Below are 72,089 nucleotides of genomic sequence, written 5' to 3' on the forward strand. Positions count from 1 at the left end.
CATCTAAGATCCTAGGAAGAGCCCTACAACCACCTCCTCCGGTTGAGATTCAAGGCCATGACGAATATGAGGTCGAGAAAGTCCTAGATTCTTGAGTTTCACGTGGCAGGTTACAGTACTTGGTGCATTGGAAAGGCTATGATGTTAGTGAACGAACCTGGGAACCAACACACAATCTACAACATGCATCTCTCAAAGTCCAAGAGTTCCATCAACAAAATCCATGGAAGCCCAACTCAAGGAACACCACAGCTCCTCGTGGAACTCGTCGCTAAAGGAGGGGGTAATGTCGTGGATGCTTGAGAGTCAGTCGCTACCTATGTCATCGCCTACATTATCGCTAGAAGGCTCTAGAAGAATCTAGAAGTTTCTAGAAACATGGAGAAGAATCTATAAGTTTCTGGAAAGCTCTAGAAAGTTGAAGAAGGATCTAGAAGGTTGTAGAAGGATCCAGAGGCTCTAGACGAATCTAGAAGGATCAAGAAGTTTCTAGAAGCTTGGAGAAAATCCGAAAGAATCTAGAAGTTTTTGGAAAGCTCTAGAAAGTTGAAGAAGGATCCAGAAGGTTCTAGAAGAACTAGAAGGATCTAGAAGGTTCTAGAAGCTTGGAGAAGATTATGGAAGAATCTAGAAGTTTCTGGAAAGCTCTAGAAAGTTGAAGAAGGATCCAGAAGGTTCTAGAAGAACTTGAAGGATTAAGAAGGTTCTAGAAGATTCTAACCTTCTCAAGAAGAACCTAGAAAGTCCTAACCTCCTCAAGTAACCTCCTCAAGCACTAGTATAAATAGGGGTCTTGGGCCACAAGCCCCTCAGTCTTGCCAACACCAGTTGTGAGGATCCTATGAGGAAATCTCTCTTCTAGTTCTTATGTTCAAGTCTTGTCCTTGCAATCAAGCCTTGTCTTGTACTCAAGTCATGTAATCCAAGTCTTGTATCTAGCTCTTAATAAAGTATTAAGTCTTGTAATCAATATTAAACTTATCATCAAATCCAAGTTCTTGTACATTGTGAGCGCCTCCTCTTGCTCTCTTCTAGCTCTATACACGCTCATAACATCAAGCACCTTAGTTAGCAAGCATGACAAGCACCTCAAGCACCTTACTCATCAAGCATGACAAGCACCTCAAGCACCTTAGTCACCAATCATGAAAAGCACCTCAAGCTTGGGCCAGGTTCCCACCTTAAGCACAACCCTAGCTTGCCCAAGGTCTAAGAACAATCTAAAAAAGACGCTAAGTTACACAACAAGTCTTTAACACTTGAATATCTATGGAAAGGAGAGAGAGAGAGAGAGAAGATAAAACAAAAATAACTTTATTCTCACCCAAGTTGCCATATATATCTTCTACAATTGTTCCTATCGGATTAAAAAAAATAAAATTATTATTATTATTCCAAAAATAACTTTATTCTCACCCAAGTTGCCATATATATCTTCTAGGAATGTTCCTATTGAATTAAAAAATTAATTATTATTATTATTATTATTATTATTCTCTCTCTCTCTCTCTCTCTCTCTCTCTCTCTCTCACACACACACACACCTTGAAAAAAGAAGAATTTAAAATGTTGTAGGAGCGATCAAATGAGATCTCAAAGATCTATTCGATGGTCTCAAGTTTAAGACCTTAGAGAGAGAGAGAGAGAGAGAGAGAGAGAGAGAGAGAGAGAGAGAGAGAGAGAGACCAATCATAGCCATCTATACTTTTCTTTACAGAGATAAAGAAGTTTGTTCATCCTTTTCATGCATTGACTTGAGGTCATCACTTCAACCGCACTGCCAATTTTTCAACTACTAGAGAGAGAGAGAGAGAGAGAGAGAGAGAGAGAGAGAGAGAGAGAGAGAGAGAGAGACCAATCATAGCCATCTATACTTTTCTTTACAGAGATTGAAAAAAGAAGGTTGCTCATCCTTTTCATGCATTTACTTGAGGTCGTCACTTAAACCGCACTGCCAATTTTTCAACTACTATACCACGATGACAAGTCATATGTGTATGCACACATGAGCTCCATGCAAACTGCTATCCATCTAATATGCTTGTGTGTGTGTGTGTGTGTGTGTGTGAGAGAGAGAGAGAGAGAGAGAGAGAGAGAGAGAGAGTTTCGGGGGGTGGGGCACGAAGGGAGCATAAAAGTTTTGGCCGTCATAGTTATTGTACTATAACAAGAACTAGAGGCTTCAAAACCTTTGTGACAAATCTTCGATATAAGAATATATATATGTATACATATATACACACACACACACACACACATATGTATATGTATGCATGTATACATATACATATATATATATATGTGTGTGTGTGTGTGTGTATATATATATATATATATATATATATATATATATAATAAATATAATAAATATATAAATATATAAATATATAAATATATATACACACACACATATATACATGTGTGTGTGTGTGTGTGTTTGTGTATACTCAAGTAAGGTATGATACTCATATTCTCAAATTTTCAAGGAACCTAATGTGTACACAAAAAGAGGTTGTCCTACATTGCCTCAATGTCCAATCACACCTTTAATTAACAGAGCAACAATTAAGCCAAATGGTTGGTATAGTATAGATTGTGCGCAAGGAAATAGGCTCAAGCTGGTTGAATACAATCTGCTCTCTCAAAGAGGAATATGGTTTTGTAATTAGAAAATAAAAATAGATAGACATCAATGGCATGCATGATTTTAGTCACAACCTCAATTTTACACCACGTCCTTCAGTTTAGCATAATGGTCAAAACTCCTATCAAAATAAACAATTGAGCAACTTTACTTTGCTTTCATTTCTATCACATTTTAAGATGCAAATGATGTGAAAGTGTATATGAACAAATAGTGTGCACCTTATCATACTAAGATGCTTATGTATTATTCTGATTAGGTGATGACATAAACCATTACCATGCTTGTGAACATAGATAGAGATCCAAGAGAAGCATCTAGAGAGCATCATAGATGTAATCACATTCTTAATATGAAAAGAAAGTAATCTCATCTCTTTGAAACTTGAAGCGGTACATTGGAAACTATGAGCTCTTATATTTTCACAATTCTACTCTTAGACATGAAAAGTTTCATAATTACACACTGTAGCAATTATAGGCCTTCATCTTTAAAAACTTGCTGGCTTACCCAGTTTGTACTTCTCAACTTGGTAGCACTTTTGTCAACTCTACGTAGACCAAGGGAAAGATGGTCTTCTTCCCATATAAGAAGTTATAATGTACACTTCTACCATGTCATGCTCATAAGAAAGATGCAATGATAGAAGTAAGTAAGAGAGTGGAGTAGAGAAATATTGAATTCAATTGTGTTCCTATGGTTGAGACCAATCCTAGAACGCACTTCATTTTCAAAAAAAGCTTTAGTGTTAAACTGATTCCAAACGGCTTTTATCTCTTCATATCATGCTAACTTACTTAATCTATATGATTAACATTGGCAGCATTGCTAAACCAAGATATACTAGAAGGAGGAGACTCTCTCTCTCTCTCTCTCTCTCTCTCTCTCTCTCTCTACCACAATAGAAGTAGAGCACTCCTAAGTTTTTTGAACAAGGGCTAGCATCTTATGAAAAACAATATCTATGAGAAGCTCCCAAGCTTGGTATCAAAGAATGCTTTGTATAATCTTACATATATTTATGTTTGTTAGAATCTTCAAGAGGTTGTGTAATGCATTACTTTTAGAAATGCAATAGAATATACATGTAGGAATAGAGTATTGATAGTGTTTCACTTGGAAGAGAAGATATCCCTACAAGAATAGAAGCGATGTTTCTTTGGCCGCAGCAACGCGCGGGTCACATACTAGTAGTGCACTAAGGCCTTTAGCAGGCCAAAAATAAAAGGAAGATATAATGTTTATAAAACGTTCCTTTTCAACCAAAAAGGATATATGTCCATCATCAACACAAGACCCATTTAGTATATAAAATAAAGATATACTGTTTATAAAACTTTCCTTTTCAACCAAAGAAGATACATGTCCATCATCAGCACACTATGTGTCAACAACAACTCAAAATTTGCACATTCTCTCAACCTTCTCCTATGGCCTTCTACAGGCCAAAAATCCTTAGAAGTCGCGAAAAAGTGCATTTGAAGAATTCCAAAGCCATAATTGCTTGTCAACACATAGCTTGAGGTTAGAGACAATGTCCACGGGAAATCGGCCTTTAGTTTATTTTTAAAGGGAAAAAAGAATCCCGGCTAGTTTTGAGGGTCGCCTTAAAGTAAATCGGTTAAATTTGGAGGATTTTTGTGCAAAAATTATTGGCTAGTTTTGAGGGTCGCCTTGAAAGAAATTGGTTAAATTTGGAGGATTTTAGTGTAAGATTTTTCTCTAGAAACCCATAGATTTTCAATGCTCTCCTTTTTCCATTGGTTCCTAAAAAAGCTCTATCCTGAAATTATAGATTACCCCCCTCCGTGTGGGGGCACCTAAGAGACGGGGCTCTTAGCACTCGTGACGTTAATAGTTATCACTCGTGCCTTCAAACTTTAGCTGCCCTGATATGAGAGGGACCCCGGAGCCGGCACAGCTTTTGATCATGGGCAGCAAGGAAGCCATTGGAATTTGGCAACTTCGTCAGCTTCAGCTTTAGCTTCATTTTCAGCCTCGACAGCAGCTCGGGCATGAGAATTGAAGCCTGAAACTGGTTCTCTCTCTCTTTCTCTCTCTCTCTCTCTCTCTCTCTCACACACACACACACACACACACACACACTTTTTTACTGTTTCCATGCGCGTGCAAATATATATGCTTTGTCTATTGTGGGCATATTTGTGTGCATATCTGCCTGTCTAGTGGGGGAGCATATATTGCTCTGCCTTGTTCCACACTGTTGGATGGGGATGATGTAGTACATAGTCAATCTATGCATGATATAGAGGATGTTTGAATGCTTAAGTTCAAAGGTCTTATGGCACTTCCGCATAGTGAAGTAACTGAACATGCAGGAAGTTTTACGCTTGTGAGAGCCTCTACTGTCTTCATTGTTCTACCATGGCGAAAGGTTGGTATATTTTCTTCCAATTGCAGTTTTATTCTGTGACTGCTATTGTAGTATCTTCGGCATGCATAAAAGTTGATGGCTCTCTTTAGGCTTTCCAAGTGGTGTGGAACGAAGCGAACTTCTGAGTAATTGTGAATCGGAGTTGTTTTTCTCCAAGGTGAGAGGAACAGCACTTTCTTTGGCCCTTTGGTTGGTTTCAAGGCATTACAGTACGTTAGAATCAATGGACTTCCAATTCGGTTTCCAGCTTCGTGCGAAGGTTCTAGCACACAATAATGTCCATCCTAATGAGAAGCTGATTAGCCTTTCTATTGGGGATGCATCGGAACCCATTCCACAAATCATTACGTCAGTCATGGAGCAGGTGTGTGCATAGGCTTTTGCTGTTATATTTTCCTTGCATGCTATAACATCAAATTCTTCAATATAGTTTGCACATGGCTTGTCCACGCGGGAAGGTTTTTCTGGTTATACTACTCATCATGGGCCAGAGGTGTGTTTCTGTTGTCTTCATGCGTCTTTATGTTGCCAATAAGGAAATTATTATTCAAGTGCAGTTGTAATTCACATGGCTACCTTTTTGCAGTCCTTAAGAACTCAGATTGTGGAAGTTCTATACAAAGGACTTGGAGTAAAGCCGTCAGATGTTTTTGTCTCAGATGGAGCAAAAGGGTGCCTTGCACGCCTCATGGTTAGTTGAATAATGAGTCCACTGCAGCTCTTGTTGTAGAATAGTTTCCTTTCGTGTTAATGGGTGGTTACTTGCAGGTCATCTTTGCATTGAGTGTTAAGCTTGCTGATCAGCTATCCCCCTTAGAATAATAACGATCTTCTAGTTTCAAAACAGTGGCTACCAAGAACAGCTTATTGTAAACAAGCAAGTAACGTGGCAGGCAGCGTCTTTCAATTTTTTCTACCTTCCTTCTCTCTAGCATTCATTTAGCCAGGTATTTTTACGATTTCTTGGAAGTATGAGCTACAGCCAAGTGCTGGATCTGAACAGGACGCTGGTGGTATCAAAGTGGTCGTACCTTATTCTCATGCTAAGATGCATTTTGGATGATGAGCAAACCGATAAATGAGTATATGACATACCGGCGCCTGGTTCCGTTGTTTCATTCTACTCTTTTATAGGATTCAAGGCTCTCGTTTGCTCCTCATGGAGCTTATGAGGGATGTGATGATGGCTCAGTTCTGACTTGGTCTTCGGCTGGAAATAGCTATGCTTGATGTTGGACTACTTTGGTGTCATAGAAGGATGACATGGCATGCTGCTTTTGATTGCTCTGTGGGCTTTTGACCCCGACTTGCTGTCTTCCTCTTGTGGTGGTGCCTACTATCGGCTACCTGGTGGTTGAACCGCAGTCTACTTGGTTTTCTTCATGGCATTTGTGGTTCCTTGCTTTGCTAGTGGTTGCTCTGCCAGCTTTCGACACCGACCTTACTGGCTTCCTCTTGCAGTGGTGTGCTGTTTAGCAGGTACTTGGTCTTTTCACTTCCTCTTCGTCCTCCTGGATGGGCACCTTTTGCAGAAGCAGTCTTGGTCGTCCTTGTCAGCCTTTTCTCTCCCATCCGTCACCAACCGGGTTTTCCTCTTTGTAGCAGTTTGGAGGTGCCTATCTTTCAGAGGCTTTGGTGCTTCTTCTCTCCTACTTGGCCTTGGCCCTTGTAATTGCCTGCAGGTGTCTCATGTTACAGTTTTTACTTCCCCTTGGGATAGGCACCATCTTGGGCGCTCCAAGGGGTTTAAGTACTACAATGTTAGCTATGCTTTTCTTCTTGTTCCTTCTTAGATTCGACCTCCTTTGTAGAAAAAGAGAGGTGATACCACTGTCACAAACGGGGATAGCACACGACAATTAGAATGTTGAATTTAAATAGAACTTGAGAGGGAGAAGATTGACACATAGTTGGGGACGAGAAGATGGGCTGGTTCCCCCCCTTAGAGAGAATCTTTATCATGGGGAGAATCTTTTTGCAGGCACAAGAACCGGAGTGAACCTCTATGTTCTAGATCTCAGACTCGATGCTCATTTCCTTCCCATGTAGGAACTTGAGGAACTAGCTCTCAACTCAGATACCTTTTGGTTTGTTCTCAAAGCATGGAAGCTTTGCAAACCGTCCCCGATTCCGTTTCCGGAATCCCCGAGCGTAAGCCGAAGCCTCCTTGCTCCATTCTTAAAGATGGAGTACTTGCAAAACACAAGCACAAAAGCAAACACTCATAGATCTCATACATAACTCATCACCTGTTGCTCCCGGCACAAAAAGCAACCTTCGGACACATGTTGGGCTGTCGCAGCAGAGTCCTCCATTCTTCTAGTGCATGCAATTCTTTTGCAGATTGGGCGCCTAGTCTTGCTTTTATAGGTGTTGGGGACTCGCATGAATAGCACGAGGAGAGGGCTCCTTGCTTTTTCTGGGGCGCAACAGGCTGAAATAGAGGGGCCTTGGGGTGCACGTCAAGCAAAGGGAAAGAGGGGTCGAGTTCTACCAAAATAGGCAGGGCTGGGGCTCCTCCTTTGTAATGCTCTTTTTATAGAGGGCTGCCCACTTAAAAAGTGGCCAATTGGACAAATTAAAAAATTGTGTGAACCTGTTTAAAACTAAGTTAAAACTTATGAGCTGAAAACCAATGCTTACATAGCACTCCCTACGCGTCCGTGGATGCAACCTCAGCATAGATGCAATGCAGACATAGATTCCCTCGTGGAAAAGCATCTACTTTCTTGGAAAGCACAAAAAAACATCCTGCTTTTATTCAAAGCTTCTCAGAATCCATCTTTATTCATGTGCTTGCATCTTTACGCGTAATTCTTCCAATTCAAATTTCCTCCTCAGACCAACGGAGTATTCCCTATTTGATACTCATGTCACCTATCCTATGATGCATCGGGAATACCCATTACCCAGTATCTCCCACCAAACTTACGGAACGTCCCCCAAGAGTTCGTCTAACGGTAAGGCTTTGGCCTCTCAATCTATGGGTTGTGGGTTCAAATCCCCGGTTGGGTTACACTCTAGAGGGACACCTTGTGCTCACCTGGTGTTCATGTTGCTAGGGCTCTTGCCCTTGGACACTCAGAGTGCATCCTCCTCCTAGGGTGGGTCACCCGAGGAGGAGGTTCCTAGCTGGTTGCTACGAGTTCTCTTCGTCGTTCCCAGCACATGATGCATCAATTACGTGGCCATGGTGATGCCTACGCGCGGCTCTTGGTTGACTATGAAACATGACTAATATTTGGAAGGGATAATTACCTCCCCCTTTGGCCCTCTGGCGTGTCGGGAAAAAAAAAACTTATGGAACAAGTCCTCTATGATGCCTAATGTCACCCATGATATGACACATTAGAGATGTACATTCCTGATGGTGAACCGATCTACAGTTCCTAACTTAACAATTCTCAAGTGCACACATTCAAATATTAAATAGAAATTTGTCATGTGCACATCTAATCCTATGTGCATGTGGACAAGCTACCTCAGGTCTAGGGTTCAAGTCAGCTTAGGAAGTGTTCTGGCACCTTTGTGAGCTTGTGCGCATGCCGTGCATGTCCAGGCACGAGTAGTTGCATATCCTCTGGTTGCACACAGCATGATCATCAGCATGACAGTCAGTACCCATCACGAGTATTTTAAAGTGCACAGAAATCCATTTTCCCTTTTTTTATCCATTTTTCACTTATTATTAATAAGTGACTTTGTTGGGAAACTGGGTAGGGCAATTTTGCTAAGCATCTATAAAAGAAACCTAGCGCTAGCACTTTCTGGCAGAAGAGGCAACTTAAGTCAATCAACTTACAGTGCACCTTCTCAGCAAGACATGCAGGGTAATAATAAGTGACTTTGTTGGGAAACTGGGTAGGGCAATTTCGTTAAGCATCTATAAAAGAAACCTAGCGCTAGCATTTTCTGGCAAAAGAGGCAACATAAGTCAACCAACTTACAATGCACCTTCTCAGCAAGACAGGCAGGTGACCTAACGTTTCCAGCCAACAGCAAATCAAGACCAGCGTTTTGGCAACAGTCGAGGCTAGCGTTTTCAGATTTATCAGATCAGCCTTGGCGTTTTGCAGATCCCAGATTCAGCCTAGCGTTTTTGCAGATAGCATCAGCGTTTTGCAGATTCCCGGCGACAGATCAAGCCCCAGGATCAACGTTTTCAGTTTTCTACACTTAGACACAGCAGATCCCGTCCCTAGCCTCGCAGGTCTCACCTACCCGCAGTAGATTCTTGCCGCACGGTCAGATCAACCAACGTTTTCAGTTTCAGCCCGCTGTCCGCAGGTTTCAGCATCTGCGTTTTCAGCGCATCGTCGTCGCGTCGTCGCCATTGTCGTCCTCGCCGACACAATGTCAGAATTCAGCAAAAAGTCAGCATTTGCAGATTTCAGCCCGTCCTTGTCGTCGACATCGTCGGCAAGTCCATTGCATCTAGACCATTGTACGAGATTTGTGCAATCAATAGCATAGACCTCTCTCGCCAGAGAGAGGGAGGTCCTTGGAGAAGGGTTTGAGAACGGTCTGGTGTCGTATTCTTCTCTCTCTCTCTCTCTCTCTCTCTCTCTCTATCTCAACACCTTCATTCACAATGTCATTCACTTTGTTTGTGATCATTTGCACTCTCTCACTAAGGGAACGGAAGGCTCTCCCTTCCGTATGTAAAAGGAACCCTTGAGCACAGTTCGGAGCACTCATCTGGAGCGAAGTTCAACATTCATTTCCGCTGCACCTTACATTGGTATCATAGCTTTGGCAGTGTTTTGTATTACTCAAGGAAAGAACCACAATAATTTTTTTTTGCTTGTTGCAGTCGCACGTAACCCAAGTTCACTTGGGCGAGTCAATTCCTAATTGTGTTTTTGAAGAGTGATAGGTAACCCTAGAAAGAAGGGCTTGTCAAGCCTCACCTTGTTCCTCTTTTCACTCATTGAGAGCGGACCGTGCACTTAGCGGCCGGCCAACCGACGTGAGGTGGGAAAAAGCAACCTTGGTGTGAGTGCAAGGCCGCCAAGGGGTACGCCCGCAGGGAAGAGTCGAGCTCGGATAAGAGAAAAGCCTTTCCTAACACAGATTGCAAGCTAAAGAAAGAACTCAAGAACCTCAAGAACATCAAGACCTCAAGGACTCAAGAACCAAAAAAACCACAAGAACCCAAGTTCCTCGTGAACTTAAGTACCCAAGATCTCAGTGTATGGTCATCACCCGAAGCGGAATGGATACTTTGCGTGAAGGTGATGAGCATGGAGGTGGCGAAGAAGAATTTTCCCCAACAAGGGGTTTTTCCGAGCCTTCCCCTTCCCCATCTACGCCACTGTTTGCACCAAATCCTATGGAGGCTTGGGTCAAAACAATGATGGACATGATGTTACAATAAGAGGCGCAACGCGCCACCTTGGATCGCGAGTGTGATCAAGCGCGCTTGGCGGCTGAGGAACGAAAGGCAGACTTGGATCGCGAGCGCGAAGAACGACGGTTAGCCTTGGAGCGTGAGCGCGAGCAACCGCGCTTGGCGACCGAAGAAAAAAGGGTAGCCTTGGAGCGTGAGCGTGAGCAAGCGCACAAAGGCCAACGTATAGCGGCCGAAGACAGACGAGTGGCCTTGGAGTTAGAGTGTGAGGTGTAGAGAGACCAACGCATGCAAGAGTTGGTCCTATAGGTGCTCACCTCAAAGCCTGAGCAGGTCAAAGATATTGGTAGTTCATCAGGTAGCACAAGCAGAGATTCGGACTCCAACAACCCCGTCATAGAGAAGTTGACATTCAGTAAGTATGACGGTAAGATGGATGCTAGTGTTATTCATTCTTAGTTGCATCAATTTAATGCTTATTTTGCGACAACTAAGAAGACAGGGAATAGCAAGGTTTTGACGGCAGCCATGTACCTTACCGGTGATGCCATTAATTGGTACCACGCATGGCAAGAGGCACAGTTGATCGCACACCTAGAGGAAGCCGAAGAAGGCGTGCCCCTTTCCTTCAATTGGGTCAACTTCCAAGACAAGCTCAAGGCGCGGTTTATGCCTCCTCAGTACCTAGCGCGGTTGAAAGAAGATTGGCACAATCTCAAGCAAATGGTATGCTAGTCATGTCTTTTTCTAACCGTGTTTGCATCTTGGCACCCAATTATGCAAATCGGATGATGAGCGCAAAGAGGCATTCCTTTTCGGGTTGAACGAATACATCAAGTTTGATGTAGAAGTCTTTGACCCTGTGGATCTCAACAAGGGAGTAGCAATTGCTCTCTCCTAAAAGATGAAGCACAACAAAGGAAAGCCTAAGGGGAACAAGTCTTCTTAGAGTACCTCTCAGACTCCTCAGAACCCACAGAACGGTTAGAATGGTAAGAACGGTTCTAGCCAATCTTCCTCTAATCCTTCATAAAAAGAACTCTCAAAATGAATTTAAGGGTAAAGCTAACACACTTGCTAAACCTAAGCTCACCCCATATGAAAAAGCCACACAAGGAATTATAGGAGGATACATAACGTCAGAAGAACAAGCCATTTAATCTAAGGAAGGAAGATGTTATCAATGTCACACTAAGGGTCACATAAGACGAGATTGCCTAAAGAACCCACAAAGGAACCCACATAATTTACATCTTCTATTAATGCAATCAAATAGCACACTAATGTGTCCCAAGTTTCTCACGATCATGACGATGCATCTCTCATGCATTGTTATGGTTATGTGAATGGTCAACGCATTGTGGTCTTCTTTGATTCTGGCAGTATGCATGATGTGATTAGCGACTCTCTTGAAGAGCGCACGTTTAGAAGCTTGACCCATTGATCCCATTGAGGCCTCTGGTTTTGCTCCTGGCATGCACTCTTCGTTTACGCATGAATGTTCTGATGTGACTGTGTCCATTCAAAATGTCCGTTTTCGTCGAAAGTTTTTGATTTCTCCTCTTTCAGGATACGACGTGTTTTTTGGCATTAAGTGGTTTAAAGGTCATAATCCACAATTTTGTTAGAAAGAAAACACTCTCAATCTCGCTGTTGAAGGAGCACCTTTCGTGGTTCTTCAATGTGACACTAAGATTCCATCTATATCAATAATCTCACTCTCATGTTTTGGACGAGGATAAAACACGTAGTCTCATTCTAGAGAAGCATGATTTGTTGCATGACAAAGAACAAGAAAAGGCACATGAAATGGAATTCGAGAAAGATCAAGAAAAGGAGACTCTCTCAGTCATTCCTTTTCCACAGTATGACACACATGTTTTGCATAATAGAGATGTGATTGTTCACAAGGATGATGGTTTAGATGATGCTTTTTCTAGTGAAGCTAACCTCATTGCAGATACGATCAATCATGAAGAACCGATCTTGGCTCTCGATTCGAGGTCCAAAGAACCCACTCAGGAAGTATTGTTTGTTCGCATGATTAGTCAGCACGCATTGTTCGAGTGTTTCATTGGTGACAGTTTCTTGTATTTTTGTCACCGTCTTTAATGCCATATTGTACGATGCACATGATTCACTCACGGATGAGCTCGGATGTATGCGGATCACTCACGAAATGAAAAAAAGTTTGCATTCAAGGAATTCACATTCCATGTCTCTTCCTTGGCATGACACAGTCTCAGAAAGAGCACAAGAAAGAATTCACATTCCATGTCTCTTCCATCACGCATTGGCATTTTCATTGTAATTTGCTACAGTTGATAGGTTTAGACCGAAAAGTCAAGATTCGATCTCACTTTTTGCATGTGAAAATTGGTGTACGGTTTGGTACTCCGTTACTTATCTCAATTGCATGCACAATCATTTAGAAAGCATAGTGTTTTTCCAATCACTCTTACATGGAATGGGTATGTTTATGATTTTGTGCTGGAAGTGGTTTCGGGAATTTTCCTCCTCGGAGATTCTTAAAGAAGGTAGACGCACGACCAAAGCCGAAGTTGGAGCAATGAAGCAGCCACAGATTCCTTTGTGTCGCTTTCGGCGCGGCCCAAGGAAGCAAGCATTGTAGACCTTTATGAAGTTCAAGCATCGCACGACCCGCGCATCAGAGTGGGCCGGCGAAGAGTCCTTGCTAGGATTCCAGAAGTTGTTGGCGCACTCCCTCGATGCCATACAGTTCGATACCAGTACCTCACGTTGAAAAGGAGGGGATGTCACGTGCACATCTAACCCTATGTGTATGTGAACAAGCTACTTCAGGTCTAGGGTTCAGGTCAGCTTAAGAACACTAGCTTAGGAAGTGTTCTGGCACCTTTGTGAGCCTGTGCGTAGGCCGTGCATGTCCAGGCACTTAGAGTAGTTGCATATCCTCTGGTTGCACACAACATGATCATCAACATGATAGTCAGTACCCATCATGAGTATTTTACAGTGCACAAAATCTATTTTCTCTATTTTAATTAATTTTTCACTTATTATTAATAAGTGACATTGTTGGGAAACTGAGTAGGGCAAATTTTGCTAAGCATCTATAAAAGAAACCTAGCGCTAGCACTTTCTGGTAGAAGAGGCAACGAAAATCCACCAACTTACAATGCATCTTCTCAGTAAGACCGGCAAATGACCTAGCGTTTCCAACCAACAGCGGATCAAATTGCAGATTCCCAGCGACAGATGAAGCCCTAGCATGAACGCTTTCAGTTTTCAGCACTTAGACACAACAGAATCCGCCCGGTCAGATCAGCCAGCGTTTTCAATTTCTGCCCACTGTCCGCAGATTTCAGCATCTGCATTTTCAGCGCATCATCGTCGCGTCATCGCCATCGCCGTCCTCGCCGACACAATGTTAGAATTCAGTAGAAAGTCAGCATTTGCAGATATCAGTCCTAGCGTTTTAAGATTTCAGCGCGTCCTCGTCGTCGTCATCATTGTCGTCGACATCGTCGGCAAGTCCATTGCATCTAGACCATTGTATCAGATTTGTGCAATCAATAGCATAGACCTCTCTCGCTATAGAGAGGGGAGTCTTTGGAGGAGGGTTTGAGAACCGTCTGGTGTCGTATTCTTCTCTCTCTCTCTCTCTCTCTCTCTCAGCACATTCATTCACAGTGTCATTCACTTTGTTTGTGATCATTTGCACTCTCTCACTAAGGGAACGGAAGGCTCTATCTTCCATAAGTAAAAGGAACCCTGAGCACAGTTCGGAGCACTCATTTGAAGCAAAGTTCAACATTCATTTCCATTGCACCTTACAAAATTACTCGAAAAATAAGAAAATAGTCAATAGGCAACATTGTGAGGCATCGGGAATGCGCGTTAACAAGTCTCTCCCACCGAACTTACGATTAAGTAAGATCAAAGATTTCTTGATGATCGGCATAAGACTCCTCGGTTACTCCAACCTTTGCCCATGCCTGATCAAATTGTGGAAAGTGCTGGCATTAGTTGAAGAATCCGAAGCCAAACTTGCTGTGCCATGGGGCAGTCCCACAAACAGTTACATTGAGTCTCCACTGTGTGGCCAGAGGTTGCACATGGTGCCAGGTTGCGGCTGTATACCGACTAACTCCCAATAGCAGTAGCTCTATGCACCTAGCCATTGATACATGGTAACTCTCCTCGATTGTCTGCTATCCCACAGGAGCTCCCAGAACCTTGCCAAGTACTCTGTTGTAAGCAGAGTTACCGAGGAACGCCCCCTAGCCCCTGTTCCGACGTTCCGAGGGGCAGTTTCCTTCCCGAATGTTCCAAAACGTCCCGGAACGTCTGACGTTTCGGGTGGCCAGTGCAAACCGGAACGGCCGTTCCGGAACGCCCCTGGAACGTTCCGGAACGCCCCTAGAATGGCCAACGGCTACAAACAAATTTGGCAAAAATTGAAAAATTGAAGTAAATGTTTGTTCTTCTTTTTGAAGTGTGCAAGGCCTCAAGGACTCATAAAATGCACCCCCCTCCCCCTTTCTCTCCACAAGCTAATCCTCAAGGCTCAAGCTCTCTCCCTCTCACACTCTCAAGATCTCTCCCTCTCAAGACTCACTCTCTCAAGGCTCAAGGCTTCAAGCCTTCAAGCTCTCTTCCTCTCCCTCCCACTCTCTCAAATCTCTTGTCACAAGGCGGGCACCACGTGCCAATAGAAAAGAACAGACCGAACAGACTTTTAGCACTTCAATAACAACTGAACTGAAAGAGAGAGACGACACGCGACACGGAGTGGCGGAATTCCACCCCAGAGAGTATTGGCCCCAAACCTTGGCGCCCCTTTCGGTATTTCTTTATATTGCATCATCAAAGTACAAGCCGATACTCCAGACTCTGCACCTTCTCCAGGAAGCATGCCAGAGAATGAGCCCTAGCCTCATATTTAAAGGCCCTTGGCTTATAGTAAAAAGCCTTTAAAACTCAAAAGCTTCTGGTTCAAAAGCAAAGCCAAAAAGGTGCTAGCGCAATTTACGGAAATCCGTACAGCCTGCCACGTCATCAATCAACGCAAAACGCGGAAATCCGTACAGCCTGCCACGTCATCATGTCAGCGCAATTTTCAGAATTTGTTTGCTGCCTTAGGGTTAGGGTTAGGGTTTCTGGCAAAAATTAGGGTTTGCAGGTTTTAGGGTTAGGGTTTCCAGCATTAGGGTTTCGGCAGTTAGGGTTTCTGGCAGACATTAGGGTTTAGGCCCCTCGGCCACATGTGTACGTTGACTCCATTCTTTAGGCTTTGACACGTCAGCAGTTTGTTACATCTCTCCCTCTCCGTCTCTCTCCACAGGGTTCTAGCACGACACCTAGAGTGTCGATCATGATAGGCTTCATGCTACTGTTATATTGTATCATGGTGACATTTATCCCCACTTTGTACCTTTATGGCATGATACCATTGATCAGCCTACCAGCCACCCATAGGAGTCGGTAGCACTCCTATGAGTTTCCTTGTTTTGTAGTTTTCTTTGTTTGTACCCAGACTTGGTACTAGACTCATCATTGTAATCAGTTGGTCTCATAGGTCATTTTGGCCTTTTGTAGACGTTAATATATCATTTCATTTCATTTCATTTCTCTCTCTCTCTCTCTCTCTCTCTCTCTCTCTCATCATCTAGTCATAGCAAGGTTGAATGGTCTTCAAAACGAGTTTTTTGTGAGTATTAGAGTCAAAGCACTCTAATACTCCTTGTATTTAAACACAGGGAGCTAAAAAATGCACTATTTGGGTGTTTTTTATACCTCCCGTTCCGCGCCGTTCCCGTTCCGGACCCCTAGCCGTTCCCCCGTTCCGCGGGGATCTCGTCGCCGTTCCCGTTCCGCGTTCCAGGTAACTATGGTTGTAAGATCCTCCTCCATCCAGTGAAGTGCTGCAGCAGGGCGAGCCTCTCTCTATGCTGTTAGTATGTGGTGCCCCAAGCGAGCTCTGTACTGGAAGAAAGGGGTCCCTGGGTGATTGACTAAAGAGAAAGGATCTCGCCAAAACCTCACTCCCTGATCCCACTGCACTCGTACCAAGAGGCGGCTTTCCCAAGCCCAAAGCTGCGAGTGTCTTGACTCCAGATTTGCCAGGTCGGGATGTCACGTGCACATCTAACCCTATGTGCATGTGGACAAGCTACTTCATGACAAGGGTTCAGTTAACCTAGCTTAGGAAGTGTTCTGGCACTTTTGTGAGTCTGTTCGCAGACCGTACATACCCAGGCACTTAGAGTAGATGCATATCCTTTGTTTTCACAGAACATGATCATCAACATTACCATCAGAATCCATCGGGAGCATTTTCCAGTGCATTAAACTATTTTCCCTATTTTAGCCATTTTTCACATATTATTTTTAAGTGATTTTTGTTGGGAACTGGGTAGGGCAAATGAGCCAAGGCAATATAAAAGAAAACCTATCGCTAGGCTTATCTGATCTGGCAGAAGAGGAAGAAGTGCACAGGCAAGCAACTTGCGGCAGGCATCTCTCTTACTCTCTCTCAAGCAAGAACCACCCCCAAAGAACCTCATCGTTTTCAGCCCTTAAGCCTTGGCGTTTTCTGCCCTAAACTTCAGCGTTTGAAGGGACGGTAGATCAGCGTTTGAACACGTTTTGCACCTGCAGAAAATCCAGCGTTTTCAAACCAGCAAGGGCAGCGTTTTTTGAACCAACAAAGGCAGCAGTTTGCAGCAGCAGAACTCGGCGTTTAGTAGCAGCAGAACTCAGCGATTCCAGAAGCAATTCAGCAGATCAGTCAGAAGATAGCATTTTCAGCAGTCGTCGTCGCCGCTCTCGTCGTCTACAGACTTAGATCCACATTGCATCATAGCCTCACGACTTGCATCAGTGTCTTGTACCAGATTTGTGCAATCAATAGCATAGACCTCTCTCGCCATCGAGAGAGGGGCCCTTGGAGGAGGGTTTGACAACTTGTTTGGTGTTGTATTCTTCTCTCTCTATCTCTCAGTCTCAACACCTTCATTCACAGTGTTTATCCACTTTGTTTGTGATCACTTGCACTCTCTCATTAAAGGACGGAAGGCTCTCCCTTCCGTAAGTAAAAGGAACCTTGAGCATAGTTCGGAGCACTCATCTTGAGCAAAGTTCAACATTCACTTCCGTTGCACCTTACATTGGTATCAGAGCTTTGGTAGTGTTCTGTATCACTCAAGGAAAGAACCACAAGACCCACATAATTTTTTTGCTTGTTGCAGTCGCACGTAACCCAAGTCCTCTTGGGCGTTTCGATTCCTAATCGTGTTTTTGAAGAGTGACAGAAAACCCAAAAAAAAGGTCTTGTCCAGCCTCCCCTTGCTCTCTTCTTACTCATTGCGAGCAGACCGTGCACTTAGCGGCCGACCAATCAACGTGAGGTGGGAAAAAGCAACCTTGGTGTGAGCGCAAGGCCGCCAAGGGGTGCTTCCGTAGGGAAGAGTATTGCTTGGGTGAAGAGAAGATCCTTCTCTAACACAGATGACAAGCTAAAGATCAACCTCAAGAACCTCAAGACCCTCAAGAACCTCAAGGACTCAAGACCCCAAGACCCACAAGAACCCAAGCTCCTCGTAAACTTAAGAACCCACGACTTCAGTGTATGATCATCACCCGAAGCGGAATGGATACTTTGCATGGAGGTGATGGGCATGAAAGTAGCGAAGAAGAATCTCACCACCAAGGAGGTTTTTCGGACCCTCCTCCTTCCCCATCTACGCCACGGATTGTACCAAATCCTATGGAGGCTTTGGTCAAGTCGATGATGGATACGATGGCACAACAACAAGAAGCGAATCGCGTTGCCATGGAGCGTGAACACCAAACCAGACAGGAACCTTGGACCGCGAAGCGCGCTTGGCGGCCGAGGAACGAAAAGAAAGAAAAGCACAAAGAAAGGAGGCGACCAAAGGAAGACGAGCGGCCTTGGAGGCCGAGCGTGAGGCACAGAGAGAACTATGCATGCAAGAGTTGGTCCGACAGGTTCTTGCCTCGAAACCCGAGCCGATCAAAGATGTTGGTGGTTCATCAAGTGGCGCAAGCCGAGATTCGGACTCCAACAACCCAGTCACGGAGAAGTTGACTTTCAGTAAGTATGATGGTAAGATGGATGCTACTATTATTCATTCTTGCAGGAACCATTGTGAAGCTTGGGGACATTGACGAGTCCGTTTTAGCACTTGTGGACCATGGGTCAGAAATCAATCTTATGGCAAAGAGCTTGCATCAAAAAGGGAAATGGCCTATTGATGTGGACCACGGTTGGCAAATTCGAGCTGCCAACATGCTTCCAGGCGATTTAATAGTGCATGTGCAAATGTTAAGGTAACTATTGGGATGTTTGTGATGCACAAAACATTTTTATACAGGAGCATTCATCCTATCCACTCATATTGGGACAGGAGCATTCATCCTATCCACTCATATTGGGACAGCCCCTACATTACGGCTATGCTCATGGAAACAAAGGTGTTAGATGATGGCTTAGCTTATGCAAGGATCCGAAGCAGGGATAGTAAAAGAGATGTTCAATTTTTGATTGTGTGTGTAGATCATGCCAGTAACAAAGATAGCCTACGTGATCATCCATTGCCGAAGATACGCAAAGAGTTTAAAGAACACAGGTTTTCATAGGATTTTCTCGGGGTGCCACTATAGAGTGGGACTATGGTGGTACGGAGGAGAGGAAGCTCTTGCAAAAAGAAACTTTCTCTTCGGGGTTTTTGGGATTAACATCTGAGGGTTCGGTGTCATACAGGAAGTTTAATGAGCTACCTAATTGGGAAAAACAATATTTTCAAGTATTCAAAATGAATTGCAAGGATGTGATGTGCTTGAACCGGATAATGTTATTTCAGGAATCTTTGAAGAGGTCTCCTATGTGGATACTATGTCAGAGCTAGAGGAGATCAAGAAATATAGGTTACAAAGTGGAACGGACATCATTAAAGTGTATTCAATCGACATGTATGAAGAATTAGATATATATGAGGCACTTACACATATAAAGGAGGATTTGGGCGAAGCAGTTGAAGTCCAAGTAGAGACAAAATATAAATCTGTTGCAAAGAAGGTGAGGCCAGTGGCGACACCTTTGCTAAAAGGAAGTGATGGAGTAACAGAGAGCTTCTCGACAGCCTATGCTGAGAGATCCAAAGAACATTGGGCATAAATTCACTCAAGAAACATTTAAGCAGCTGAAGATTGGGGAGGATGTCACAAAAATACGGAAGCGTAAACTGACGTTTAATTGCACTTCAAATACTCAAGAGAATTAGAGGGAGAGAGAAAACTTGACACTCCATTGGGGACCAGAAGATGGGCTGGTCTCCCCCCATAAAGAGAATATCTTTATTACTAAGGGAGAATCTTTACAAGCACAGGAACGGGGCATACGCCCGTCCTCTATTCTTTCTTCTGTTCTGTTCTGACTACTGACTGAGAAAGTATTTCCACTTTCTTTCTGCTTAGGGGATTTCCCCTCTTCTGCGAGACTGGTTGGAAGCTCTCGAAAAGAGAGTCTATCTTCCAAAACAGCTCATCGAAAGCTCTCACAGAGGAGAGTCCATCTTCCGTTATGTGTTGCCTTCATGCTCATTCATTCATGCATCGAACACAAAAGAGAAACAAGCAAAATGCACACGCACATGCTTGCTGTAATTTTCTGCACATAACCTGAAATTCTTACCTGTGCACAACCCTACGCCGAAACACAGGTCTTCTTCGCGATGGAATCGCGCCGAACTTGATGTAGACTTAGGATAAGGAGAGAGAAGAGAATTTCTATGGCTGATCTGCTGAAAACAGCCCTAATCGAGGTGATTAGGGGCTGAAAACAGAGAATTACAGCAGCCGCACTCTGCTAAGAGAGCGTCTACGGCAGCTTCTCGCGATGAAACTTCACCAGAAGGTGTCTATGACTGTGAGATCCCTTGTTCTTGACAATGGGAGCACAAGGCTACCACATATGTCGCAAGGGGCTGCTCTCAAGCTTCAATGGAGGGCTCCACCGCGTAGAGCACGCTCACATTAGGGGGGGTAGGTGCACTGCCATCCCTGAAAATGGGGGAGGGGGGGTTGCTAAATAGCCATCAGGGAGAGGGGGCGCTAGGAAGAGAGAGAGGGTGAGAGTGAGAGTGAGAGTGAGAGAGTTAGTTTGCATTGGTAAGTGTGCCAAGTGGCACACTTACTTTAAAAACTTAAAAACCATTCAACTTTTGACTTTAAAAACTTCTAGTTCATTTATTAAAAATGTGTAACTAACTAACAAATGCTACCAATGATTCTTTTATGAGAACACCAAAGGTCTGCCGGCGCAATGCCGCACTGGCACTGCACCGCCTTTACCTGTTCACACTTGTCCAGCCGCCTGCCCGGGCACGGACCATTAAATTTAATTTAACGAAACTTACCCTAAGGCTTTATTAGCTTTATTAGCCTTAAGGTCACTGTTCTAAGGACCCCATCTCATTCATGTGCTTGTACTGACGCGCGTATTTTTCCTGAGCATAAAATCTGAGGCTACTGCTTACCCCTTTCTGAAGACTCGATTTCTCAATCACTAGGGCTTCAGGGTAATTTTTGCTAAGGTCCCTCTGAGGTGTTGTGGCCCGCATTTAGGCTCACCTGAGGCCTTAGAACTGCTAGGTCTATTCTGGTGTACACACAACTAATTAGATGATTCTGTTCTCGTAAATAAATTAATTATTTACAAAGTCTGACTTAGTTACATCCCTCTTGGTTCTAAACAGTTGACCTCAACTGTAGAGCGTCAACATAACTGTGCAAGATGTCAGGGTAGTCCTTAAGATCGGACTGAGTCATCCACTTTGCATCTAAAGGAGTGTAATTCTTGAACTTGACTAAATAATTTCGATGTAGACTTGAGTTGTCTCTCCCAGTGGTGTATTATCTGTTCAGGTTGAAGGATTTCCTCAGTCTCTTCGACTTCTGGAGGATCTTCTTGTACAGGCGTCACTGGAGGAGGTCCAACATATGATCGGAGGAGACTGACATGAAAAGCATTGTGGATGCGCCAGTTAGAAGGCAAATCCAATCTGAAAGTCACATCATTGACTTTATCTGTAATTTTGAAAGGGCCGTAAAATCTATGGGAAAGTTTGACAACTTTCCCTTTGCCGACCCGCTTTTTCAATCTAGCTTTCTCAAACCGAAGTAGGACATATTGTCCTTTTTCAAGATTGAGATTCCTTCTGTGCTTGTCTGCTTTTCTCTTCTGTTGCTCTTGAGTACGAAGAATCGCTTGCTTTACTTGTTGATGGGCAATATCAATATTGTGCACAAATTCATCTGCGGCGAAGATGTTTTCTTTGGTCACCATAATAGGAAGTAAGAGTGGCTTCCCATAAATAATTTCGAAAGGGGCTTTACCAGTTAAGGAATGTATGGTATTATTATACGCAAACTCAACTATTGGTAAGTACTGTTCCCATTCGGATTGTCGTTCCGAAACATAGCACTTGAGGAGATCTAAAACAGTGGCATTAGCGATTTCGCTTTGACCATCTGTTTGAGGATGATAAGTTGATGAAAAATCAAGCTTAGTTCCCAAGTTTTCGAACAATGCCTGCCAAAATAGACTAGTCATGCGGGGATCTCTGTCGCTCACAATAGTCTTTGGCAATCCATGGTGTTTAAAAATCTGAGCTAGAAATATTCTAGCCATGTGATCAGCTTTGATCGTCTTCTTTACTGGAAGAAAATGGGCTTGCTTACTGAATCTGTCTACTAGAGTCCAGATTGCATCATTTCCATTCTTGGATCGAGGAAGATTCGTAATAAAATCCATGGCAATACTTTCCCATGGCGTGTTAGGCACAGGGAACGGCTGAAGCTTGCCATAAACTTTATGTCTGTCATATTTTACCTTTTGGCAGACTAAACACTCACGTACATGTTTTTCAATGTCCGCACGGAGTGTTGGCCAAAAGAAATACCTTTCAAGGGCACTAGTGGTGGAAGCAATTCCCCGATGCCCGGCATAAGGAGAATTATGTGCTTCATCCATCACCTTTTGTCGTAAGGGCTGAGCTATGCATATTGCTTGTTGACGATAGAGTGTATTATCCCTGATAGAATAAGGTGGCTTTGGGTGACCACCTTGAAGATCTGCCCAAACTGTGGCGAAGTCTGGATCTTGAGGATACATCTCGCTGAGAGATTCTAGTTCCTCATGATAAATTGTTGTTAGTGCATTGATCTTTGGACGCCTGGAGAGAGCATCTGCAACTGCATTCTTTGTTCCAGAAGTGTGTAAAATCTGAAAATGAAACATTGAAAGAAAGTTGGCCCATCTCATCTGCTTTTCTGATAACTTTCTCTGTGTGAGAAAGTAGCGAAGACTTTGATGATCTGTCTTGATAATAAAATCAGCTCCTAATAGATAGTGTTTCCAAATGGAAAGAGCATGAATTACTGCCATTAGCTCTTTTTCGTATATGGAGGCATGCAACTCTGCATCTTTAAGGCGCCGACTTTCATAGGCTATCGCGTGACCCTCTTGGTTCAAAACTGCTCCTACACAATCTCCAGATGCATCGCAGTATACCTCGAAAGGTTTGCGAAGATCAGGGACGATGAGAACAGGTCCGTGACTGAGTAGATACTTAAGCTTTTCGAAAGCTTGTTTTTGTCCAGACCCCCAATGGAATGGAATCCGCTTCTTTGTCAGGTCATGGAGGGGATCTGCTATCGCGGGAAAAGCTCGAATGAATCGCTGATAATAAGAACAGAGGCCAAGGAAACTTCGTACATCATGTACTGTAGTTGGCGTAGGCCATTCTACAATTGCTTGAATCTTATCAGGGTCCATTCTCACATGGTTGTGAGATACTATATGGCCCAAATAGTGGATTTCTTTTAGAAAGAACTCACTCTTCTTAGCATTCACAAATAATTTGTGTTTGCGTAATTCTTCAAACACTATGGCGAGATGCTTATAGTGTTCGTCTTCCGTCTCTGAGAAGATCAAGACGTCATCAAAGAAAACGCCTGTAAAGCTTCTGTATGAGTGGAAGATTCTATCCATCATTCTGTTGAATGTAGTTGGTGCATTAGTGAGCCCAAAAGGCATCACTAGAAATTCATACAACCCGAAGGTTGTTCTAAATGAAGTCTTATGCACATCCTGAGGAGCTATGCGGATTTGATGATAACCGCTCTTCAAGTCTATACGACTAAAGACACTGGCTCCTTGTAACTTATCAAGAATGTCGTCAATCCGAGGGATTGGAAATCGATTCTTGATTGTGATCTTGTTTAGAGATCTATAGTCTATGCACATGCGGAATGTGCCATCCTTTTTCTGTACTAGCAAGACAGGTGAACAATATGGAGAAGTACTAGGCCTTATTAAGCCCTTCTCCAAAAGTTCGTTAACCTGCTTGAGAATTTCCTCTTGCTGCATTAGACTAACTCGATAATGGGGCTGATTTGGAGGAGAACTTCCTGGGATCAAATCAATTGTATGATCCTCAGGTCGCGAAGGTGGGAGTTCATTTGGAAGTTCATCTGCAAAACAATCTTTATATCTTTCTATTAACTTAAGTCTTTTTTGCTCTAAAGAGGAAGAAAGTTGTGAAACAGACACATCTCTCTCTCTTGCAAAAATCAAGTACGTTGAAACACACTTTTTCATTTCTTTCTTGATGGCAATGTGATTGGCGATAGGAATACGCCAATCACCTGCATCTGCAAGTACAAGATACTCCTTTCCTTTATGAGCAAAAGATAAGGTTTTTTGAACATAGTCAGGAATGGGATGCATCTTGTAGTGCCAAGGCATTCCCAAGATAACATCGCATCCTTCAAGTGAAGCTAGTAAGAAAGACTCTTGATCCTTGTAGTCGTCGACCTTTAGATTCAACTTCCCTATGATTGGAGTAGAGTTTGAGTTCTGCCCTTTGAAAGCAGATTGCGCTTGAATAGAGACTCCAAAACGATTGGGCTGCAAGTTCAGGTCGTCAGCTAGCTTGGTAGAGATGAAGTTGTCTGTACTACCAGGGTCAAACAAAATAAGAGCCCGCTGGTTGTTGATACTACCCCATGCTTTGAGAAGAGCTCTTTCTTTTCCATCCTTGGTTGTATTTCCCTGTACATCTGGGACTGTATTGGAAGAGGGTGGTTGTGGAGGTTTGGTTGGACAATCACCCTTCATATGACCAACTTGTCCGCACTTGAAGCATCTTCCTTCACTAATGTAGGTTGCAACTCAGCAGGAGAGAGATATCTCCCTTTCTTGGGCTGATTTGGCTTTGCTTTTGCTTCGGAGGCGGTTCTTTTCTTCTTTTGAGAAGAAGTAGAAGAGGTAGGCTGCTCATGGAGAGCCTTCTGCTTGGCATGGTAAGTGCTTTGCTCCATCTTCCTGGGAGTACCCTTGTCATGTATTCCATCAGCTATGCTGGCTGATTCCTTAAGTATCTGCAAGTTACCTCGAGGGTAAAGCTTCATAGCCTTTTGCAAGGCTTCATGTAAACCTGCTTCAAACTTGCACTTCTTCTCCGAATCGTCAATCTTCTTGAAAGGAGTGACTTTCAAGAGAACGTCCCAAAACCTATCCACATAGCGTGGAACAGTTTCGTTCTCTGATTGTGAAAGTCGATCCCATTCTTTCTTTACCTCTTCCTCATAGTCTGGAGGAAGGAACTGTGCGTAGAACTCCTTCTTGAAGGCAGTCCAATCTTGGGGTTTGCGATCTTCCAGGATAAGGGTTAACCACCAATTGCTGGCGGTGCCTTTCAGGTACAAACTGACATGGTGAAGCTTGGATCTTTCCTTGAAATTCCCTTCTGCAAATGCAACTTCAAATTGGCGGATGAAAGCCAAAGCTTTGTTATTATCACGCCGTCCATTGTAGGTGTCGAATTTCACATCTTTATCTCCCGACTTGAATGTTTTCTGCCTATGGTGTTTCTTCTTATGGTGCTCCTTCTTTCTATGCTTAGACTCCTTATGGACAGGAGTCCTTTCCCTTGAATGCACTTCTTGCTGCGACGGATCGTCGAGAAACATGTCTTCCGGAGCAACTATGTCATCCAGATCCTTCATGAAAGAGAACTGAGGGGAATCAGGGGGATCCTGCTCTTGAACTTTTGGATTAAACCGCACATGACGTTCTGGAGGTTTCTTCTGCCTCTCGTGCATGCGAGAGGTTCCAATCAAAGGATCTTTCCTTGGTTGTGGCACCTTTGGGTTCTGCGGGATTTCTCCCGATCCCATGGGCATTTTCTCCTTCCCTTTTTCAAGAGTATGGAGAATCTTTTGGACTTCTGGATGGGAGAGAGCTTTATGCAACTCTTCCACCTGCTGTTGAAGGAGAGAGAACTCTATCGCGCGTCCTCCCATTTCTGCAGTTTGCCAAGAGTCGTCAATCCCTTCAGGAAGAGAGAGAGGACCTTGCTCTGATACCACTGTCACAAAAATACGGAAGCGTAAATTGACGTTTAATTGCACTTCAAATACTCAAGAGAATTAGAGGGAGAGAGAAAACTTGACACTCCATTGGGGACCAGAAGATGGGTTGGTCCCCCCCCATAAAAAGAATATCTTTATTACTAAGGGAGAATCTTTACAAGCACAGGAACGGGGCATACGCCCGTCCTCTATTCTTTCTTCTGTTCTGTTTTGACTACTGACTGAGAAAGTGTTTCCACTTTCTTTCTGCTTAGGGAATTTCACCTCTTCTGCGAGACTGGTTGGAAGCTCTCGAAAAGAGAGTCTATCTTCCAAAACAGCTCATCGGAAGCTCTCACAGAGGAGAGTCCATCTTCCGTTATGTGTTGCCTTCATGCTCATTCATTCATGCATCGAACACAAAAGAGAAACAAGCAAAATGCACACGCACATGCTTGCTGTAATTTTCTGCACATAACCTGAAATTCTTACTTGTGCACACCCCTACGCCGAAACAGAGGTCTTCTTCGCGATGGAATCGCGCCAAACTTGATGTAGACTTAGGATAAGGAGAGAGAAGAGAATTTCTATGGCTGATCTGCTGAAAACAGCCCTAATCGAGGTGATTAGGGGCTGAAAACAGAGAATTACAGCAGCCGCACTCTGCTAAGAGAGCGTCTACGGCAGCTTCTCGCGATGAAACTTCACCAGAAGGTGTCTATGACTGTGAGATCCCTTGTTCTTGACAATGGGAGCACAAGGCTACCACATATGTCGCAAGGGGCTGCTCTCAAGCTTCAATGGAGGGCTCCACCGAGTAGAGCACGCTCACATTAGGGGGGGTAGGTGCACTGCCATCCCTGAAAATGGGGGAGGGGGGGCTCCTAAATAGCCATCAGGGAGAGGGGGCGCTAGGAAGAGAGAGAGAGTGAGAGTGAGAGAGTTAGTTTGCATTGGTAAGTGTGCCAAGTGGCACACTTACTTTAAAAACTTAAAAACCATTCAACTTTTGACTTTAAAAACTTCTAGTTCATTAATTAAAAATGTGCAACTAACTAACAAATGCTACCAATGATTCTTTTATGAGAACACCAAAGGTCTGCCGGCGCAATGCCGCACTGGCACTGCACCGCCTTTACCTGTTCACACTTGTCCAGCCGCCTGCCCGGGCACGGACCGTTAAATTTAATTTAACGAAACTTACCCTAAGGCTTTATTAGCTTTATTAGCCTTAGGGTCACTGTTCTAAGGACTCCATCTCATTCATGTGCTTGTACTGACGCGCGTATTTTTCGTGAGCATAAAATCTGAGGCTACTGCTTACCCCTTTCTGAAGACCCGATTTCCCACTCACTAGGGCTTCAGGGTAATTTCTGCTAAGGTCCCTCTGAGGTGTTGTGGCCCGCATTTAGGCTCACCTGAGGCCTTAGAACTGCTAGGTCTATTCTGGTGTACACACAACTAATTAGATGATTCTGTTCTCGTAAATAAATTAATTATTTACAAAGTCTGACTTAGTTACAGAGGATGATTTCCTTACTAAAGAGGAGATCAAATGCTTTCGAGAGATGCTGGGAAATCATGGTAAAGCCTTTGCTTTTGAGCCTGATGAGATTGGTTGTGCAGATCCAAATGTTGTTTCTCCTATGGATATATTTACTGTTCCTCACATGCCATGGAGCTTACGTCCTATCCCAGTACCTAAGGCTCACTTGCCAAAGCTTATTGATTTGCTTAATGAGAAGATACGGATGGGTATTTTGGAACCATCATGCGCACCATACTCCAATCGTGGTTCACTGTTTCGAAGAAGAATGGTATCCTAAGGTTTATTCAGGACATGCAATCAGTCAATAAGGTAACAATCCGAGGTACATGTGAATTGTGGATGAGTTTGTTGAAGCCTTTGTAGGTAGATCTATCTACTCCATGGGTGATCTTTACACGGGATATGATCAGTTTCAGTTTTCTTTGGAGAGCAGGGATCTTACTACAATGCATATACCTCTCGGTTTGGTAAGGATGTGCACTCTACCACAGGGTGCTACTAATTCTGTAGCTCATATGATGAATGGTATGAAGAAGGTGCTGAGAGATTTTATTCCTCATGTTACTATGCCTTTCCTTGATGATCTGTTGATCAAGGGATGCGAATAAGGGTTCAAAGATGAGGTAAAAGATCAGAGGGGGTGTCAACACTTTGTTGCTCAACATGTTGCTAACTGTGATGTCATTTTATCCAGGCTTGAAGAAGCTAACTTGACACTTTCAGGTCAAAAATCAATTTTTGGTGCTAAAGAGGTTTTAATTGTGGGACATATGTGTGGTCCAGATGGGAGACGACCGAGTCCAACTAAAGTTGAATCTATACGAAAGATGAAAGAAACATGCACATCGGTTACAAAGGTTCGAAGGTGCATGTGTTTTTTATCGTATTTGACTGCCACACTATGCTCATGTTGCAGAGGTACTTTATCAATTGCTAAGGAAGGGTAGAAGGTTTGTATGGGAAGAAGCTCATATGATGCCGTCAAAAGATTGAAGAAGATGCTTCTCGAGGCTCCTACCTTGAGAAAGGTTGACCATAAGTGTGGAAGGCCAGTGATCTTAACTGTGAACACTAGCCCAAAAGGTATTGGGTGGGCTATAGGTCAAGATGATGAAGATGGTCACAGGTATGCAGTCCAATTTGGAGCAAAAGTGCTTAATGCTCGTCAAAGAGGTTACTCACAGGTTAAGAGAGAACTTTGGGGTGTTGCTACTACCCTAAGGTTTGACAAAGAATATTTCATAGGTGCTTTAGTTGTGGTAGAAACAGATTGTTTGCCATTGATAGGAATGATAGCAAATTGCTCTACTCCGGACATTGCAATGTTGCGATAAATAGCTTTATTAAGTCTCTTAATCCTGAGTTTTGTCATATTGTAGGCAGAGGTAACCCAGTTACAGATATGTTGTCAAGAGCCAAGTATGAAGATGAAGAGGAGATGCTTACCACCAGTAAAGAGACGTAGAGGTTGAAGGGAAGAGAGGCCGCTTCAGGAAGAGATAACCCAGTGAAGAGATGTAGACGTCGAAGGGAAGCTTAAAGTTCTACACCTCTTCTCATTTACATGCAATCTGTGGTACTGTCCGTGTTTTTGAAGTCTTTTCTGAAGAGATGTACGATGGAGAATGGATTTTGATAAGCCGCTACCTCAACACTCTTACCAAGCAAGAGGAATGGAGTGATCAAGAGTACAAGAGGATCAGGAAAAGGCTTATGGCTACTTTTTAAGAGATGGTCATTTGTGGAAGCAGCCAAAGGCATTCAAGAGGGGTACCACAACGGGTTGTTTGTGATAAAGCAACTCAACAACAAGTGATTAAAGAGTTTCATGAAAGCTTATGTGTTGGACACAGAGGGGTATGGGCAACTTTCGTCAAAATCAAGGACCTCTATTGGTGAAAAGGAATGTATAAAGATGTTTCTCAGTTTGTGGAGACTTGTTTAGTGTGCCATCAATATTCTAATGTACGGCATCGAGATGGATTACATACTACTTATCCACTAGCTATGTATTACAAGTGGATAGTGGATTTGATTACAATGCCAGTGGGGGTTTTGCAGATGAGGTATATTGTTCTTGCTAGAGAAGATCTCACTAATCAGGTTGAAGGAAAGAGAGGCCACTTGGTTGGTAGTAGGCCTCATGTTTCTTGGGGTCCCATGGCAGAGGGTCCAACACGCACTCTAGGTAACTGGCTTCAGTTCTCAGGTTTGCCAGAGGAGTTATAGAGCATCCAGCTTGCAGGGCATGAGAGGGGTGTAGAGCATGTGTTAGGACATCACAAAGGCAGTACCAGCTGAGTGGTTCACACCTCTAGAGACAGCAACTCCCAGATGGATGGGGACCTCCACGCGACTGGAGCTCCTCATCGCAATTCGAGCTTGCTCAGAGACTATACCCTCCGTGTTCTTCGAGATACAGGGCGAGAGTCGACTACACAGTCTCAGTAGAGGCTCCACAGGTTGCAGTGTTGTTTTCAAAGGATCCAAGTAGTGGGCATCTGCGGGAGGACTTGTGTCATCGATCCTGACCCAACAGCTCTTGAGATTGGCCATTGGAGGCTTTGGGCTTGGGAGAGCTGCACGAGTGCAGTGGGATCCTGGAGAGTGGTTTTGGAGGGACCGTTTCTCCTCAGCCGACCATCCAGGAGTCCCTTTCTTTCAGTACACTGCTCAACTGGGACGTCACATACTGATAGCACGGAGAGAAGCTTGTCCTGCTGCAACACCTCATTGGTAGGAGGAGGGTCTCACAACTGAGTTCTTGTCAGCCTTTTGGGCGAGATTGTGGGACGCCAGACAGCCGCGTCCAATCACTTTGTTCCAATGGCTAGTTGCACATAGAGCTATAGCAATGGGAAGCTGGCTAGTACATAGTGGCCTTTCGACAGCATGCGCAACTTGTGACCATCCTTTGGAGAGTCAACGTCATTGTCTGTGGGACTGCCCTATGGCACAGTAGGTTTGGCTTTGGGTCCTTTGGTTGATGCCAGCTCTTTCCATAGCACGATAGTACACTTGGGGGGAAGTTGCTTGGGTCCACTCTCACGGGCCCTGCACTAGAGTTTGAGCTATCCTCTACCAGCAGGATGATAGTGATACAGGGGGGTCGACCTACAGTCCAGCGTGCTACAGAGCTTACCCCCACAGGAGTGGTGCAGTGAGAGAGAGGTGTGTTGGGAGCTTGTTTGTGGCTTGACACTCTGGTTCATTTGGCTGGCCCCCGCTGCTGTCGCATCTTCGAGGCTCGCCTTGTGCCACTAGCGGAGAGTGTTCGAGATTTTTGGTTGGAGTTGATCCATTCTCTCAGGGGACACTTCGAGAGATTTCAGGGCAGCTCCGATCACATGTGGGAGCACAGAGAGGAGTTCCTTCGACTCTGGCGCCCTGGGCCTTTCTTCACCATGGTTCGGGGTGAGCTCAGATGGCACTACCGTCCTCCTGTGAGGATTTTCCCTCCTCCCATCTCTTGATTTAGCCCTCATTGTACGTATGCTGTTTTTTCATTGGGAGAGTCTCCCCTTATGGTTGATGTAGCCCTCTCTAGTAGAAGTGGTGTAGCCCTATGGGCAATTTCATTAACTAATAGAAGGATCTTTTTCTCGGAAAAAAAAAATTCAGGTTCAAGGGAGAGCTTTGCGTACAAAGGCTACAAGTGCTGTATGCAAATTTTTGCTTGAAGATGTATTTCTTGGTATGAATGTACTGGTAAATAGAGGAGAACTGGACGCAGATGAAGCTCATGAGTTCTTTGTTCGCTTGGGCATCAAACCTTTTGCTTTATGGGTTGATCGCACTACGCATAGCTCTGTTACAAGTTATATGCCATTTGAATTGATGCATGGACAGAAGCCCATTATGCCTACAGAGGAGGCGGTTATGTCTTGGACTATAATGCCATGGGAAGTAGGTATGTCTACAAAAGATTTACTTGCTTTGCGTATTCACCAACTTGAGAGGCGTCAAGAAGATATTGAGCAAGCCAAAAAAAAACCCAAGGAGGCAAGTTTGAAGAATAAAGCAACATTTGATGAGAAGCATAGGCTATGGCCTTATGCTATCAAAGATGGAGATTGGGTACTCGTTTATGACAGTAGCTTGGAAAACCAATACTCTGCTATGCGGAAGATTGGTAGGTTGAATCTTGTGTTGTGCGGACTGCACAAGAGGAGAGCTACTTCACTCCTTTGTCATAGATTGCCTAGATTGAATAAATTCACTAATTTCTCCTTGAGATTTTAGGGGTAGTGATAGGCTGACAGTATTTGCGGAATGATTTTATGAAAATATGTGCATTGAATTGGAAATTTTCTTGATTGAATTGAAGACATGTGCTGTTTCACGTGTATATTCCTAGAGACATGTAGAGAAAGATGAAATGTCTGTAGCATTTTGTCTGGTGAATGGTTCGAACTTAGTGCATCTAAAATCTGTTAGAGGTTAGCGAGATCTGGATATTATGGCTAAGTGAATAAGAACCGAATTAGATTCTCGTGCATCGTGATTTCTATCAAGATGAGAGGATTGGATATTGTTGTGAGTGCATCAAGAGATGAGGTAAATGCATTGTGATCTAGGTGCATCAAGAATTCTGGACGAGATGAGATGGCATGGAGTGCATGCCAAGGGAGAGAGAGATTGCCTAGTGCCGAATTTAGCAACAGATGGGGACGCTTGATTTTTCTACTGGCTTTTTTTAATAGTGGCTGCCCACTTACTAGATGGGCGGTTAGACACTTTTTGAAAAGGTGTGAACCCGCCAAAACTCAATAAAAACTTATAAGCTGAAAATTAAGCTTACACAATCACAACTCAGGCGTCCTTGGATGCAGTCTCATGCATAGATGCAATGCTAACATAGACTCCTTTGCGGGAAAGCATCTGCTTTCCCAAAAAGCACTCAAAAAGTAACTTGCTTTTGAGAAAGCAACTGCATTTCCTCAAAGCTTATTCATAACTAAGCTTCATTCAAGTGGCTGTCTCATCTCTTATGCACAACTCTAAATCAATTCGGAACCTCATTATTATGGCATATTTCCTTTTCGATGCTCTTGTGACCCACCGTGTTACGCATCAAGAATACCCATCATTTAGTCCGAACTTACGAAACAGCTCCTTCACAATGCTCTATGTCACCCATCCCATGATCCACATCAGAGATGTGCATTTCGGATTGTCGAATACTCTTTCTCAATGCTCTTTGTCACCCGTTTGATGTGACACATCAAAAGTATTCGTTCTTGGTGGCCTACAGATATTCACGTTCACAGTGTTCTCGTCATTCCTTTGAATGACGCATTAAAAATATTTATACTCGGATGTCTCAAGCGAGAGAACCTCACTTATTTTTGACTTTTTTTTCCGAGAAAGAGATCCTTCTATTAGTCAATGAAACTGCCTATAGGGCTACAACCACCTCTACTAGAGAGGGCTACAACAAACAGAAGGGGAGACTCTCCCAATGAAAAAACAGCATATGTACAATGAGGCTAAATAAGGCGATGTGAGGAGGGAAAATCCACACAGGTGGATGGTAGTGCCATCTGAGCACACCTTGGACCATGGTGAAGAAAGGCCCAGGGTGCTAGAGTCGAAGGAATGCCTCTCTACGCTCCCGCATGTGGTCAAAGCTGCCCTGGAGTCTCTCGAACTGTCCCCTGAGAGTATGGATCAGCTCTAGCCAAAAATCTCGAACAGTCTTTGTTGGTGGCACAAGGCGAGCCTCAAAGATGCTGAAGCAGTGGGCCTGCCAGATGAACCAGAGTGTCAAGCCACAGACGACCAACACTCCTCTCTCTCACTGCACCACTTCTGTGGAGTAAACTCTGTAGCAAGCTGTGGAGTGTAGGTCGACTCTCCTGTATCGCTATCATCCTGTTGGTGGAGGATAGCTCAAACTGTAATGCCGGGCTACAACCTCCAATGGCCTGTCTCAAGAGCTGCTAGGTTAGGATCTATGACACAAGTCCTCCCACATATGCCCACAACTCGGATCCTCTGAAAACAACACTCTACAACCTGTGGGGCCTCTATTGAGACTCTGTGTAAACGGCCCTCACCCTGTAACTCGAAAAACATGGAAGGTACAGTCTCTGAGCAAACCCGAACTGTGATGAGGACCTCCAATCGCATGAAGGCCCCCATCCATCTGGGCGTTGCTGACTCGAGAGGTGTAAGCCACTCAACTGGTACTACCTCTGTGATGTCCTCGCACATGCTCTCATCATTCATGCCCTGTAGCTGGATGCTCTGAAGCTCCTCTGAGAAACCTGAGAACTATAGCTAGTCACCTAAAGTGCGTGCTGGACCCTTTGCCATGGAATCCAAAGAAACCTGAGGCCTACTACCAACCAAGTGGCCCCTCTAAGTGCTGACCATGGGGTTCCAAACAAGGGGTTGTCTCAAGCGCTCCTTCGTGCGCTCCTCCGTGCAAGTAGGCTAGTGTTGCCCCAGGCCTCTCCGCAGCTGCTCCTAGGATCGAAGAAGGCTCCCAGCAAAACGGCCCTCTAGTCTCCTGCTCAGGCCCACTCTGCGCATCTCTGTGAAAATCCACCTGGTGGAAGGTCTCCAAGGAGCCTCTATCCTGAGGCACTCTAGCTCTAAGCCGCTGAAGCAAAAACTCCTTCCAAGGCTTCTCCCTTGGAAGCAGTCCTTTGACAACAAACTTCTCAAGAAGGGCTCTGCTCTGTTGTGCTGGGTCTATGATCCCCCCCCCCCCCCCCCCCCGGGGAAAGGTAGAGTGATGACTTGCCAGGCCACTTTGGCCCGGGCTATCTGAGTGTCGCGCCGTGACCAAAGGAAATTCTTGATCAGCCTCTCTACCTGGCTACTGATGCAGGAGTTCGAAGAGATCGAATAAGATGTAATGTACCACATAGTAGCCAACAACACCTGGTTGGCCACTACAACTGTGCTTGCCAAAGAAAGTCGTGCCGAACTCCAATGTAGCAACTTCCTCTTGATGGACAAGAGGAGGGGAGCAATCAGTTGCTTAGGAGACAAGTCCAAACCAATCTGACAGCCCAAGTAACGAACTGCAGTCCTTGGGGGGATCCATCTGAAACCCTCACCGGGCAGCCAATCAGGCGTAGGAGCATTGCCAATCGAGAAACCACTGCCTTCCTCCAGTTGATCAGTGCGCCTGATGCACAACAAAAGGTCTCAAGGGCCTGTTCACACCTGTGTAGGTTGGCCTCCTGGCCCTCAAGTACAAAGATGAGTCGTCTGTAAACTCAGCATCCAGTAGCTCATCGCCTAGAATAGGAAGGGCTAAGCCACGTAAACCAACCTAATGTGAATCCAAAAATCTGCTCATTGCCTCAGCATAGAACAGAAAGAGGAAGGGGGCAAGAGGGCAGCCTTGTCTCACCGAACGTGTGAGCATGAACCGATCTCCTCTACCTCCTGCCAAAAGCACCTGACTGTGTGCACGTTTGTAAAGAGCTGACACACCTCTAATCCAGGCATCTGAGAGGCCCATCCTATGAAGAGTACCCTCCAAAAAGTCCCAGTCAACTCTATTGTAGGCCTTCTCAAAATCGAGAAGAAAGTATCACCATATCCTCACCACAGAGGCGCGCAGGGCAGATGCCTCCCCAAAAGTAAAGATGTTGTCAAGGATACTGCGCTCCTTGACAAAACCTGTCTTGGTCCCATGTATAATGCTCTCTAGAAGTGGCTGAATCCTCAAACTCAGAGCCTTGGCAAGAATTTGGTAGGCTGAGTTAAGGAGGGTGATGGGATGCCACTGCCGAATCTCATCCAAGGAGCCACCCTCCTTGGGAATGAGGTAAATCAAGCCCTCACTCATACTGTCAGGCATCTCTCCTGTGTGTAAGATGTACTGAAAAGGGCTACAGAGGTCTGAGACAAACAAGTCCCAATACTCTTAAGAAAAAACTGGGAGTCAAACCATCCTCAGGGGAAGTGCTCTGAGGGCCACGTGGAGCTCCTCTAGCTGATGAGGTAGCTCAAGCCTCTGGCGCATCTCCTCAGTCACAAGACAAGGCAAACCTGCTCTCTGTATGCATCCTGACGCTCTGACTGAGGCTCTACTGACAACAAGTCACGGTGAAAGTCAATAGCAACTTGCATGTATGTCCTCTGGCACTGAAGCAATTGACATGTCAGGCCTCCTCAATTGGCTGACATTGGCGTGCGCATGCCGGGGTCCCACTATCTCAAAGAACGCCCCCGTAACTCTGTGACTTTGTCACCCACCTGGGTCCACTGAGATGCCTGTCGATGGAAAGCAAACTCATGACGCCTCTCCTCTATGCTGGCAAGCTCCTAGCGAGCCTGCTGCAATTGCTCCTCCAACCATGGACTGTATGGGTGCTGCTCATGCATCCTTTGCAGGGAAGCAATGCCCCGTCGAAGACGTTGTTGCTCCTCTCTCGCTACAGCCAGGCGGGCTATAGATTCCTGAAGAAAGAAGCAGTTACAATAAAAAGCCTTTAAAACTCAAAAGCTTCTGGTCCAAAAGCAAAGCCAAAAAGCTGCCAGCGTAAATCACGAGAATCCGTACAGCCTGCCATGTCATCAGCCAGCGCAATTTTCAGAAATCTGCCACGCAAATCTCATCACTATCAAGTTCACATCTTTTCTCACAATTCATGCAGACATGCCAATAACCATCCCCACAAGACACTACATTTACAAAGCATGTATCCCACAAACCAATCACACTGAGCTCTCAGATGCAAACAATCAAGTTAGTCATCTCATGTAGCCCGGAATTGTTGATGCACATAGATCACTGTAACAAACTGCTGACGTGTCAAAGCCTAAAGAATGGAGCCAACTTACAGATGCCGGCCGAGGGGCCTAAACCCTAAGAAGAACAAGTAACAGAAGAAGTGTCACAAAGTGATGAGGTGGTTGCCCGAGAGCAGAAAACCCTAACCCTAATTTCTGCAAGAAACCCTAACTTTTGAAACCCTAATTTTGGAAACCCTAACCCTAAAACCTGCAAACCTTAATTCTGGAAACCCTAACCCTAAAACTGCAGAAACCCTAACCCTAACCCTAACCCTAAGCATGGAATTAGCAACAGACTTTTAGGGAAATATCAAAATTTTAGGAACTTTTTTTTTTGGTGCGAGCTTTTCATATCTGATGCTTTTTGGCCTTTGGCCTATAAATATGGGCGCTCTTTGGCACTTTATAGCACGCAGATTGCAGAGGAGGTGCTCCTCGGCCATCTTACTTTGCGAATCATCAATAAAGAAAGAATTACCGAAAGGGGCACTTGTCTTTTGGGCTAGTCTATCAGTGCATCTGGAAGCGGAATTGGTCGGCTTCGTGTCGATTCTTCTTCTTCTTCTTCTCTCTCTCTCTCTCTCTCTCTCTCTATTCAAGTTCAGTTGCTGTAGTTTTTACTCGTGTGTTGCTATTGATTTCTCGCTGGGGTGTCCAAGCCTACTACATAATCACTTCCGTTGAGGGATCGGACGGGAACACAGAGACAACTTCAATTTGCAAAACTCTTGAACACTTTATCACTTCAAACAACTTGAAACAATTGAAGTGTAATAAAGAGTGAAGGCGGAGAGAGAGAGTAGATGTTAGAGCAGCATGCCCTTTGCACAGTTAGTGGCCGTGAACTCCCACTGTCGGCGCCCTTGTTCGGGTCTTTCTTTATTAGTTGAACTCGTCTCGTACAAGGAGTCGGAGGGTTGAAATTTGAGAGTTGGTGCTGATGCAATCACGCGGCGTCAATCTGCAAGTTTAATAGGCCTAGAGTTCCTGCAACAGAAGAAAAGCGCCAATTCTTTTTATATTGCTATTATAACTTCACTTTAGAGAGAGAAAATCACCAGATTTTAGAGAGAACCACGGATTTTAGAGAAAATCTGCAATAGAGAGAGAAAATCAGCAGATTTTAGAGAGAGAAAACCTATGCGTGTAAAAGATTCTTGCTTTGACAAAGAGAGTGGCATGGACCACCTTTTTAGAGAGAGTTTGTGATGGGCTAAACGAACGCAATGATCAGTTGCATGTATGACCTTGACATAGAAACCTTAACCCTAAAACCTATCACATACTGCCCTCTAAAATCAAAGCAATCATCCTCGATCATAGGATATAGCAAAAGAAAAAGAAAGTGATGTCTACACTTCTTAACATTTACACAATGTTTACCCAAAATAAGTCCCTCGAGTGATCATTCAGTCATGCATACTTGTGCAATGATGGCAATGTGCATAAAAGGGTAAGCTAGCTACAGGCATCTCGAGTGTGTTAGAAAATCTGTCGTGTGGCTAGGATCATAGCCAATGCCTATAAAAGGACATTGGATCATGCGTGGATGCCGATTGCACACTCAAGATCGTCATCATCATAATCATAATCATCATTTGTCATAAATTCATACAAATTTCATATAACAAAATTCATGGTTCATGTTTGCAACCCAAAAATTATAGGATTCATTCCTAAGCTGACGTCTCTCCAAGATCTGCTGGTGTACTCAAGTCCAACAATAACTCTTTGTTTTTGTGCTTCAGTTGGATAGTTTGTTCTCTTGCCTTCAGAGCTTTGACGTGAAGGGGATTACGAGAAATGGTAGGAGGAAGAGGAGTGAATCTGAGAATTTGGTTGAGGGATAGGAAGGGTAACAGGAGGATTAAGAGGACCCATGTAGTTGTGCAAAGCCTCCAAATCAATCCGATCATCAGTTGGATTCGCTTTTGTTGTTCAGCGAGTTACTTCAATTGTGGCACCACATATTGAGCATGGGTCCACTCTAGATGCTTCTGAGTACGACTCGGTGGATTTTCGGCTTGTCAGTTTTGATGATCTCCATGTTCTCCTTCCATGTTGTTAGGACTGTGGTTCGGTTTGCAGAGGGCAAGGGAGTAGCTGAAGCTCTAATACCACTGTAATCACTTCCGGCGAAGGATCGGACGAGAACACAAAGACAACTACAATCTGCAAAACTTTCGAGCACTATATCACTTAAAACAACTTGAAATAGTTGAACTGTAACAAACACACACACACACACACACACACACACACACACACACACACAGAGAGAGAGAGAGAGAGAGAGAGAGAGAGAGAGAGAGAGAGAGAGAGAGAGAGAGAGAGAGAGAGAGAGAGAGAGAGAGAGAGAGAGAGAGAGAGAGAGAGAGATGAAATGAAATGTTATATTAACGTCTTCAAAAGGCCAGAATGACCTATGAGACCAAACTGATACAAAAGTGGTGAATCTGTTACAATGTCTGGGTACCTTAGTACTAAAGTACTAAGTGTGAAAATAAATGTGAATGTGAAAAACTAAATACAAAGTATTATATACACCATTTACACTCATCGGGGAGATGTTATCAACAACTGAAATTCCCTTATTGATGATTTTTAAGGGAAGTGTGCTTCTGCATCTTGGTCGTGGTGGTCTCGATTTCCTAAGCTCAATTGCCCTGTCAATGAGGGTGCCTTTGGTATGAATGTGGGTACTCCTTTGTGCTGGCTGCTGGCCTCTTGCTTCTCCTTCCACTCCTGCTTCTCTCGATCCGAAGGAATCTGTGATCTGCTTCTGAGGCCGTAGTGCTCTTTGTCTTCTCATTAGATTATCCCTATGCCGATGTAGTTCCAGTAGGTACAAGCCTAAGCATCTTTGATCTTGGTATTGCATGACTCTATCTAGAGGTCCAAAGCCTTCTTTAAATAGGCAATGGAAACGTCCACGTATGTCATAGTATACGGTGCAATGGCATATGTAGTGTAATTCTGTCTCCGGCTCCATTCCGTATAACTTGCAAATTCTGCTCTCAGGTGGGACTCCCCTAAATCTGCCAAATTCAATTTCCAGCTGGTGTGAGGATGTACGAATTTGACCAATAGCACATCTCAAACCATGAGATAGTTGGGTATCCATGTAGCTCGGGCGAATCACAAATCCATCTTCAGATAGCTGTAGGAAGTTTTCTTTGTAGTCGGTCATCTTCGTGCCCAATTCTTGTGGGAGAGAGACGCCCCTTCACATAGTTGGTGGGCTCGGCCGAACTGCCATTGTTAGCGCCCTTCTCGTACAAAGAGTCGGAGGGTTGAAATCCGAGAGTTGGTGCTCATGCAATCACGCTACATCAAGCTCCGAGTTCTGTGTATGCAAGTGATGCCCTAGAGGGTTGCTTCTATAGGGCCAGAGGACTTGCAACAATAGCAGATCCCCAAAAAGCAAGCCCCCCCCCCCTTCCCCTGAAAAAGAGAAGAAAAGTGCTTTTCTTTTATAATGCTATTTTAATTCTGTTTTAGAGAGAGAAAACTCGTTTTAGAGAGAAAATCTATAACAAGAGAAAATTAGAATCTCAAGTTTAAAGAGAAAATTTAACAAATTCTAGAGAGAGAAAATCAATGTGCGTATAGGATTTCAACTCTAACAAAGAGATGGACCACCTTTTTAGAGAGAGAGTCAATGACTGGCCAAACAAACGCAATGATCAGTTGCATCTATGACCTTGATGCAAAAACGCTAACCCTAAAACCGGTCACTTCGCATCTATGACCTCGATGCAAAAATTCTAACCCTAAAACCGTTTAGATCGCATCTATACACTTTCTACATGCATCATTTATGCATATCTAAGGTTTTTCAAAAACCTCCCAAAGCATCCACGACAGTTCTTGGGGTGTCCCACATCATTTCTCAGAAACATGATCCAATGTCATCACGTTTGTATAGTCTCGGGAATTTTCAGCAATCCTGCCATGATTCACAGGCAGTTGGAGTGGGAGCCAGGTGTTTGGGTTCTGGTTGCTCTCGGCTCTTCACTGCTGCTCTGCTTCTCTCTGGTCAGGTCAGTAGTGCCACGTCACCAAGTTGTGACAGATCCAAGAGCATAAGTCAGTAATTTTAGAATGAATGAATACTGATGGATACTCATTGATTGTAAAAATGAAGCCCGAGAGCCTAGAGGTCACTTATATATGTGTATAATGACTTTGGTGTGGGAAATGGGAGCCCCTAACAATGAACCAGATTTGGGGCTAGGAGAGGGTGCCAGAGCTAATAAATGTGTGACATCTTAAACAATGGAGCAAATAGACTAGATTTGGTCTAACTAGCTAAAAAATAGTCCATGACAAAATAATGGACCAGAGTGCATGTGCAAGGGCAAAGTGGCCATACTACCATGAGATGCAACCTAAGACACTGCCTCTGGTGATGACATATCTCCATAGAGAATATGTATAATAGAATGAGACTGTCCATTATGTTCTATCTTGTATCTTTATACTCTGCTCTTTTATACGTGTGCAGTATTCTGCGAGCTCCTCATCTCATGATGAGTAACCATGAGAGTGTGACATATTTTTATGGTGTAGATGATGTTTGGATCTGCTGTTACAATGGCTGTACCAGACCCAACTTATCCTGTGAGTTTTCTCATTACAAGGTACAAAATATGGGTACAAATATGATGTTTTGCTTTTTTCTGATCTGTTCCTTCGTTATGGCGACAGGTTATACCTCAGATGTGCAATCTGTTTGGTCAAAATGTGATTCGTTTGTCGAGTAAACCTGACGGAGGTTTCTTCCCAGATTTATCAAATGCACCGCGCACAGATCTGATTTATGTTTGCTCTCCAAACAATCCAACAGGAATAGCAGCTACGCGGGAACAATTGGCAGACCTTGTTTCCTTTGCCAGAAAGAATGGGTCTATTATACTCTATGATGCTGTTTATGCAGCCTTCATAGCAGACGGCAGCCCTAAATCAATATATGAAATTCCAGGAGCAACAGAGGTTTGTACCTAAAGAATCTGTGTTTGTGCATGCTCACCCACAACATAATGCACATGATTGCAGGTGCATTGTGTGTGTTGGTGTGTGTTGGTGTGGGTGCTTGTTTCATTTTTTTGGTATGAATCTTTGCAGGTGGCTATAGAGATTGGCTCCTTCTCAAAATTAGCTGGATTCACGGGAGTACGCCTAGGATGGGTAGTTGTTCCTGACTCGGTGGTGTTTGCCAATGGAAAACCAGTTGTCAGTGACTATAGTAGAGTTACATTGCTAGTGGCACCAGCTGGTGCTTCAAATATTGCCCAAGCTGGTGGCTCAGCATGCCTTACCCAAGAAGGAATTGAGGTCAGTAAGAAAATGGTATTGAAAGCATTGAGTGTCTCAAGAGACCCAATTTGTTATGAACTGTTTATTTTTTGTGCAGGAATTGATGAAAATTATTGAGTACTACAAGGAGAATGCAAGAATCCTCCTGAATGCGTTTGCATCCTTTGGACTAGAAGCTCATGGAGGTTTGAACTCGCCTTATATCTGGGTCCAGATTCCTGGACGAAGTTCCGATGAGGTCTGCGATGAGTGGTTGGAAAGAGCCCATGTCCTGATTACTCCAGGAGACATGTTTGGGCCATCAGGGGAAGGGTTCTTAAGGGTCAGCGCTTTTGGGCACAGAGAAATCATTCTTGAGGCGGTTACGCGGTTGAAAGCAATATATCCTCCCATGTGAGCACGCCTGAGAGCCCTCAATTCGGGCCAGGCATTGGTTCCAACAAAAAAATTTCAGTGTAGCTACCTCAGCTACCCATGTGTTACACATGACACGTCAGAAGAACAGATGTGTCTAATTGAGTTAATTACACCGGAAGAACGGTAATTGTTGATTCCATTCAAAGAGCAACTTAAGTTGCTCCACTTGGTGCATTGACAAGTTGAAAGTAACTGATTAATTTGTTGAGTAATTCATTTGACTACCTAGTTTCCTAGAACCACCTTGCACAACCCCCACTGAGGTGTTCAACTTTGCATATGAGGCACTCGATGGTAAGCTATGAGATGTGTAAATGAAGGCATCATTCAAGCCTTGAATTGTCTAAATTCTTCAATGCGAGTAGGTAGGTGGTACCCTATCTTTTTTAATGTGTTATTGGTGTGCGTAATACTCGTGTGCAATCTACGGAGAGAAACCTTTAGCCCATCAAAAAGAAAGTGTGACATATATCCTCGTGGCTTGGAAGGTGGTAAACGGATTCCTGTTGGAGATAGAAGCTTTTGAGGAGGCTTTTAAAGGACTAGACATTGTTATATTTGTAAAAATTGATCAATGTAAGAATTGGAACTTGTGGAAAGAAGCTCTTTGGGAATACTAGAAGAGTTGTTCTCATGCTTTACAAGGTGAAGCTACATCCTACTATACCAGTAATGCGAAGGGATGAGCATGCCCGCTATATGTGGATGAAAGTTATTGTACCATTGATAAGGCACACATGTTGGGGATTATGGGGTAGGTTAGTGAGCCATTCATTCTTAATGCACATTGATTGGTAACATTGCTTGATATAGCTTGAAAATGAGCTACAAGAGTCCTCTTTATGTAGAGGAGATGATGTTGGAATTAGGGCTCACCTACTTCATGACTTGATTGGCCATGATTCAAGGAGTAAATGGACGCAAGGTGTCTTTTAGGTGAAATCAGCTTGTGGGCTGACATATTTATGACTATGCCTCAAAGGCCTGATAACCAATACTTTCATAGACAAAGCTTAGCTAGCTACTCCTCCCCTTAAGCTTTGGCTTCTTTAGCTTATGGAAGACTCATGGACTCTACGATTACTACCTCCCTTTAAAATGATGGGGTTGCATTTGGAATAGACGAATTGTGAATGAACTAGGCCTTCCTACCACTAATGCTCACATAGGACTATAGATTACTGACTAGAGGGCTTAAATATACAATAGTAGAACTAGACTAGGCCTTTATGAAATCAAATATGGTGATTTATTGAAGTGTTTTGTTATACTTGTTAGTCCTTTCCTTGTGTTGGTGCCTTTGTGGATGACACATTGAATGCCTTTCTTACCTTTGATGAGGGGCTTTGACTCGATGGTTGATGGTAATTCTATGTGTCCAAGGAGCAAGAACTCAAGGCCTTAATAGGATCAACTTAGGAAATAGGGGAACATATTTGGTGTTGATGCCCCACCCTAACATTGCTTAAAAAAGGTGATGGAAGCCATATAGTTAGGGGTGGAAGGTAGTTTCCTCTTTTGCCTCTTTTGCCTAAAATGCAGGAAGCAAAGAGGTGGTTCTAATTAGGGTTTATTATACACTTTAATGGCTAATGCAAAGCATATGAAAAGAATTTTTTTGAAGGATGGTGATTATGATGCTTAATGCAAACCTAATGAGGGTAGGATTAGCAATAGGGTTAGGGTTTGGTGCCTTCGAGCTGTTCGGGATTAGGAGAGGTAGATTAGTGAGTCATTTAGAGAGAAAATAAGAGTTGAAAATCAAATGAACTACTTGATACTACTTGAAAACGAGTCACAAGAGTCCCCTTTATAAAGAGGTGATGCTATAATTGGGCTCACCTACTTAGTAACTTGGATGCACATGAATCAAAGGAGTACATGATGGAGGTTAGGTGAAATCAACTCATGAGATCGAAGAGGGTGTGACTTGTGACTTTAAAATGTATGTGAGAGGTACTTGGGATAACATACAACTTATTACTATGCCTCATAGGCATGACCACATTGGAGGAAGTTCACACTATGTAAAAAGCTAACCCATGCTTTCATGGACAAAGCTTAGCTAATAACATAGTGGTCAAGCTTTACAATTTTCTTCTTGAGCATGACTTAGTCATTAGTAAAACGAAGAGGGTGTCCTAGCATGGGGACATGTTGGATTTAGGAGAGGATTCTTTATGCTTGTTTAACTATTAACACATCAAGCTATCAATGAGGAGGTGTTAACCCTCACGGCTCACGGACACCCCATCACCTACGACGGACGTGTATTATGTATTTGGTAGAGTCAAGTACCGGGCTTGTCAGACCAATAGGAAAAGGGTAAGAGTGATCGCCGATGAGGGACGCACTCTAACTGGGACATTCAAGGGATTAGTTGGTTAAGCATGGGCGCCCAAGTGTGAATGGGGTGAGCTCATATAAAAGCCAACTAAACCTAAAATTCACTCATTCTCTCATTTGTGCAATAGAAGAGTGCTCTTGCTCCATCTCCATCTCCATCTTCTTCTTCTTCACCTCCGCGTGTGTGTGTGCATGTGAGAGAGAGAGAGAGAGAGAGAGAGAGAGAGAGAGGGAGAGTGTGTGTGCGATCGAGCATTACGAACGGCGAAGCGATTGAGCGCGGCACGACTGCAGCTTCTTCTTCATCGCGGCGAGGAATCCTCCACGGCAGGAGCATAGAGCGGTGAGTGACACACCATTGCCCTCTTTTGAGCTTGCTAGATTAGTCTTGTTGTGTGCTTGGAGCCATTTGTGGCTCGCACACGGTGTATCGGCAAGTCCCTTGCTTCGACAGTGCGGCAAGGAGCGCACATTTTTGGCGCCGTTGCCGAGGAATCGCCCTGCACTAAGCCCAAGAGGCACTTTTTGCTTTTCCTATGAGTTGTTTGTAGTAGGAAAGAAGAGGAAGAGGAAGAGGAATGAGTTGTTTTTCTGCAAGTTGTTAATTTCTGTATTGTCTGCAAGTTCTGTGATTTCTGCATAATGTTGTGTTTTCTGTTTGCACACAGTCTTTGCACAATTAGTAGTCGTTAGCTTGTTTGCAGTGAATGAATAAGTAGGAAGGCAGTTAGCAATTTCTGCTTGCACACAATTTTCTGTCAAGGTTTGCCTGCACACAGTCTTTGCACAGTAAGGTAGTGAGAGAGGAAGTAGGTGGACAATTAGTTCACTGTCAGCAAGCAGTTTAACAGATCAGTTAGTAGATTAGTTAGTGGTTAGCAGCACTGTTAGTAAGTAGATAAGGTAGTGAGCTGTCTGTGAGTTGTGAGCTGTTGACTGGGAGGTTAGGTAGGTGACAGTGTGTGTGGCCAAGAAAGGGTCACCAAAACCGCGCGCGGTCGTCGCAAAAAAAAAATAAAATTGAAAATATTTAAGCGTGAGTGACTGGGGGGCTACACTAAAATTTTGATCGGGATCGGGATCATTTGCACAGGCCCAGGCCTAGGCCCAGGCCTCAATCCTCAGTCTTATGATATATACTAGACTCACTCTTATATATATACCCTACTCCCTCAAGAGGGAATGAGAGCATGTGGGGCAAGTCCTCCACTCTCCTCCCTTCTCTTCCCGCTTGCACCTTTAGACTTTCTAATTCGGGCCTAGTTCCCTACTAGAAATTGACGGTTTTAGGGATTCCGAGGGCATAAAGTGACCAAACGGAGGGCTGTAAAGCACGGCACGTCCCTCTGACCGAGACGCTCGTTTTGAGCTATCATACGTTCTATTCTATAGCTGGGTCAGAAAAAAAGGACCAAAAAATCAAAAAATAAGAAAAGACTTGGGTTGCAAAACACCCAAAATTACTAGGTGAGCAGCCTTCATGGGCCCTCACTGACACTTCTAGGGGATCCAAGTCATATGAACCTACGCTCTGGACGAGTGTTAGAGCACGAGCATATTGGTAGTGCCTCTATTTACGCGGGCACCCATTATTCCTCCACCCTAGGTTCTGGACCTTCGGCCGGGACTCAAGGTAGCGCGACCCAAGATCCTCATATCGCGTCTAGTGATTCTTCCTCTGACTACGAAGTCATGGAAGGGTATCCTACACCAAACCCTGATAGTTCAAGTCAAGACATGCATGCCATGGGCCCACGGCCCGGGTCCAGTGTGTTTAGCCGCTTAAAAGAGACCCTTAGTAGAGCTACTCGCTCCGAACATGTGGTTAATGAAATAAATGAAGGGAGTGGGGAAGTAAATTCGTCATTCATACCTAAAATAGACCCTATGCTTCTTGAGAGTGTGCATGTGAATGTTCCATCCACTGCACCTCCTGATCCTTTAGGACTATCTCCCTCTGAGGTTTTACTACCCGAAGGTAGGAGTCTTGCCGAAGTACAAGAGATCGAACGCTATATGCAAGCAACAAGGGAGAGGAAAATTGAGAACCTACGAAGGCTAGAACAAAGTCGAGCCCTGAAAGCAAAGGCTCCTATGACAACAATCATGCCAGCCGAGCAACCAAGTGCTCCCAAGGTAGCAGTCACGGAGGGGCAAGCGATGGGGAGCAATAATGCTTCCACTTCAAGGGAAACCTCCAGCACGCCAGGCCTAGATGGGATATTCCTAAACGAAAATTGGGAGTATGATCTACAAGCAGAAGCTTTAACTGATCGGTACATAGGACACACCTATCATGTGGGTTGGTTAGATGTTCTACAATCCATATCGGGTGCTACTAGCATAGATGAGCAACAAAATAAAGTCTGTGATGTCCTCCATAGGATTGTCGAGTTAGAAAGACAGAACACAGCGATCAATATGCCTTCAACAGGCCTAATGAGATTCTTGGATACGGGAAAGGCCAACCAACCAACCCTGTCACAAATGGAGACTCCCTCAGTGAGCCCCATTGATCCTCCATATGTTGTTTCGCCAGGAGCCTCAGTACAATCTGAGCCCACAAGTGGCAGCTTTACCTTCCCAGATCTAGCTCATCTTTCTCTTAATGACACTACGGCTACCATGCATATCCCAGTGGTGAGCATGACAAGAAGTACACCATGGAGTTCATTTGTTAATACTGCGCCGATGCCTAGTAGCACAGTGCCCCCAACTATACCTACATGTATGTATCAATCATGTGCACCTGTCGTACCTCAGCCTCATGTAGCTCCTACACCTCCGATTATTCCAAGAGCTTACAATCCACAATGGAATTATCCAAGCTCTTATACAAGTGGAGCCATGCCATTTAATAATAACATGCCATATCAAGCACCCCCTATGCCTAGGGCCACGCCTGTAAACTTTGGACCACCGTCTGGTACACCACCATACAAAATATGGGACCCAAGAGCCGCGCGTATGCCAAGGCCAAGGCCAACTCCCATCTCACATGTGGTTCCAGGAGCACATACACCCATTAAACCTGCTCAAATAGGAGATTTGGTAGCATTTACTCAAACTATCGGTTGCTCTATTGCGGAAAACATGCGTAGTGCACCTGATAGAGAGCCTAGGAGCAAGGCAGTTCAAGTAGCTAAGCTCACACAGAAATTCAGTGGAGACGGAGATGCTAGAAAGCATATGGAAGTCTTTGAACATGTGTGCGATTCCTTGGAAGAGCACAATGAGCTACATAAGTGTAAGGCTTTGAGTTTGACCCTAAGCAGAAAGGCTGGAGATTAGTATAGAACCTTAAGAGTAGAAGAGAAAACGATCTACTCTACTCTTAGGAGACTGTTCTTAAAAGAATACATACGAGAGGGAGTACTTTGGGGTGTAGCCTCTCAGCTCCAGAAAGCCCAACGAGAAGAAGGTGAATCCGTGAGAGACTTCATTAGTCGCCTAAAGAATTTGAATTCTCGATGCAATCCAAACGAGAGATTCAACAACAACCAATTGCTCGATAGATTCGTTAGGGGACTACGACATGAAAGTATCTATAATGGCCTAGTCATTAGAGGTATCACTACTTGGAAAGCAGTCACCATGAATGCAATCCAATTGGAGGATAATTTAATGATTGCAGGAGAAAGAGTGTCTGCCGAGCCGAAGTCAAGTAGCTCGCAAGCATCAGGGCATGAGCCAATGAAGATAAAGCCAATCGTGAAGGAGCAAACGATATCTGAGATGACTTTGGCAGATCTCACCAAGGCCATCCAAGAAAGCCTTAGGGGTAATCGTGCTCCACAAAACACTCATATGTATCCAAGAAGGGAGCAACAATGGTGCTCAATTTGCTTGGGCCCACATACTACGAGTGAATGCCCTACTTTCAGAGTAAAGTTTAACGGGACTTGTAACGCGTGTGGTAGGTATGGCCATCAAGTGAAGGATTGCCTAATGCTTAAACGCATCATGGAAAATAGACCGCCTATAGCTTGGGCAGACTCACCTCGAGTTCCTGCATTGATACCTACCCCACCCATGGAGCAACAGTTGCCATTACAGCACATGGTCCCTAGAACCCAAAATGTGGTCCAAACCACACCGTTGCCACCTCCAGTGCTAGGACCGCAACCCCCTCATCCAAGAGTTACACCTATGAACCAAATAGGTTGCGAGTCATCTAATACTTATGTAGATTGCGAAGAGGACATAGACTCTAGTATCACCTATGGAGTCGACATGCTTGAGGAGTGTCCCATGTACTATATGGAAGACCATTGGAGACAAATCAAACCGGCATATCAAGCTACTGCGCTAGCAGCAAGAGGCCAAAACATTAATAGTTTTACCAAGAGACCACCTCTTCAGTGCTACGAATGTGGTGGACCACATCGAGTAGCTGAGTGCCCCATTAGAATGCAAAATAATGCCGCACTAATGCAAACAAGTCAAGGGAGTGCATTGGCAATGCCAATACTCACTTGTAATCGTTGTGGCATAGATCATTTGATCGCACAGTGTCCTAACAATCCAAACGCACCGAAAATCACACCATTGAACATAATAGAGATTGTCGATGGGACACCACCAACTATAAACATAGCACCAGTGAATGCACTCACACGGTCGATGCTCCAAAAGCAAAATTACATCCTCGAAGAGAGAGATGCTGCATCCATTGGCCGAGCGAGAAAGAAGAAAACATGAAGAAAGAAATCCCTTAATGCTTCTAGCTCAAAACCTAGTTCAAAGACTAACATAGGGACAGGAGAGGATCCCGTGTATATGAATGACCCTGAGGATGACTCAGATTCGATAGAGACCACGGAGACCAAAACTGTTACTACAAAGGAAAAAGCCACTGAGGAGGATCACGAGAGGGAATTACGACGAACACCAAAAGAGTATTCAAAGTTAAACTACCCAGTTGCGAACCCCCAAGATAAGCCACGAGAGACAAAAAATGAGGATTGCAAGAGAAAGATTGGAACCTATCCAAACCCAACAGTGGAAATTGAATGAGTCCAACAACTGAGGGGTTTGGTGGAAGAAACTCAACGAACATTAGAACCTGAACCCAAACATATCCAGATGTCAGACACAGTGTTTCCCACACAAGTTCAACCTCACAAGAACTACAGGCCGTTAGCTATACTCAGTATCATTCGGGAAGAGAGTGAGGGTAGGACATCTGAAAGTGGACACACACCTTTCCTACTAGAGAGAATGTTTGGTGAGGGAATGCCCGACCCCCTTGAGGAAGTGGAGATTCCATCTTCACCATTCTCTTGTCAGGGCCCTACGTCCCACAAGATGCCATTAAATGTTGCCAAATTGATGGATTTCATGTCTTCAGAAGTTAGAACCACCATCATGTCCAAACTATATAAAGACCCCGAGCTAGTCTCAGCTCTTCGAGCCTTCCTCAATGGAGAATTACAGGCCGGATTACCACAGCTTGCACATATGAACAAACCTGACTCGGTAATGAATGATGAGGAACATTTAGCACCACCATCTGACCTAGCGGGACATGAATCTGTAATTGAAGTACCCGTTAACAAGTTGGGGCAATACTTTGAAGGTGATGAATCTAATGCTACTCTGCCAATAACTACTAAAGGATTAACTGTAAAGGGAGTCCTTGATGGTGGTGCGGGAGTCAGCATGGTGACAAAGAGTTGTTGGGAGTCTATGGGGCGACCTCACCTTGAAGCCACAAGCGTAGTGGTAAAAATGGCTAATGGATATATTGTTACGTCTATTGGAATGCTTAAGGATCTCAGGATCAAGGTCTTGGGACACAAGGTAAGGCAGAATTTCATTGTTATGGATTTTTCCAAGCATCCTATGTCATTTGAGATGATCTTCGGACGTCCATTCATGAGGGAAGCAAAAATGGTGCATGACTGGTCCAAAAACCATGTCTACTTACAGTTCCAAGACTCTGTCATTCGAGTTGATCTTTTAAGTGGTCGAACGTATCCTCTAGGAAATAAATTCATCATTGATAATCGATCAGACACAACAATTCACTCAGCTCCATTACAGTATTGTTACACGTGTAATGAAGACACGGATATTGGGGAGAACTCTCCTTATATGGATATCCTACCCGGAATGGCTGAGTCAGACAATGTCGATTGGGTACACCTAGCGGCAACTATAGATACATGGGGAACTAGAGGAACAACCTGGGTAACACCAGATGGGGAAGAGATACCACACATTGCACCAGTAAACATGTTAGGTGTAGCGCATGTAACATCCGATGATAAGAAAGAGGCACACCTACCTGAGAGTGAAACCGATGATTCCTCAAAGGCTTCAGGCCAATACACATCAGAAACGGAATCTTAGGGAGAAATGGATTCAGAACCTGAGGAAACATCGAGTGAGCCAAGTATAGAAATTGAACACTCAAGGTCTAGTACGACCATCTATGGTAATTTATATGAGAGTGAAGAAGATACAAGCGAAGACCTATCAAGCGAGTCGAGTTCAAACATTTACCAAAATCAAAACCTTAACAAGAAACAAAGGTCATATAAGAGACGACGATATCGAGCAAATGTGAGAGCTAGGATAAACAAGGAAAGATCTATTGCAGAATGGCTTAGCTATCTAGGGGCATGTGATGCTCATCGGAAGCTAGTAGACAATTGGGGTGAACATCTCCAGAGTGTCATGTGGTGCAGCCCGCGACCCATTGACCTCGCTCAATTGGAGGTTACAGAGCCGAAATTGAGTCGAACTATAAGAAGACGTCAAAACCGAGAGTTAGCACAACAACAAAAGGAGGCAGAACTAAAAGAAAGGTCTCCGTCAGGACAAGAGCCTGCTGACTTACATACGGCTCCTGAACATTTTAAATCTTATACCACGGGGGAGCGAAAGGTTATGTATGCCAAAGCCCAACGAATACCTACCAATGGAAGCAATGGAGTCTATGATGGTCCGGCGGTAGTTAAAGAGATAGAATTAGCAGAACCAGGTGAGGAGTCTAAACCAGTTTTTATTGCTCAAGACCTTACCGAAACTGAAGAGGCTGTACTTAAGGAGCTCCTCAAGGAATACAATGATATCTTTGCTTAGACATATCATGACATGAAGGGTGTTCCACCTTCTGTGGTGCAACATACAATTCCCATGATCAACACTGCTAAACCCGTCCAGCAACGACCCTATCCAATGAATCCTAAGTACGCCAAAATTGTACAAGAGGAGATTGAAAAACTTATCCAATGTGGATTCATATACCCTATTGAGCACTCAGAATGGGTTTCTCCAATAGTCATTGTGCCAAAAAAGAATGGGAAACTAAGAGTGTGCGTGGACCTCAAGAAAGTTAATGCAGCCACTAGGAGAGATCATTATCCCTTGCCATATTCAGACCATGTGCTTGAAAGAGTTGCGGGCAAGGAAGCTTATAGCTTTTTAGATGGGTACTCTGGTTACAATCAAATCACAATTGCAATAGAGGACCAAGCTAAAACTGCTTTTATCACAGAGTTTGGAGTGTTTGCATTTCGTGTTATGGCTTTTGGCTTAACGAATGCCCCTGCTACATTCCAACGATTAATAAACACTGCGTTTAAAGAATTTCTAAGGGAGTTTTGTGAAGCTTTCCTAGACGACCTTTGTGTTTATTCTTCTTGGGAGAAGCATTTGTTATATCTACGAAAAATATTTGAAAGGTGCAGATTTTATCGCATCTCATTGAACCCTTTCAAATGCCAATTTTGGGTTAAGCATGGAGTCATTCTAGGACATATAGTGTTCAAGAACGGGATATCCACAGATGAAAGTAAGATTAAAGCCATTGCCGATTTGCCACCACCTACGAACTATAAAGGAGTTCAAAGATTTATGGGCCATGTTGGTTATTATCGAAGATTTATTTTAAACTTTGTCGAGATAGCGCGTCCATTGTACAAGCTTCTTATCGAGTTTCACTGGACGGAAGAATGTCATCAATCTTATGAGTTATTAAAGAAGGCCCTAACAAGTGCTCCAATCCTACGAACACCTGATTGGAATGTACCTTTTCATGTGCATATTGATGCATCAAATTTTGCTATTGGGTGTGTTCTAACTCAACCAGGAGAACATAAATTGGACTACCCTATTAGCTTTGCAAGTCGCCAATTAAATGATGCCGAGATGAACTACACTACTACAGAGCGCGAAGGTCTAGCTATGATTTACGCAGTAAAGAAATTTCGCTATTACCTTCTTGATACCAAGTTTGTGTTTTATGTTGATCATCAAGCATTGCTATATTTGGTAAACAAGCCGTGTTCCACAGGTCGAATTACACGATGGTTGTTAATTCTTCTTGAGTTTGACTTCACCGTTGTTGTGAGGCGTGGGAGGAAACATGTCATGGCAGATCATTTATCTCGTATCCCTAATGGCGAAGCTCCTACGGGGGTTGATGATGAATTGCCTGATACTCCTTTGTTCATTGTTGAGACAATGCCTGAATGGAGTTAAAAGATTGTTAACTTCTTAGTTAATGGTTTTCCACCCAAAGAACTGCGAAAAGATATAGCTCGAAAATTAATCAAGAAATGCGAACCCTATTGCTTACTGGCTGGAACTCTCTATAAGAGAGGAAAAGATGATGTTCTTAGACGCTATGCCCGCGAGGATGAGTATTTATATATTCTACAAGAGGCACACATGGGCGTAGCTGGTGGTCACTTTTCAGGAAACTTGACTGCCCGAAAGATCTTACAGTCAGGCTATTGGTGGCCCACTCTGTTTAAGGATGCATCACTTTTTGCAAAGGGATGTGATGAATGCCAACGCTTTAAGAAGCCACAAAGAAGTGATAGGATGCCTCTACATCCCATCAAGGTAACCCAACCATTTGAAAAGTGGGGCTTAGACTTTGTAGAACCGATTAGTCCGGCTGCACGTAACACGCAATCACGATATATCATTGTCGCTACCGACTATGTAGCCAAATGGGCTGAAGCAAAAGCAACACGAAAGGCGGATGCAAAAACAACAGCTGAGTTCCTCTTTGAGAACATTATCACACGTTTTGGATGCCCCTTTGAACTTGTGAGTGACAATGGAACTCATTTTATAAATGAAGTAATAAAAGAACTCACATCAAACTTCATGATATCTTACCACAAGTCTACACCCTATTATCCCCAAGCAAATGGCCAAGCTGAGAGTACCAACAAAACTCTCATCTCCATTTTGACAAAGACAGTCGAGGCTCATCGCACTGATTGGGACCTAAAGCTTACATCAGCTTTATGGGCTTATCGTACTGCGTATAAAGTTGCTATTAATTGCACACCATTTAAGATGGTGTATGGCCAAGAAGCAGTTATGCCATGGGAGTTTGTCATTCCTAGTCTTCGAGTAGCTTCTCAAGAAGGTTGGGATGGTAACCCCTTAGTGGAGCGATTATATATCCTGGAAAGGTTAGATGAAGAGAGGCAATTAGCTGTGCGAAATGCTCTAGTGGAGAAGGATAGGAGAAAGAAGTGGTTTGATAGCCATTTAAAGGATAAAGACATCAAGGTTGGTGATAAAGTTCTTATGTACGGGGTACGTAATGAAAAGAAGAAATTGAAATATGCTGGTAAGGGACCATATCGAGTGTGTGAAATTACCCCGCAAGGTACCATTCGTGTGGAGACTCTAGATAGAGTTGAAACCATTGGATTCCTTAATGGGAGTAAATTCAAAAGATATTATGATCCTCTAAGCCAGGAAGAGTTGCAAGCCATCCATCAAAAGAAGGCTGCCAAGGAACAAGCAGAGCTTAAAAAAATCCAAGCAAGAGTTGAGGCTCGAGAACGACAACAACGTCTTAGACGCCAACGAGAGGCTAATCTGGGAATCACGCAAGCATTTTTCGAGGACACAGATGATGACTCATTAGAATCTGAGCCACCCCTACGATACCCAATTGAGCTAAATAGCCCCTATGGGAAAGTACTATACAATGCCTTATTGGATACGGGAGCTAAACACAATTTGTTATCCTATGGAGTTTGGTGTCAATTAGGGAAACCGACCCTATCCTCGAGTACGATGCAAGTCAAGGGCATTAATAAAAAGAAAACTGCTATTCTTGGAGTCCTTCAGACCCCTGTTGTCTATGACAATGGAAGAATAGTGCAGAGGTTTCTAGTCATGCCCATAGGAGCTATGGAAGGCAACGTAAACCTGGGACGCACGTGGATGTTGGCCACCAAATGCACTATTGATTGGGATACTGGTAGTGTCACGACGTGACCACCGACTCTTATCCCTATCATTCAAGCAAAGTCACCTACGTTGCAAACTCTAGCAAAGTTGAAGGATAGCTAACATTCGCAAGCCAAGGTGGTTAACTCGTCTTTGCCGGCTACCCATGAATCTAGTACTTCAACACTTGTAGTTGCAGCAAGCAGTAATATTGCAAGTACTCAACCTGCACGACCTAAGAGTACATATCAATGGGTCCCCAAGGCCTTACTTCCAACTACCTCAACCCTCCCATCCATTCCAAGAAAAAGTTTCCTGGGAAAACCAAGAGCGCCCCCTAGGAGAGTCAAGACCAAATCATGATGGATTCCAAAACAACTATTAGAAGCCCAAGGCTACTATGATGGAAATGAGCAAATTTGGGTACCTAAACGCAAAATGTGTCCTTCCCTATCGACAACAAACCCATATGAGTCAAACAGTGTAACGCTAAAGCCAATGGCAGACCGTGGGAAGGGAAAGATCACAGAATGCTACACACCTAGTTGAGAGCTAGTTTGGGCTCCAAGGAAAAACCAATTTATTCCACCTAGCTCAGGAAGGGGGGAGTTCCATGAAGCTTCTAGCTCCTCATGTAATACATCCATAGAGGTAAAAGCTTCTACACAGCCTCCATCTATAGTAATGGACCTCCATGAAGCTACAAAAGAATCCACACCTCCCAGTGTTCAAGAATCACCTGATGAACCACTTCAAGTTCGATCCTGGGAGAGTACCTTACCACCATTGCAACTTGACGAGGCACCTAGGGTAATAGAAAACTATTGGCAAAAATCCTCACCTATTACCAACTGGAACAATTGGTTTCAAAGGGTGACGACATCATTTCAAACGGTATGATCTACCCAAGGAAGGGGGGAGTGTTTGTGGACATCCATCATTCACTTGCTTCCCTCTCAACCTTTCCCCCTGACCCCTTAATCTCCAATCTTAGGGAATGTATATATAAAGCCTTATACTCATGAAAACAAGATAAAAAAGTAAAAGAGCAAGAGCCATAACACAAAATCATAAAACCAAATTATGCACAAGAACACGACCCTTGTAATATTTGCACTCTAACCATCATCTATTTGCGTGTACAGATATGGCTAGTACGCTAGAGTCATCTACTCCTGCCTTGGGTGAGAGGTACCCTCGTTACTTTTCACAAATATTTCACATGGTCTTTCCAGTGCTTGCATGTGAATGGGATTTGATAAGTACGCTAGCATGTGAGAGGAATTTTGAGGAGTTAGAATGGCTGATACGTCTCTTGACCACGTCTTATCCATACTTAGTAGAGAGCGTTTCTCCCATTGCACAAGCCTACCCTTTTGACCAAGATGACTATAGGCGTGTAGTGACCCTCTTAGTAAACATGGGCACCTATGATGAAGAAGAAAATTTACATGACTACACGGATGGCACATATGGTCTCATGGATGATGACTTTGTTTATCTCGACGACGAGGATAGGGGTTTAGCCTTATGGTTTCCCCCCAACCTCTACAATATCCTATTCCCTTGACTCTCTAGGGGGAGTGAAAATTATTAGGTTAGGGTTCCTTATGTTTTTTGTTGTGTTCAATAAGTGTTAGTACCTTTTTCCACTAATGTGCCTCTTAAAGGTATTCCTTTTGTTTCCTAGTGTGTACAGGAGCGTGTTGCTACTGGTAGGATTTGGACCTTCAGGGAATCTTTATCTCGACTCACTCTTCAAATCAAGCGCGACCATCGACACAAACAGGTGTTTCTTGTCCATTAGCATTGCCCCTTATCTTTTTTGCATCTATGATTGTCAGCTTTAATTGTGATTGGTAGCCTAATATTCACCGCATTTGCTTAGTATCAAACATTTAATTCAATGTAAATTTTTGTCATAATCACTTGTTTAGGTTTAAAAATCAAGCAGTCCGACAAACTAGTTTGACCAAGTTAGGTGTTAGAAATCTTCTCTTAATACCATGGGGAATGCCTTCCTAATAATTAATGGTTACTTAGGTTCTTAATCCGATTTAGGTAGCATTGTGTGAAATGTACTAGGGCTTACTAGTGGGCTTGACCCTATTGACCTTTAGCTTAAGTATTATAAAGGGAGTTTACTAGTGTGATGAGCCTGGGGAGGTGTATCAGTGTTATATGACCCCCCAAAGTTACAAAATTAAAATGCTGAAAATGAACAAACAAAAAATCAAAGTGCCACACTGTAAAATCTTAAGCTGGAAGAGAAATCTCAGCTTGATTTGGTACTTCACTCACATGTATTGCCTATGGTACTAGAGCCCTAGAGGTTCCCAGTATGGGCGCTTTTACTTGAAAAGCAAAAAATCCAAGGCATACAAAATAAGCACACACATCAAAATTGAATCACTGTGAAAAGACTTTAGGGGGTCAAAGAAAAAGTAATCAGTCAGGCGATGATTTCATGAGAAATTCCTTTTATGGTAGCTTAACTACAAGGTCTTCTAGATATAGCCTCTAGTCAGCCCTCGAACATGAATACTTGGCTCTCGCGATTAAACAACTTAATTGACCACATAAAATTAAGAAGCTTACCCATGGTATTAATATTCGATCTCTAGTGCTTTTCGACCGTCAAATTAGCGACCCCATACTTGTTTAATTTTTTACCTTTACATCTATTTATGCATTTGATTACATTGCAATTTAATGTTCATTGCTGACAAATTGTTTGAAATTCTTTTACCAATCAATTTGTCTACCTAAAACTGCATATGCTTTTTAATCACTTATGAGAATGCAATTACTGTGCCAATGTTGTTTGATTTTGCAGTGACTGAAGAAGGCTAAGGACATTCATCTCAAATGCTCTTCCACCTCGACGAATGAGCTTCAACTCAATAGCTTCCGAGGACCGAATCTACATCAGGAAGGGGGGCATGTTAACCCTCACGGCTCACGGACACCCCATCACCTACGACGGACGTGTATTATGTATTTGGTAGAGTCAGATACCGGGCTTGTCGGACCAATAGGAAAAGGGTAAGAGTGATCGCCGATGAGAGGCGCACTCTAGCTGGGACATTCAAGGGATTAGTTGGCTAAGCATGGGCGCCCAAGTGTGAATGGGGTGAGCTCATATAAAAGCCAACTAAACCTAAAATTCACTCATTCTCTCATTTGTGCAATAGAAGAGTGCTCTTGCTCCATCTCCATCTCCATCTTCTTCTTCTTCACCTCCTCGTGTGTGTGTGCATGAGAGAGAGAGAGAGAGAGAGAGAGAGAGAGAGAGAGAGAGAGAGAGAGAGAGAGTGCGATCGAGCATTACGAAGGCACGACGGCGGCGAAGCGGTTGAGCGCGGAACGACTGCAGCTTCTTCTTCATCGCGGCGAGGAATCCTCCACAGCAGGAGCATAGAGCGGTGAGTGACACACCATTGCCCTCTTTTGAGCTTGCTAGATTAGTCTTGTTGTGTGCTTGGAGCCATTTGTGGCTCGCACACGGTGTATCGGCAAGTCCCTTGCTTCGACAGTGCGGCAAGGAGCGCACAGGAGGGTTGAGCACATGCACATCATATCTATTGTTTCTTTGTGGATTTATGAAAAGCCTTTGATACATTATCTAGAGCAAAATTGATGCACCTTCGTACATGCTCCAAGTCGGGGTGAAGCAATGGCTTTCTACCAAAAGTATCTCATATGGGCTTTGATGTGCCATAGGATAGCTTTTCATCTTCCTCCATGAGCAAAAATAGAGATAGGTCGATACACTTTGGAGCCTCTAGAGCTATAATCCAACTATGCAACTTAGAGCTAGATACAAAGGAGCATTACATATGTTGATGCCCAATATATTATAAAATATGGGAAGGATTTATTACCTCTTCAAAAGGGGGCTTTAGAGTTCTATACAAAATGATGGACTACATTGATTACAAATACATTGGGCTATTCCTGTTGGATTTACTTAAGTATAGACATGCTTTATTAAGGAGTCCATCATGCTCTAGCAAAGGAACCATTCACATGTAGGTGAGATATTTTGTCACTTTTTAGCTGGATAGGTTTACATAGATTAGTAGATCTTGACACCCTTTGTCCCTCTCATAGAATCACATCACCATTGAACCACTCAAATAGTGTCCAAAAGGTTAAAAATTTCAATGGATGCATACAAAGGAAATAAGAAAGTTGAAGAAGATATTGCAAGGTACTCTGACCTTGAGAAAGTTTGATTACAAATGTGGAGAGACGATGATTGTGACTATAAGTACTAATGCAATAGGGATTGGTTGGTCAATTGGACAACATGATGAGGATGTACATGCATGCAATGAGATTTGATGCTAAAGTATTGAGTTCTTGGCAGCGGGCTTCTCCACATGTCAAAGAAAGCTCTGGGGTGTGGAAATATCCTTAAGGTGTGACAAAGATTGCTTTATTGGAGCTACAGTTGTGGTTGAGACAGATTGTTTGGCTCCTCTAGGGATCATAACAAGCTACTCTACACCAAATATTGCTATTCTTCATAGTATTGCTTTTATACAATCTCTCAAGAGTACAAGAGGATAGTTATGGATACTTTCTTAAGGATGGACATAGATGGAAGTAGCCAAAGCAATGAAGAGGAACACCTTAACATCCTACATATCCCTTGGCAATGCATTATAAGTTTTATGCATTTGATAACTATGACTTTGAAGGATGTTATATTGTGCTTGCAAGGGAAGATTTGACTGATCAGGTTGATGATATAGCATTGAGAGCTAAAGCCATGTGCTAGATGTATATGTTTTCTTGAGGGTGTGATGTGCGTGTATGGATGCATTGGAAAAATTTCTATTGATAGGAGAAAATTGGGAGATAATAAAGTTAGAGATTTCTTTGATTGGATGGGTATTAAGTGGGATTTTACTGTAGTTTATAACCCTAAGGGAAATTGAAAAAGTGAATGGGCTTATCCACCGAGCATGTAAAGGACGCATTGGGGAAGTGGCAAGGTTAGTACCTTTTGTTTAATGGGAAGATTGTATAACTTATAGTATTGGGATAGATTATATGTCCTTGGAAGGCACAATTATATAGGGAAGACTTTCTTAGTATAAGAATGCATTAATTAGAAAGAGCAAGTAAAGATATTTCACTTTTGCAAAGTTCAAGCTAAAATAGGTTTGATTGAAGAATAAAGGGGTATTTGACAAGAAACACATTTTGCCGCCAAGTGCAATTAAAGGAGGTTGGTATAAGTTTATGACAACAGTTTTGACAATCAATATAATGTATTGTGAAAGATGTTCAAGTAAAGGTTTGGTCCTTATGTAGTCGAACATGCTTATGATAGTGCAACTTATTTATTATTATGCGGGCTTGATGCAATAGAGATGAAGGTGCCAATTGCAAGGAAGAGTGTAATTTGTTTAAAAGAACAATTGGAGATTGAGTTTGATGATCAAAGCTTTGATCAATGTAGGGATGGAGAAATGGATGACATGGACGATGCATCAAATGATAGAGTGGAACAAGATAATTTTTAGGGTGTGGCATATGTTTGAGGATGTGTAGGTTCAAAGGAAGTGGATGTTGTAGTGCTTCATAGCCGCACGACAAAAAATTGAGGAAAACTTACTCAAGACCTTGATTTAAATTTGACAGAGTTTTGGGTCGATATGCATTCCAAATTTGGTTCTTATTTGGAGCCTTTGAAAGCTTACAAAGCTCCTTAATAAAGGAGTTAGGGTTTCAAGAAAGCTTTACAAGTGAGTGATGGAGCGAGCTTTTTTTTTTGCTTTTGTGCAAGATTTTTAGAAAAAAAACACACTCCTAAAGCTCTCTAAGAAAGCTCATGTGTGTGTGTGTGTGTGTGTGTGTGTGTGTGAGAGAGAGAGAGAGAGAGAGAGAGAGAGAGAGAGAGAGAGGGTGGCGGGGTGGCCAGGGGAAAGGGATTGCGGTGGGTTTGGGGGAGGGGGGGAACCACTTTGATCTCCTTTCCCTCACATATTGGCTCGGATTAAAAAATACACAAAAAATTTGATTTTTTTAATGAAAAAAATTCAAATCTCATATTATCCCTCCTTAAAAGCCGCTCAAACCTAGTTTATAGTCAAAAAAGCATTTTTTGACCTTCCAAAAGTAAAAACATGCACTTAAAAATCCAAAAAATTAAAATTTGTCAAAAAAATAAAAACATCATTTTCCACCCTTCATAGTCCCTCCAAACCTATCCTACAGCTAAAAAGAGATTTTCTCTCTGTACAAACCTTTTTTCAAGCTCTCCATTACTACAACAATCACATGCACTCCATAATCTCTGTGTGTGTGTGTGTGTGTGTGTGTGTGTGTGTGTGTGTGTGTGTGTGTGTGTGTGTGAGCTTTCTTCCACCTCCATTGTAGCACCAAGCAAGTTCATCCCCTGTCCACCAAATATTTTCACACCAAGCTAGCTCTTTCCCCTTCTCTCACCTCCATTGAAACATAAATAAAGCTGGTTACAGACCGCGTGCCCAAGCTTGGGCGCGCAGACGTGGAGGCTAGGCGGCGTTTGCTGATACGCAGGGCAGAAAGGGCAGAGGACAAGGTCTTGGACAGGCGATACCCCCTGTCCAAGCTCGGGCGGGGGTTGAGCTTTTGCCAGGTCAGCCAAAATCAGGCAGCGAACCAATGCGATGGACGCAGCTGCTGAAAATGATTTTACTTTATGATAAAATAATGTAGCCAGTGTGTAATGCATGCCCGCCCATCATCAAAAGTGACGGACACCCGCATTAACAGTGTGTATCCAGCCTAAGATCCCCTTCTACTACTACTACTACTTTCATTCACTCACACTACATGTTGGGGTTCAGCTTAACTTGGGCGAACTCTATGTGTGAACACATTGTACAAGCCTAATGAACTACCTCTGTTTCATTGGCTCCAATCGTGCCTTATCTCCCTCTCTCCCTCTCTCTATCTCGTCTGCTTGTCTGCTCGCCATGTCCATCCGAGAAGCAGTAGACTTTCGTCTGCACGAGCTCCAGCAACTGGTATCAGAGCGCCAGAATGGGGTACATGGCCGAGAGTAGCTTGGCATGTAGTAGGGCCACGGGACGATGGGCTTCAAGAGCCGGGCAGTGCTAACTGCTCGCATCACCAACCCTACCTGTGGTCAGCCCGGTGCAACGGCTTGTGTGCACGCAGCAACAATGGGCAACGTTGTGGGGAAACCTGCCTGAACAGTGAGGTCGATCAGGTCGAGGGGATAGTGGGATGATGACGAGCTGTACACATTGGCAGTAGATTTGCAAACGGTGAAAGTGGCATGCTGATGCCGAGTAGCTTGCTTATAGGTGGAGCTGAGATTTGGCATGAAAATCGATAGCATTGCGACAGATTTGAAGCATGGATGAGGCAGGTGGGTTGAATGATAGTGCCTGTTGATGAGCTAGAGATGAGTGTTGGTAGCGAGCTAAGGCAGAATCGGGGTCACACTGAATCGATGGCGAGTGATTGAAGGTGAGGACTGAGCAAGCGAGCACAAGAATTGTCAGTAGGCAGATGGAGCGAGCAAAGTTGGTCGGCAAGGAGGTTGCCAGCAGCATCTTGAGATGCAGAGAAACTCACATATCATTCATGACGTCGCAGCAAGCGGCACCACGTAAAGGTTTTTTCTTAAAATCAAATTTATATAGAGGAGTTTAGCCTCCTACTGAGAGCCTGTTCATTCATGTCTCAAATTTTTTTTATAACTACGACCAAAATGGTATATATGCCAACAAATTTGGGCACAAATCCTACAATTGTTTCACTGTGTTTATCTACTTATCAACATTTGTATGAGATTAGACGCTACCTCAACTAAGAAAATAAGAGATCGGCGAAAAGACCTTCCCGATGCAAAGCCTCATTCCTTGTACATCACTACTCATGAGGTTAATGGGTAAACCTAAACCCGATGTTAGCTAGAGTTTAACAAAAACTCTAGGGTTTGGGCGTAAACCATAAACGCCGCATGATGGTAGCTCATTCGGAGCACCAGGTTGCGAGAAAACCTAAAACATTACAAGAGGCTATTCATATTAGCAACGCTCACACAGCGATGCTCAAAAAAAAAAATTTCCCGGCGTCGCTATGAGCGTCGCAAATTTGCGACGCTCATAGCGACGTCGGCTGGGCTAAAAAAAATAACAGAGAGCGCCCAAAAACTCAGATCTCAGATCTGAGTTTTTCGGCGTCCTTAAGCAAGGAACAAGTAACGCTCTCCCTCTCTCTCTCTCTCTCTCTCTCTCTCTCTTTTCTCCACACACACACACACACACACACACACACACACACACACGAGGAGAGGAAGGAGAGCCAGGTATGCTCCTTCCCTCTCCTTACTCACATGTTCCCTTCCCCTCTTTCTCTCTCCCTCTCTCTCTCTCACACACACACACACACACACACACATAGTGTTTTTGAGAGAGAGAGAGAGAGAGAGAGAGAGAGAGAGAGAGAGAGAGAGAGAAAGAGTACAAACATAAACAAAAACGCACACACACATACATAAACAAAGAATGCACACACACATTGAGAGAGGAAAAGAGAGGAAAAGAGAGAGAGAACATGCATAAACAAAAAACGTACACATTGAGAGAGAAAAAGAGAGAGAAAACATGCATAAATAAAAAAACGCACACACATTGAGAGAGAAAGAGAGAGAAACTAATTTAACATCGTAGGAAACTAATTAAAATTAAAAGACCTAAAGATCTAGCCGACGAAGAGTTGAACTCAAGACCTATTATTCAAGAGGGAAATCGCATAACCAATCTATCATATTTGGCATGGGTGATAGAAAGGTTATACCATTTATCTCTTTTTATTGGCACACACATCCACACACGCGCACACACACAAGAAGAAGAGAGTTATAACGTCGTAGGAAATTATCCTAAAGGACGTTAAAGATTAGGTTAGATGTAGACTTACGTTAAATTAGATTTAGGTTTATTTAAGTTAAATTAGATTAGATTTAGGTTTGTTTTTAGTTAGATTTACGTTTATTTACGCTAGATTTAGATTTACGTTATATTAGATTAGATTTAGGTCTCCATAGACTGCGATGCTTGCATGAAGCGGGTGAAGAAAGCCCTCAATGGAATATAGGGTATTGCTGCCTTCACTCATGGTGGGCTCCGTCGATCCAAAAGTACTGGTGAAATGTCTTCAGAAGATAGGGAAGAAGGTGGATCTTCAGGGCGGCAAGAGTCACTACATCCCCGACAATGACCATCTAGACAACCTCTAGTCATTCAACAGCAACTTCAAAGTTAGTAACAAGAGCAAGAACGGTCCAAAGGGCCAATTGCTGTTGTCAGATGTGGATGGAGATGAGGCAGCGTCACCGCCGGAAGTTAACTCTCACATCTTTAGTGATGAGAATGCCAACTCTTGCCGAGTTATGTGAAAAATTATGTGTTAAATCAGTTTTAAGGTTCTTATAATCCCTGTTAGTTTAGTTCTTTGTTTTTAATATAACATAATTTACGTTAGATTTAGATTTATGTTATATTAGATTAGACTTAGGTTTATTTAGGTTTACCCACACACACACACACACACACACACACACACACACACACACACACAAGAAGAAGAGAGTTTTAACGTCGTAGGAAACTATCCCAAAAGACGTTAAAGATTAGGTTAGATGTAAACTTACGTTAAATTAGATTTAGCTTTATTTTTAGTTAGATTTACGTTTATTTAGATTTACGCTTATTTACGTTAGATCGAGTCCACGCAAGAATTACTTACGGTTTAGGGTTTAGAGTTAGACGAACAGTGAAAAGATCTACTGTGAAAAGATGTTAAGATGCTGTGAAGTGCTACAGCTAGAGAAGAGGCAAAGGGGTTTTGTCCACTACATGCAGTATCATGTAGACGTGGGTCTGTAGATTTCTTGTACCCACAAATATAGGTATTGACCAATAAAGACGAGATTATAACCCGGTGGTTCTGATCTCCGTGCACCTCTAGACCGAGGTGTGCGGGGATTGGACATGACTAGAGAATGTGAGGTAGAGAGAGAGAGAGAGAGAGAGAGAGAGAGAGAGAGAGAGAGAGAGAGAGATAAGACGAAGAATGCCAATAGAATATTAAATTTGTTGTCCAAGTTATAAGATTTTTATCCTCATTATGAGTAGTGACGAGGATGTGGGACCGTCCAACCGAAACACCTATCTCTCAACGAGGGTCTTATGTCCTTGTAATCAATGCAAGCATGCTGTGCGACGGACAAGACGTGTTTCTTTGCAGCACGTTCACGAATTTGGCGAGTTCGATCCATCTATTATAGATCGAGTTGTTGCCAATTATAACTCGTCGGACTCTGACGCTGGCCAACAAGCAGCAATCTTGCAACCCAATAGACGTGTTCGCAGGCGCTTTGGTCAAGCAGCATATGTGAGGCCACAAGATGTAGCCTCTGACAGCTCGGGGGATGATCATGCAGAGCACATTCCCAACGAGGCAATGTTTGAGCCCGAGATTGATGAAATGATCGAGACGATCATGGATTCAGAAAGGCTTATCTATGATGATATGAAAAGTGAAGCCGATACGCCATTGTATAATGGAGCACGTATGTCTAGATTGAAAGCACTCCTGGTTCTTCTCAACATGCAGGCAAAGTTTGGATGAAGTGACACTAGCGTCACAGCGCTTTTCAGGTGATCTATTACAATTAGTTTACTTTAATAAAACTCTAAATGTATAATGATCTGATAGATTTTTACACGACTGTATCGTATTTTTATGTTGTGTAGATTGCTTAAAGAGCACATACTACCAGCTGACAATGTGATGCCAGATTCCCGAGATGAAGCAAGAAAGATTTTGCGAAACTTGGGGATGGATTACAATTCTATCCACGCTTGTCCTAATGACTGCATTCTTTTTAGAGGGGAATACATAGACATGGAGAAGTGTCCGAAATGTGATTTCGAAAGATATCGAGTAGATCTCCACGGGACAAAAATTCCACAAAAGGTTTTGCGACATTTTCCTCTGCTTCCTCGCATCAAGCATTTCTTCGAATGTAAGTCCATGGCCGCCCTAGCATCATGGCAAGAGGAGAATAAATCTTCGGATGGTGTGCTACGAATTCCTGCAGATTGCGCAGCCTGGAAACATATAGATGGAACATGGTCGGATTTTGCCAGGGAAGCTCGAAATTTGCGCTTAGGCCTGGCTATGGATGGCGTAAATCCATTTGGTCAAAGATCAACATCTTACAGTGTATGGCCCGTTGTCATCGTCAACTACAACATTCCCCCGTGGTTGACTACGAAGAAGGGGCACCTATGGCTAAGCTTGATTGTGCCAGGGCGATATAAAGTGGAGAATATGGATGTGTATCTTCGTCCACTATTGGAAGAGCTACAACAATTGTGGATTGGCATAGAGGTGGTGGATATGAGCCGACACACAGGACGACGGAATGCTTTGATCAGAGGCATTCTAATGTGGACCATGCATGACTATCCCGGGCTAACAGAATGCTCAGGTGATCTATTGACACTCCTCACTCAGACACTGTAAATCTTGTTTTTTCCCATAGTTGATCTATTATCATGTGTATACATGCAGGGCTTCAAACAAGCGGATACAGAGCATGTGTCACATGTGGACCTAGACTGAATGCACGTAGGGTGCCCTCACTGAAGAAGCAAATCTACGAAGGTCATCAAGCGTATCTTCCAGAGAATCATGTGTTACGCGACGGCTTTTTGGGAAGAGAGCCACCAAGGATGTCTGCACAAGCATGGTTAGAGCAGAAGGAGATGTGCGATGACGGATTGCCTCCAGGGATGAAGAGACTATCTCTATGGTACGAGTTACCATACTGGCCCCGACTCATGATCAATCACTTGCTCGATCCAATGCACATATTCAAGAATGTGGGTAATCTACTATGGGACCATCTGACCGGCAAGAAAGATACTTTGGGAGCCAGAGTTGACCTTAGAAATGTGGATCGAATGGAGCAATATTGGCCGCAAACAGCGTCTGATGGATCGATAAAACTCCCTAAAGCACCATGGATTTTCACAGGAGCCCAAGAACGCAAAGTAAAAGAGACCATTCGATCTTTGCGGACCCCCACTGGCGTAATGCACTCGCTCCGAACGTGTTTTACTAAAGAAGGAAAGCTTACCGGTTTGAAGATCTATATGGGGTGCATGCAGAGGAGCTACAAAATGGAACAGAGGATATGTGTTTAAACGGAGAGCTCTATATAGATATAGGAAGTTATGCTGAGTTATGCGAGGATGAGAGAGAGATCTCTTAAAGCCACAAATATTGTATTTGAACAATTTTGCTCCGTGTTGTAAAAGCTCTGGCTCTCTAAGTACCTTCCATGGTGTATAACGCTCTTTTCTACTCGCGCTCACATCTTTTGATTGAAAATTCTGAGTTTTCGACTTGCCTCTTCTATCACTCAATTCATTGCGTCATTGTATTTATATGCGTCATTACGTCATTGTATTTAATGGTCTTTGCGTCATTGTCTACTCTATTCATTCAATATTAAGTTTAAATATTCGTGTGTTTAATGCAGGTATGGATGATGAGGAGTTTCTTTCTTCTTTGTCACCGCAGCAGAGACAGTGGTACGTGGAGCGTCATCGCTCTGGCGCATCATCGCGCGTTCCTACTCTATCCGCATCTCCCTCTCTTTCGGAGCATTCGACGCGCTCCGAAGCTTCGGTGTCGACGAGACGATCTTCACACTCGTCTAGACACCGGCGCTCTAGTGGTGGCGGTGGCGGTTGTTGTGGGGATTCCGCCGCCGATGCCTCCACACCGCCTCGTGTTCGACGAGGCTCTTTACCCTCCCCTTCTTTGCCCGCCCCCACACCAGCCACAACATCGCCATCTACGCCATGTTTTGCGCGGCTGACTGTTCCTAGCAGCTACACACCTCTACCTACTCCGCCAGGAGCCACTCCACTCGACACTCCTCGCTTCGGGGCCCAGACGCCGGTGGAGACACCTGACGTCCGTACCCCCATCGACACGCCGCTAGAGACCCCTACCGGGACACCCAGGTTCACGCGTCACCGGCCAGAGGGCTTGCCTTACTCCGTCGACTTCAGCGGCGGCATCATCATGGATGACGATGGCAAGAAGGTGATCTCGCGCATGCATGGTCTTTGCTCTCAGCTGTTTAGAAACTACATACTAAACAAATGGAGTGAAGTACCAAGTGATTTAAAAGACAGAGTCATCAGCATACTTCATGATGAGTTTCCCGTTCCAACACGGGATCAGCGCTTCAATGAAGACCTGATGAAGATTCGAATGCGCGAATACTGCAAACACAAGCGTTCCGAAGTGCAAAAAGCAATCAAGCATGGGTGGAACAGGCCAGATTGGCTGGCCAAAGAAGATTGGAAGAATGCGAAGAAAGCAGCGCGCGAGAATCCCGACAAGTGGAAGCAACAAAAGGATGCAGCCAGAGCGCGAGTAGAGGCAGGGAGCTCGCACCACTTGGGGAGCGGTGGATGGGCATCATTTGAGACCGATTTTGTAAGTGTTTTCACATTGCTCTTTATGTTCGATAGTTTAGGGTTTATGAGTTTTTTAATTCTAACATAATGAAATCTTTGTATGTTTTGACAGTGGTCGATGACAGGACGTGATCCCACACCGTACGAGCGCGAGTACGCAGGCAGGAAGGGCTTAAACGCCCTGATGGACATTCTCAGTTCTCGCGGTGGCATGGTTAGTATTAGGGTTTACTCTTTTCTATTTTTTGTATTGTTTTATAAATGTCGTTATATGTTTATACTTACTGAAAGCTGTCTTATTGTCTTTTTTTGCAGAATCCTACAGATACGCCGCTTGGACGCGATGAGGCATCTGACTAGACGACGTCAGTTTAGCCGTAGCTAGATATCATTAGTTTAGGGTTTCTCATAGCTTATGTATCATGAGACGGATTTTATACGTCTTTTTGAACCATGTATATTATTACATTTGTCACCGCACTTCATTTTGCCAATCAATTCTTTATGCCTATGATGTTGTACAATTGTCATTATCACATTTGCCAATCAAGTCATTTTGCCTATGATGTGTACAATTGTCAATTTTACGCTTGTCAATTTTGCAAACAATGCGTCTTGTGGGTGACTATTTTGGGTCTATTATCTACCCTTGCACTTTTTTTAAAAAGTGAATCAAGTACAATATGGTTGATGGGTGACAGGGCATTCAATGCCCTGTCACCAAAAAAAATTTCTCTCGGGCGTCGCTATAATCGTCGCTATTTATGGCTCTAGAGCGTCGCTATAGACTTCTGTGTAAACGTCGCTATAACCGTCGCTATGACCGTCGTTATGAGCGTCTCTATATAGCGACGCTTATAGCGACGCATATAGTGACGCCTATAGCGTCGCATATAGCGACGCTCTCGTAGCGACGCTATTAGCGACGGTTTTAGCGACGCCGGGGGTTATAAAAGCCCAGTGTATTTTCGTCGCTAACAGTGTCACAAGAGCACACAACCTCTTGTAGTGAAACTCATGGTTTACGAGTATACCAAAAACTGTGGTTGAGAGTAAACCTAAAACTCTGTGTATCATGAGAGTGTGAGTTTAATTCAAGAGGACAATGATCGTTGCAAAATTGCCAGGTTTGGTTGAAGGGGGCGATTGCTGGGGTTTAGCCCAAGGCTTGGGTGAACTCTATGTGTGAACACATTGTACAAGCCTTTTATAACGCTCTAAAAATTAATGAACTGCCTCTCTTTTATTTGCTCCAGTCGTGCCTTATCTCCCTCTCTCTGTCTCTCTGTCCCGTGTGCTCGTGTGCTCGCCATGTCCATCCAAGAAGCAATAGACTTTTGGATGTATGAGCTCCAACACTACATGTAAGCCTCTACTATTTGAAGGCGGTAGAAGAATGGGCTCAAAGGACTTGTACGCCACAACAACAGGAGGTGTAACTGGTGAGTGGGCATTGCAGGGGTTCACCTCCAACATAAGGATAGAATGGTAATGAAACTATTCTTGTAGCTTACCTTTAGAATTTGACATCATCTCCATCTCCAAGTTTATCATGCTAGACTGATCATAAAAAGTAAGCACAGTTCCTCATATCATTGGGGTGTGATATTTTTTTGGTGGCTTTGGTGCACCATCTAGTGTTGCATAACATGTGGTTGAGTCTCATAATGCAATTGTCATAAAATCTAATATCTAGCTAATCCAAATTATTTCTCATATTAAACTGATCATTTAATGTGGGAGAATAAATGGGAACAAGAGTTAGAATAGATACATGTGCTTCTAGACCTATCTCAGCAGCAGGGGATCAAAAGGAGAGATGGTTGCATCCCAATAGGGGTCCAAAAGGAGACGGTCTACCAAAGAGCAATGTGTAATAAGTGCTTCTAGACTTATCTCAATAGGGGACCAAGAGGAGAGATAGTTACATCTCAATACTAGTCCAAAAGGAGGTAGTCTATCAAAGAGCAACATGCATCTAATGTAGCTTAAAAGATCTTAGGGTTAGCTTCATTAAAGACCTCCAATGGTTAGTGCTAAAAGTCCTTTGACCTTAAGCAAGCTGGGGTTGAGCTTGAGGTGGGAACCCACCTAAGCTTGAGGTGCTTGTCTTGCTTGACGACTAAGGTGCTTGAGGTGCTTGTTGTGCTTGCTGGCTAAGGTGCTTGAGGTGCTTGTCGTGCTTGATGACTAAGGTACTTGAGGTGCTTGTCATACTTAATGAGGAAGGTGCTTGAGAAGCTTTCCATGCATGGGGGGGTAAGGTGCTTGAGTAAAAAAGAGACCCTACAAACTTAATGACGAAGGTGCTTGAGAAGCTTCCCATGCATGGGGGGTAAGGTGCTTGAATAAAAAAGAGACCCTACAAACTTAATGAGGAAGGTGCTTGAGAAGCTTCCCATGCATGGGGGGTAAAGTGCTTGAATAAAAAAGAGACCCTACAAAGGAGGGGAAAATTCCCAAAGTTAGGGGAATCTTTGACTTAACCTCCCACTCACACAAAGGACACCCCTTTTCTCAAGGGGCACATGGAACACATGGCAGACTCTCCCTATGCTTAGCCACATGGTGTGCTTGATTGCTAGTGGTTGGGCTAAAGAGGGGTCCAATGAGCTTCTAGTTCCATCCAACAAATAATGTAGATATTTTCAATCGCTCTCTCTCTAAGGGGTAAGGAGGACACTTGTCCAAAGACTACCCATGTACTTGAATGCATGCTGCATGTCATTGGCTAGGGGGAGAGGGGTCCAATGAGCTTGAAGCATGTGGAAAGGCTAGAAATCGCCCCAAGCAAGCAAGGGGGGTGCTGGGGGGGTACACACACACACACACACACACACACACACACACACACACACACACACACACACACACTCTCACACTCATTTTGTGGATCATTCTCACTTGGTGAAAGTAGAGGAACTCCACCTCCTTCTCCAAGCTTGTGAGAAGTGAGAGCCTACACCAACAGTCTTGGCTATGGAATGCAAATCCAACCAAGAGCCATGCTTCAATGCTTAAGCTTGCCATATTCTCTATTTTCATTACTATGCTATTATGTATGCTAGCAAGAAGAGTGATGATAAGTGAGGAACTATTTCTTTCTCCTATGGAATGTTTCTTCGTCCTCTTCCCTACCCTCATTCCCCGCTAGCTATCTCCATCTACAAAGGTGTTTAAGGGAGGCTTGGGATAGTTAATGCTTTCTACAAAGTTTATGTTATGCTTGTGATGCATGAAGCTTTACATCTTCATTGCATCACCAAGGTCACAAGGTACACAAAGATTGTATTGTACCAAGTCTCTCTTGATGGGAGAAACTATAATACAAATGCCTATTGGAGGGGAGATCGGCTCCGTATGAATCCGGTCCACAACTATTGTCATGTTCTCTAAACTCTCTCTCTTGCAAAAGTATTGTTCGTGCCAAGTTAACTAAGTACCATGTTTATGTTGCTCCCACCAAATAAGTTCACCCGCTATGCTCACAAAGTAATCTCACAAAAGTGCTTTATCTAATTTCTTAATTCCGCTACTCTCAAAGTTCATAGGACATTCCATTACATTAGTTTCAGAGCTTCTCTTTTCTTGCTTAAGAAGAGAGGTCCTTAAGTAGCCTATTAATGGTTGATTTTGTTAATTATATTAGGTTAAGTGGGACTGGGATCTATTATCGGTTTTGTTGAGCCTACTATGTGGGATATGGTGCACACCTCGGGAGCTTTGTTCTTAATAATGGAGTCTTGTTAGACTTGTCTACGGCTTTACCATTGTTGAGCCATAAGAATTCAGAAAGGAGCTATCCCTCAGCAACTTTGCTATGTTAGACCCCCTCCACTACTCTCTATAATTAACCAATTCGAGCCGTGGGTGTAGATACTTAAGTGCCTATTTTCAAAGGCTAAGAGGAGTAGCAACTAAGGTTTTGAATTGACAAAGCATATACTAAGTAAACACATAAGTTTAATTAACATGGCTGACAATAACCAAGAGAGTAGAATGAACATTGATAACTTTGATTTTGCACATGAAGGTGCTAATGATGATGCCCCCATGTTTGTTAATTATCTTGTTACTAGGTTGCAACAAGCTAAGGGCAACCCCGATTTGCAAGCCAAAGTTAACAACTTCGTGCTTAT

The 72,089-nt window shown here is 43.6% G+C and overlaps 2 protein-coding genes across 3 annotated transcripts; both read left to right on the forward strand.

Moving 5' to 3' along the window:
* Positions 1-4,487: 4,487 nt before the first annotated feature.
* Positions 4,488-42,078, forward strand: LOC147425489 (LL-diaminopimelate aminotransferase, chloroplastic-like). Its single transcript, XM_086500325.1, has 10 exons — positions 4,488-4,682; positions 4,984-5,039; positions 5,129-5,196; positions 5,287-5,403; positions 5,470-5,532; positions 5,626-5,730; positions 40,691-40,741; positions 40,829-41,113; positions 41,246-41,455; positions 41,535-42,078. The coding sequence occupies exons 2-10, from the start codon at positions 5,030-5,032 to the stop codon at positions 41,832-41,834; spliced, it is 1,209 nt and encodes a 402-aa protein (XP_086356451.1). The 5' UTR covers positions 4,488-4,682; positions 4,984-5,029; the 3' UTR covers positions 41,835-42,078.
* Positions 42,079-61,233: 19,155 nt separating this feature from the next.
* LOC147425490 (uncharacterized) lies at positions 61,234-68,513 on the forward strand. Of its 2 annotated transcripts, none has more exons than XM_086500625.1 (4): positions 61,234-62,054; positions 66,999-67,969; positions 68,063-68,164; positions 68,266-68,513. In XM_086500625.1, the coding sequence occupies exons 1-4, from the start codon at positions 61,949-61,951 to the stop codon at positions 68,308-68,310; spliced, it is 1,224 nt and encodes a 407-aa protein (XP_086356751.1). In that variant the 5' UTR covers positions 61,234-61,948; the 3' UTR covers positions 68,311-68,513. The 2 variants fall into 2 exon arrangements, with proteins under 2 accessions (XP_086356751.1, XP_086356752.1); XM_086500626.1 differs by having other exon boundaries at positions 61,234-62,048.
* Positions 68,514-72,089: the final 3,576 nt, after the last annotated feature.

The sequence above is a fragment of the Adiantum capillus-veneris genome, chromosome 25 (genome assembly GCF_014529385.1).
Source record: "Adiantum capillus-veneris isolate H3 chromosome 25, ASM1452938v2, whole genome shotgun sequence".
NCBI lineage: Eukaryota > Viridiplantae > Streptophyta > Polypodiopsida > Polypodiales > Pteridaceae > Adiantum > Adiantum capillus-veneris.

Coding starts and splice junctions, on each gene's coding strand:
- LOC147425489 (XM_086500325.1), top strand. Junction 5,731..40,690: donor GGTGCCTTGCACGCCTCATG/GTTAGTTGAATA, acceptor TTTATGGTGTAG/ATGATGTTTGGATCTGCTGT. Junction 40,742..40,828: donor TACCAGACCCAACTTATCCT/GTGAGTTTTCTC, acceptor TTATGGCGACAG/GTTATACCTCAGATGTGCAA.
- LOC147425490 (XM_086500625.1), top strand. CDS start 61,949: ATGGAGCGAGCAAAGTTGGTCGGCAAGGAGGTTGCCAGCAGCATCTTG. Junction 62,055..66,998: donor GCAAGCGGCACCACGTAAAG/GTTTTTTCTTAA, acceptor TGTTTAATGCAG/GTATGGATGATGAGGAGTTT. Junction 68,165..68,265: donor TCAGTTCTCGCGGTGGCATG/GTTAGTATTAGG, acceptor CTTTTTTTGCAG/AATCCTACAGATACGCCGCT.